At 43.1% G+C, this 72,089-nt stretch overlaps 3 protein-coding genes and 2 pseudogenes across 3 annotated transcripts in view; 3 read left to right on the plus strand and 2 right to left on the minus strand.

The window, feature by feature from the left end:
* LOC119922772 (olfactory receptor 477-like) overlaps positions 1–23 on the minus strand; it is a 7,065-nt gene extending 7,042 nt beyond the window's left edge. Inside the window, 1 exon segment of the mRNA XM_038742435.1 lies at positions 1–23. This exon segment is cut by the window's left edge and continues 13 nt beyond it. The gene's annotated coding sequence lies outside the window, so the exon portion shown is untranslated.
* Positions 24–6,825: 6,802 nt separating this feature from the next.
* Positions 6,826–9,483, minus strand: LOC119922736 (annotated as a pseudogene).
* An 868-nt stretch (positions 9,484–10,351) lies between these two features.
* Positions 10,352–33,754, plus strand: LOC119922737 (annotated as a pseudogene).
* Positions 33,755–33,787: 33 nt separating this feature from the next.
* On the plus strand, positions 33,788–40,116 carry LOC119922738 (olfactory receptor 154-like). The gene is made up of 5 exons (XM_038742412.1): positions 33,788–33,892; positions 35,115–35,197; positions 37,422–37,505; positions 39,207–39,330; positions 39,475–40,116. The coding sequence occupies exons 1-5, from the start codon at positions 33,788–33,790 to the stop codon at positions 40,114–40,116; spliced, it is 1,038 nt and encodes a 345-aa protein (XP_038598340.1).
* A 3,615-nt stretch (positions 40,117–43,731) lies between these two features.
* On the plus strand, positions 43,732–51,524 carry LOC119922739 (putative olfactory receptor 5AK3). The gene is made up of 6 exons (XM_038742413.1): positions 43,732–43,828; positions 44,959–45,058; positions 45,169–45,282; positions 45,371–45,520; positions 47,794–48,166; positions 51,414–51,524. Exons 1-6 carry the CDS (start codon positions 43,732–43,734, stop codon positions 51,522–51,524), a joined length of 945 nt encoding a protein of 314 aa, XP_038598341.1.
* Positions 51,525–72,089: the final 20,565 nt, after the last annotated feature.

The following is a 72,089-nucleotide window of genomic DNA, read 5'->3' on the forward strand; positions in this document are numbered from 1 at the left end:
AGGAAAGAAGTCCAGATGGGTCACAACCGGATGAAACTAGTTGTATTTCATTTGCTACATTTAGGGGTGGAATATTTGAAGCTCAGCTGTATTCCCAGGGCTGCCTGAGTCACAAGTATGCAAAGTCCCTTTAGACTTTAAAAGAGGTGGGGATGATGTAATTTAAATTTTGTGCTTATTTGGCTTGCCAGTATTTGATTGTATTTTTAATTAAGCCTGAAATCAAAAGTTAAAAATAATGTGAACTATTCTGAACATGAAAAATATGTTTGGTCATCAAGAGAATTTGGTGCTTAGGTCTTTATCAGATGAACTTATATTTATTTATTTTAAGGGTTCGATAGGGAAGTGACTCATGTTACAGCGAGCTGTCCAAGTGCATTTTGGAGAATAATATCGTTGGGGCTGTAGCCAGCTAGTGCCTTTCCAAATTACCTCATTTTCCTGCATGGAGGAGGGAGGTGAGGGAAGCACATATTTAAGTGGACAAAGGACACCTCCCCCTCTAATACTCAATAACTATCAAATGAGACTGTGGATGCATTTAGAGTTTGGGGTAATTTCTTGCCCTGTTGGGCAACCCGGGCTTGATGGGAACAGAAAGAGAGAGAAGGAAGCCACTATTTTATAGCATTTATTAAGCACTTACTAATGTGCAAAGCGCTGTTCTAAACGCTGGGGAGGTTACAAGATGATCAGATTGTCCCACGGGAGGCTCACAGTGTTAATTCCCATTTTACAGGTGAGGTAACTGAGGCACAGAGAAGTTAAGCGACTTGCCCAAAGTCACACAGCTGACAATTGGTGGAGCCAGGATTTGAACCCATGACATCTGACTCCAAAGTCCGAGCTCTTTCCACTGAGCCACACTCTTCTCTGCTTCTCTGCTTTTCCACTTCTCCCCTCACACTCTAGAGTTACCTTTGAAGCATTTCCTCAACTCAGGGAAGCAAAATAAACTCCACTGGGTGTGGCAAACATAGAGGCCTGCTTCAGATACAATGACAGAGTGAGTGAAAAGAGTGGTGGGGAAGGGAAGACAATAAAACAAACTCCATTGTGGAATGAGTATATTTTGGATATGTTCATTCATTCATTCATTTATTCACATTTTTTGAGCACTTACTGTGTGCCAAGCATTGTACTAAGCTCTTGGAAAGTACAATACAACAATAAAGAGAGACCATCCCTGCCCGCAATGAGCAATGGGCTTACAATCGAGCGGGGGCGGGGGGGGGGGAGACAGACATACTACTACCACTACTACTACTACTACTACTAATAATAATGGCATTTGTTAAGTGCTTACTATGTGCGAAGCACTGTTCTAAGTGCTGGGGGTGGGAGTACAAGGTGATCAGGTTGTCCAACGTGGGGCTCACAGTCTTAATCCCCATTTTACAGATGAGGTAACTGAGGCACAGAGAAGTTAAGTGACTTGCCCGAAGTCACACAGCTGACAAGTGGTGGACCTGGGATTAGAACCCATGACCTCTGGCTCCCAAGCCCATGCTCTTTCCACTGAGCCACGCTGCTTCTCACATCAAAACAAGTAAACAGGCATCAATATCAATACATAGAATTATATATATATATATATATATATATATATATATACATGTATACATGTATACACAATTTCTCTGGGGGGGATAAGGGGGAGAAGAGCAAAAGGAAAGAGTCAAAGTGATGTAAAAGGAAAGGGGGGCTGAGGAAAAGGGGGCTTAGTCTGGGAAGACCTGTTGGAGGAGGTACGCCTTCAGTAGAGCTCTGAAGTGGGGAAGAGTGACTGCTTGGCAGATTTTGAAGAGGGAGGGTGTTCCAGCCCAGAGGTAGGACTTGGGCCAGGGGTCGGTGGTGAAACTTGTGAGAACAAGGCACAGTGAGAAGGTTAGTACCAGAGGAGTGGAGTGTATGAGCTGGAATGTATAAGAAGAGAAAGGAGATGAGGTAAGAAGGGGCAAGGTGATGGAGAGCTTTAAAGCCAATAGTGAGGAGTTTTTGTTTAATATGGAGGTGGGTAGGCAATCACTGGAGGTTTCTGAGAATGGAGGGTGACATGCCATGAACGTTTCTATAAAAAGATAATCTGGCAAACGGAGTGAAGTATGGACTGAAGTAGAGATAGGCAGGAAGTAGTGAGGTCAGAAAGGAGGCTGACACAGTAATCCAGTCGGGATAGGATGAGAGATTGTACTAACGTGGTAGTGGTTTCGATGGATAGCACAGGAAGGATCTTGGTGATGTTATGAAGGTGAGACTGACAGGATTTAGTGACTGTTGGATATGTGGGGTGAATGAGAAAGCACAGTCATGGATGACACCAAGGTTATGGTCTTGTGAGACGGAAAGAGTGGTTCTACCACCTACAGCATTGGCAAAGTTCAGGAGAGGACTGGGTTTGGGAGGGAAGACAAGGAGCTCTGTCTTGGACTTGTTGAGTTTGAGGTAGCGGGAGGATGACCAAGTAGAGATGTTCTGAAGGCAGGAGATGCGAGCTTGGAGGGAGGGAGGTTGAATAGGAGAGGAGATATAGATTTGGGTGTCATCCGTATAGAGATGATAGTTGAAGCTGTGGGTGCAAATGAGTTGTCCAAGGGAGTGAGTGTAGATGGAGAATATAAGGGGACCAAGAACTGAAACTTGAGGGACCCCTACAGTTAGAGGATGGGAGGGGGAGGAGCAGCCCGCAAAGGAAACTGAGAATGAATGGCCAGAGAGATGAGGAGGACCAGGAGAGGATGGAGTCAGTGAAGCCAAGGTTGGATAAAGTATTGAGGAGAAGGGGATGGTCCTCAGTGTCGAAGGCAGCTGAGAGGTCAAAGAGGATTAGGATGGAATAGGAGCAGTTGGATTTGTCAAGGAGGAGGTCATTGGTGACTTATGAGAGGGTGGTTTCAGTGGAGTGAAGGGGATGGAAGCCAGATTGGAGGGGGTCCAGGAGAGAATTGGAGGAAAGGAGTTTGAGGCAGCAAGTGTAGTTGGCTCACTCAAGGAGTTTTGAGAGGAAGGGTAGGAGGGAGATGGGGTCAGAAGGTTTCACTTAGTTCAGGTCAGTTGCAAGCTCCCCAAGCAAACCAGTGCTAAAAGACTGCTAAAATCTAAACAAAAGGCAGAGCAAGAAGAGTGGTCCCAAATTGTCAAAGTCTCGGAATAAAGTGGGAAACATCAGAGCTAACTAAGGGAGGACTTGAGAAGGAACTGGGGTCACAAGGTTCTCAGAGCCACTTCCATAAATATCGATTTGGTGCCATAGATTATTAGTGTTGCCTCCTACATACTCTGATTGGAAAGGCAATATTTAACACACTTTCCTCTGAGCTACTGCATCAATTTCTATTTAAAAAGTTGCTTTTTTTAAAGGCATTGTAAATCACTACAACTGTAGAAGGAAATTAAAAGAAATTGATATCTTAGAACTTTGTCCACTCTCAGGGTCACACCTGGGGAGTTTCCAGTACTCAACCAGTCACAACTATGGGAGGAAGAGTCAAGCGGAGGCATACCCATTCCATTCCTAGCTTGGGCAGTGGCTAACAAGTGGAAGTCAATCTGCTGTAAGTAACACTAAAACCTGCTGTGCTGGGCAGCAACCACATGGGAAAGAGTCGAGGCCGGATACCCAAGTTTACTTCTTGGAAGGAGGCAATAGTTAACTACTTCTATACTTTAATCAAGAAAACTCTCCAGATACACTACCAGAACAATTGCAGATGGAGGTAGGACACTCTGGGAGAGATGTGTCCATTGTACTGCTATGGGTCGGAGGTGACGTGACAGCACAAGACAAGAGAAGACATATCTGCATAAGCAAAATAACTAGAGAGATTTGACAGTCAGCTGGCAATGTTATATCTGTGTGCTCTGTGAGATGCTGAAAAAAATGTCTTTCCAATCAATTTTGATTATTGGTTTTCACTTGATATTTAGCGCCTCAGTAACCTTGTGGCACTCTAAGGCAGGTGAATGTTCCTAGAGAGGCAGCATGGCTTAGTGGAAAGAGCATGGGTTTGGGAGTCAGAAGCCATGGTTTCTAATCCCGGCTCAACCACTTGTCAGCTGGGTGAATTTGGGAAAGTCACTTCATTTCTCTGTGCCTCAGTTCCCTCATCTGCAAAATGAGTTTGAAGTCTGTGAGCCCCACGTAGAACAACCCATTGACCTTGTAGCTACCCCAGCTCTTAGAACATTGTTTGGCACTTAGTAAGCATTTAACAAATACCATCATTATTATCAATACAAATAAATGATAGATCTGCACCCTAGTGGTGTGGGGTTGGGAGGTGGGGGAAGAGCAAAGGGAACAAGTCAGAGTGATGCAGAAGGGTGTGGGAGATGAGGAGTAGCGTGGCTCAGTGGAAAGAGCATGGGCTTGGGAGTCAGAGGTGCTGGGTCCTAATCCCAGCTCCACCACTTGTCTACTGTTTGATTTTGGGCAAATCATTTAACTTTTCTGGCCCTCAGTGACCTCATCTGTTAAATGGGGATTAAGACTGTGAGCCTTATGTGGGACAATCTGATTACCTTGTAACCTCCCCAGGGTTTAGAGCACTGCTTTGCACATAGTAAGCACTTAATAAATGCCATTATTGTTATTATTATTATTATTATTATTATTATTATTATTATTGAGAGTCAGAGTTTTTGGGTTCAAGTCCTGGCTCCACCATTTGTCCGTTGTGGGACTTTGAGCAAGTCACTTAACTTCCCTGTGCCTCTGTTAACTCATCTGAAAAACGGAGAGTAAGACTAAAAGCCCTTCGTGGGACAACCTGATCACCTTGTATCTATTCCAGCGCTTAGAACGGTGCTTGGCACATAGTAAGTGCTTAACAAGTGTCATCGTTATTATCATTTATGACTTAGTCCCATATGGATACATAATCAACACTGGTATTTAGTGAGCTCTTACTGAGTGCATAGTGTTGTTCTATGTGCATTCTCAGTCTCTTTTGCATGCTCCTCCTCCCCCTCCCGTCTCCTTACTGTGGGGGTTCCCTAAGGTTCAGTGCTTGGTCCCCTTCTCTTCTCATTCTACACGCACTCCCTTGGTGACCTCATTTGCTCCCACGGCTTCAACTATCATCTCTACGCTGATGACACACAGATCTACATCTCTGCCCCTGCTCTCTCCCCCTCTCTCCAGGCTCGCATCTCCTCCTGCCTTCAGGACATCTCCATCTGGATGTCTGCCGGCCACCTTAAACTCAACATGTCCAAGACTGAACTCCTTGTCTTCCCTCCCAAACCCTGCCATCTCCCTGACTTTCCCATCTCTGTTGACGGCACTACCATCCTTCCCATCTCACAAGCCTGCAACCTTGGTGTCATCCTCGACTCCGCTCTCTCATTCACCCCTCACATCCAAGCCATCAACAAAAGCTGACGGTCTCAGCTCCGCAACATTGCCAAGATCCGCCCTTTCCTCTCCATCCATACCGCTACCCTGCTCGTTCAAGCTCTCATCCTATCCCGTCTGGATTACCGCATCAGACTTCTCTCTGATCTCCCATCCTCGTGTCTCTCCCCACTTCAATCCATACTTCATGCTGCTTCCCGGATTGTCTTTGTCCAGAAACGCTCTGGGCATGTTACTCCCCTTCTCAAAAATTTCCAGTGGCTACCAATCAATCTGTGCATCAGGCAGAAACTCCTCACCCTGGGCTTCAAGGCTCTCCATCACCTCGCCCCCTCCTACCTCAACTCCCTTCTCTCCTTCTACAGCCCACCCCACACCCTCCGCTCCTCTGCCGCTAATCTCTTCACCGTGCCTCGTTCTCGCCTGTCCTGGCATCAACCCCCGGCCCACGTCATCCCCCGGGTCTGGAATACCCTCCCTCTGCCACTCCACCAAGCTAGCTCTCTTCCTCCCTTCAAGGCCCTTCTGAGAGCTCACCTCCTCCAGGAGGCCTTCCCAAACTGAGCCCCTTCCTTCCTCTCCCCCTCGTCCCCCTCTCCATCCCCCTCCGTTTTACCTCCTTCCTTTCCCCACAGCACCTGTATATATGTATATATGTTTGTACATATTTATTACTCTATTTATTTATTTATTTTACTTGTGCATATCTATTCTATTTATTTTATTTTGTTAGTATGTGTTTGGTTTTGTTCTCTGTCTCCCCCTTTTAGACTGTGAGCCCACTGTTGGGTAGGGACTGCCTCTATATGTTGCCAACTTGTACTTCCCAAGTGCTTAGTACAGTGCTCTGCACACAGTAAGCGGTCAATAAATACGATTGATTGATTGATTGTACGAGTGCAGTACAACAGAATTGATAGACACCTTCCTTGCCCACATTAAATACAATTGTCATAGGCTCTTGTAATTTCATTAACGAGCCGATCATTCTAATTCTCTAGACATAAAGATATATTTGTATGTCTGGTTGACATGAGGTTCAATACATTGCACAATTCTTCATCACTGATAACTTCATCTCAAATTTAAATTTAGGTTACAAAAACATTTACAGTTCACTAAAACCTGTAATTAAAACATGGTTCATGCTCCCAGGCTACTACAAGCTATGCCGTTACTCCTTCTTATTCCTCTTAGTATTGTAGCAATGACGGTGGTGGTGAGAAATGTCTGAAGATACATTATTTTAAATTTCAATGTAATCATAATATAACTTTTTCTGAAAAATGAATTATTTCAAGACCTTGATGTTGAATAAAATTCTACACCAGGGTGGTGGGTGGGCGACAATGGAGATATGAAAGGACATTCATACTTGCATGACTGATTTGAAAGGTCTTTATATAAATTCAATAAACAGACCTGAGAATATCCCCCATTGTAACACTGCCAAAGCATCATCATGATTAAGAGAACGTTTTCTTGTTAATCACCTTTCCCAGGGCCTCTTTAATATCCTTGCTCCTTAGGCTCATAATGGTGTAGAACACAGACACCACTTTACTCTGATTGAGTAACTGGATTTGGGCATCACATCTATGAAAGTGATGGTCCCGTAGTACTGAGTGACAGCAGTGAGGTGGGAGGTACAAGTGGAGAAAGGTTTGTGTTTCCCATCCCTTGAGTTCATCCTCATGATTGTTAAGACGATGTATATGCAAGAAATTACAATGACAAGTATGGTGACCACTATTATTGACCCCAAGAAGATAGAAGGAATGGTTTTAATAACTGAAATGTCTGAACAAGAACGTTTCAGCAGTGGAGCAAAATCAAAGAAAAAGTGGTTTATCTGATTAGGTGCACAAAAATGTACATTTAATAGGCAACTGGTAAATGTCCAAGCAGTCACACAACCTGGTAGCTGTAGGGAATAGCTACCAGCAGGATGCAGACCTTGTCAGATATTTTGCCAGAGTACAGTAGTGGGCTACCAAGAGCCACGTATCAGTCATAAGCCATAGCAGCCAGTAAGAAGCATTCAGTTGTCCCAAAGGTCACTGCAGAACACAGCAGAGCAATACAACTGACCAAAGGCATTGTGTAGAGATCAGCCAAGGAGGCTCCAAGCATTACTTGTGTTACACAGGAGGAATACTCAATTTCAACAGCAGCCAAATGGCTGAGGAAAAAGTACATTGGGTTATAAATGTTGGAACTGACTCTAATTAGCAAGATGATACTGACGTTTCTGATTAAAGTCACAAAATTGATCCCTAGGAATGTCACAAGCAGGACAGCCCAAAGGGTGGCATTCCCAGTTAACCCCAAAGAATGAATTCCATTACAGTGGTCTGGTTTCTTCCAGTCGTGAAGTATTCTAGAAACAGTTTCTGTTGAAACAAAAGGGGACCTTTCATTAAACGAGGTATCAACGTGGCAATTATTGGACAAATTCCCATAAAATTATCTCTCTACTGAAAGGTGTGTTTATTAGATTCAGGAAAATCAGTGAATCAATATATTTATTAAGCACTCACTTTGTGCACCGTATTTTACTAAATATTTGGGTGAGTAAAATAACACCAATATAGCAGATATATTCCCTGCTCACAACGAGCTTACACTCTAGAGGGAAATATGGCAAGAACCTGAATCAGTTCCAAAGAAGTCTTGCATGTACTATGAAACATGTACAGACTAGATTTCGTATTAAGGGATTGAGGTTAAAAGAGTCATTTGCAAACCCACGGCCCTTCCTGGTAGCTGAAAACACAAAGAATAGAGTGACGGTGTTCAAATGAGAGGCACAGACGTTGAAGGGTTTTCTTTGTCCTTTGGATGAATTTATTCTGGGACTGGTCACCAGGTTCTACAAGAAAAATCAACTGGGTTCGCCAGAGTGGGTAGAATTATGAGGGCCCTTAAGACTGAAGGAATTATTTTAGTAAACGTCTTGGGAGAGCAAAGACAATTCAATAATGTGGGAAAATCACAGAAATAAATGAAGAGAACATTGAGTCCACTGAAGGATAATATAAATTAATAAAAACTCCCAAATACGGTGTTCTGTGCACAGTAAATGCTTAAGAAATATGATTAATTGATTAAAATATTTCCTTAATAGAAGCCTACTACCATTAGGGTCTCTTAGACACAGTCATTGGATAAGCCAGTGGGTGCAGATGGCTATGTATTAATTTCATGCCATCACAGTCAAAAGGGGTCACTTAGCCTGTCCAAAGATCTTAGTGATAAATAATTAGACAGCACAGTCCATATGTGAAATGCTATTTTTCTCCAGAAGTTTTGTTTTCAAGTAACTTAAAAGTGGTGGTTGGGAACTTACATACATCTGTTGAGTATAAGTGGTTAAGGGAAAAATAAAGTTCCCCAACATGATGACCATATAGGTCACTAGACACACCCCAGAGAGGACTATGTGGACCACTGGGATCATTTGCTAATCCAAAAAGAATGAATTCCATGACTGTAGTTTGATTTCCACCAGCCATTTATCAGCCACCTCTATTTTGGGAGATGAAACTGGTGAATAAATTAGAACACAGCATTAAAGAACCATATCCACAACTCATGGGAAAGCTTCCAGAAAGAATATATATTTTTTTAAATGGAGACATTATAGTAGGAACAAAAGCCTCATTAAAGATTAGATAGGAAAAATGAATTTAGAAAGCAAGATAAAGTTACAATCATTCAATTAATCGATTATATTTATTAAGTGCAGTCCCTCTACTAAGTTCTTCAGAGAGTAACAATAATAATAATAATAATAATAATAATAATAATAATATTTGTTAAACACTTATCATGTGCCAAGCACTTGTCTTAGGACTCCTGGGCCTCTATTATTTCCATTAGGCCAAGCTGCTTCCCAACATGGTCTAAAGGAAGTGTTAATCAAAGAAAAATTAATTTTCTGGCATCATCATTTTAGTACAGAGCACATCCCTGGGATATAGATGTGAATTATAAAGACTGTTTTCTTAACTAAAAGGATACATTTCCACAAGTTGTGCCCAATTTTTTATTTCTTTCAAACTCACAATTAGAATGTGTCAACAAAACAACAAACAAGCATGTACCTTTTTCTGACTGCCCATGGATTATCAATGGATTATGCCAAATTTTATTTAAAAAAAATTATTCATACTTGGCCATTATTCTTATCACTTGCCCTTTCACATCCTTGTTCCTCGGAGAATAGATTAAGGGGTTCAGCATGGGGATCACCACTGTGTAGAACAGAGACACCACTTCAATCTATTCCAAGGAGTGGCTGGAGCTGGGCTGCATGTAAGTGAACTTGACGGTTCCATAATATAGAATAACAGCCATCAAGTCAGAGGTGCAGGTAGAGAAAGCCTTCTGTCTCCCACCAGTTGATTGGATCCTCGCGATGGCACAGAGGATGTATACATAAGAGACGACTATGGTTAGGACGGTGCTCAAAATAATGATGGCAGCAGAGACAAAAGAAATTATTTGAACCAGGTAAACATCAGAATAGGCAAGTTCCACTAATGGAGGGAAATCACAGAAAAAATGACTGATTTCATTGGATCTACAGAAGGCTAAACCAAACACCCAGTAAATAGTGCACTAGTTAAACAACCCTTGACCTAGGAGGTAGCTATGAGCTGGACACAGACTTTGTTGGACATGGAGATGGTATAGGGCAGGGGATTTCAGATGGCCACAAAACGGTCATATGCCATCATAGCCAGTAAGATGCCCTCTGAGGTCTCAAAGGCAAAAACAGAACAGAGCTGGGCAACCAAGTCAGCAAAGGATATTGTGTGTCTCTCCACTAAGAAGCCCTTAGGCATCTTTGGCGTGACAGTTGTTGAATACCAAAAATCGATGAAAGCCAAATGGCTCTGATAATGGTACATTGGCATGTGAAGTTGGGAACTGGCCCTGATTAACCTGATAATGCTAAGATTACTCATGACTGTGACAACATAAACCATGAGAAACAATGTGAAGAGAGGACAGATCGTCTGTTAATTCCCAAACAACGAACTCTCTTATTGAAGTGTCATTTCCATAAGACATTTTGTTCAATATGAAGACTCTGGATGAAATACATAGATTTTAGAAGCATTCCAGTTCTTCCAGGTCTTGCCTTCATACTTACCTTTCACCTTCCCCATTTTCAGAGAAGCAGCGTGGCTCAGTAGAAAGAGCACGGGCTTTGGAGTCAGAGGTAGTGTGTTCAAATCCTGGCTCCGCCAATTGTCAACTGTGTGACTTTGGGCAAATCACTTAACTTCTCTGTTCCTCAGTCTCCTCATCTGTAAAATGGGTATTAAGACTGTGAGCCCCACGTGGGACAACCTGATCACCATGTATCACCCCAGCGCTTAGAACAGTGCTTTGCACATAGTAAGTGCTTAACAAATACCATTATTATTATTATTATTATTATTATTATTATTATTAATTGCCAGCCTTAGTCCTACCTGCCAAGTATTGTAACCATCCTTAACTCCCAATCAGTGAGTGGTAATTATTGAGCACTTACTGTGTGCAGAGCATTATACTAAACACTTGTGAGAGCACCATAAAGTTAATAATAATAATAATAACAATATAGTTGATAGACGTGATTCCTGCTCTCAAGGAGTTTGCAGTCTATTGGGTAAGACAGGTACTAAAAAAATTGCAACCAGGGAGAGCAAAAAAGAATAAGGATCAGTACATAAGTTCTGAGTGGATGGAGTGCCTAGCAAAATGCTTCGAAGGAAAGGACCAAAGTGTAAAGATGAAGTAGAGGGCAAGGAGAATGTGCAGAGAGGTGGAGCAACGTGATTTAGTGAATAGAGCATAGGCCTGGGAGTCAGAAGGCCCTGGATGCTATTCCTGGACCTGTCACATAATAATAATAATAATGATGGTATTTGTTAAGTGCTTACAATGTGCAAAACACTGTTCTAAGCGCAGGGGGGAAACAAGGTGATCAGGATGTCCCACATGGGGCTCACAGTCTTAATAACCATTTTACAGATGAGGGAACTGAGGCACAGAAAAGTTAAGTGACTTGCCCAAAGTCACACCAGCTATTTGGCAGAGCCAGAATTTGAACCCATGACCTCTGACTTCAAAGCCCGGTCTCTTTCCACGGAGCCACGCTGCTTCTCATGTTCACACATGTTTGTTGTGTGACCTTAGGTAAGTTACCTATCTTCTCTGGGCCTCAGTTACCTCATCTGTCAAATGGGAATTAAGCGTGTGAGCCCAAAATGGGACATGGACTATGTTTAACCTGATTTACTTGTATCTTACCCAGTGCTTAAAATAATGTTTGGCACAGGGTAAGTGCTTAACAAGTACCATTATTATTATCATTATTATTAATGATAATATATATATATATATATTATTATAACAGAGTTGGTAGATATGTTCTCTGCTCACAGCGAGCTGAAATTCTAGAGGAAGAGACAGACATTAATATAAATAAACAAATTACAGCTAAGCATACAAGTGCTGTCGGGCTGATGATGCATGAATGAAGGTTGCAAATCCAAGTGCAACACTCCAAATGTTGAACAGGTCAAGCCTATGCATCTAGAAGCATTGCCATCAATAATGATAGGTCTGTATTTGTTAAGCACTTACCTTGGACCAAGCACTGTACTAAGCACTGGGGTAGATAGGTGGTAATAATAATGATAATAATAATAGCAAATACCATTATTATTCTTATTATTGTTAAGCACTGTACTAAGTGCTGAGGTAGATACAAGGTATTCAGGTCAAACACTGCCCCTGTCCCATGTGGGACTCACATTCCAAGGGTGAGGGAGAATAGTTATTGGATCCCCATTTTACAAATGAAGAAACAGACACAGAGAAGTTAATTAATGATATTTATTAAGTGCTTACTGTGTGTACAGCACTCTGCTAAGTGCTTGGAAGAGTACAGTTCAATCTAGTTGGCAGACGACATCCCGTCCCTCATGGAGTTTACAGTGTAAGGTAATAATAATAATAATTGTGGTATGTGAATGTCTTGTCTCATGCTGTCGAGTCATCTCTGACCCATAGCGACACCATGGACACCTCTCTCCCAGAATGACCCACCTCCATCTACATTCGTTCTGGTAGTGGATTCATAGAGTTTTCTTGGTAAAAATCCAGACACGCTTTACAATTGACTCCTTCCATGTAGTAAACTTGAGTCTCTGCTCTCAACTCTCTCCCGTACCGCTGCTGCCCAGCACGGTGAGATTTGACTCGTAGCAGATTGTCTTCCACTCCCTAGCCATTGCCAAAGCTACGAATGGAATGGATATACCTCTATGTGACGCTCCCTCCCATAGTTGAGACTGGTAGAGTATTGGAAACTCTCCAGGTATGACCCAGAGATGGGGTAGTGTGTGCTAAGCTCTTACTATGTTCCAGGTACTGTAGTAAGCACTGAGTTGGATACAAGCAAGTCGGGTTGAACACCATCTCTGTACCAGTTGGGGCTCACATATCACTCCCCATTTTCCAGATGAGGTAGCTGAGGCCCAGAGAAGTGAAATGACTTGCCCTAGGTCACACTGCAGACAGGTACACAGCAGGCAAGTGACAGAACTGCTATTAGAACGCTGTCTGATTCTCAGGCTCTTAGGCTCTTTTCACTTGTCCACTCTGAACAGAATTTGGTGAAAGCCTGCAACTCAGGGAGCAGAATTAAGCTGCCCTCCATCAATGGAGGAGCAAGAGTTAGGAAACTGGACCTTGGTTGAAGTAGTATATCAAGCAATGAGAGTCTTTGCACTCACTGTCTTTGCATAAAGTCCCTGCAAATTCAGGAGTCCACTTCCTAGGAGATTCTGTATGTAGCTGCCAAATTCCACACTTAGTATGTGTCAGTCAGCAACACTGTGAACATTATAGTGAAAAGCATTGGTGCAATGGTTAACACCATTTGGGACAGCAAAGGGTGTCCTTAAACAGCTTTTATCCAGATCTCTGACTGCCGTTCCAACAGAGTGTGACCATATGATGATAACAAATTTGGGAAAGCCAAACTTGAGGAGGATGACTCCCAGGTCTTCATGATTTACAAAATTAAAAAAAAAACCTTGGCATGGTCAATGAAGACCATGTACAGGGCCTATTTTGAAAGAATAGAATCAAGGTCAGTCATGCAAACCATGAGAAGCAGCACAGCCGAGTGGCTAGAGCACAGGCCAGGGAGTTAGAAGGAAGTGGGTCCTAATCCCGGCTCTGCCACCTGTGTGCTATGTGACCTTGGGCAAGTCATTTTACTTCTCTGCTTCAGTTACCTCATCTGTAAAATGGTGATGAAAACTGTGAGTCCCAAATTGGACAGGGACTGTGTCCAACCTAATTAGTTTGTAGCTTATATCCACCTCTGCACTCGGTACAGTGCCTGGCAGATAGTAAATTCTTAACAAATATCATAAAAAAATAAAAAACCCTCATTTCTGCTGTAATGCAGAGATTACAAGCTTATAGAACTTTACAACAAAGAACATTCACGACAGTTTATGTCCCAAGCCTGTTGCCGCACCTGAGGTTTATCTATGTCATCCAACAGATTACATTTTCTCTAAAGTGATTGATGTATCCGAAGAACATCCCCAAATTTCCCAATAGTGTCCTATCCAAAACACTTAGAGAAATCACAGATTATGGAGAAACAGAGTGCACTTGGGTTTATCTTGCTCTGAACTTTTGTCTTTAGAAAACTCTCATAACATCACTTTGAAAGTGACCCTTGTGACCAATTTAATCCCTGCTTCCCTAAGGAGAAACAAGGATGGTTTGTTTATTAACTTTCTGGTGGAGAGATCCTCTGAGGTTCAAGCGAGGGAGAGGCTGTCAGCACTGTGTTGAGCAGATCAGAACCTGACTCTGCCCGGAATCCCTATTAATAGTGCTGAAATGATCTTTTCTTGGAAATGGCTAGTGTTTTTCTGGATTTGATCTGAATATTTTATTTTCCCAGGGATAGAGGATAGGAAAACAAATGAAAAAAATATTACTGAAATTAAATCAGATGAGAAAAGATTTAAATCAGAGGGCTCTGATATCTCTTGGGAACTAAATCCATTTTCTAGAGAAGGAAAATACACAATGGCAAACTAGTAGAGAGAAGTTTCTAGGTAAAGTTATCAACTTCCTCTGAATAACCTGATTCTTGGAGGGATGCTTTTTCGTTAACTACAATGATAATTTTTTGCTCACAAATAGGCAACAATCCGATATTATATCATAATTAGTAGACTTAGAAACACCTTCTGAAGGCATCCTTCTCTTTATAAAGAACATCAAAATTTCCTTTATTCATTAATTAATTCATTCAATCGTATTTATTGAGCACTTACTGTGTGCAGAGTACTGTACTAAGCGCTTGGGAAGTACAAGGTGGCAACATATAGAGACAGTCCCCACCCAGCAGCAGGAATGGCATTTTTTATACTCATTCTCATTTTGGAAAGATCCCATTGAATAAGGAGTTGGTATTTCAAGTAGACCCTTTCCGTACCTCTGTCATAATGCCTAATCAGAATTGGCAACCACTATAAAGGGTAAATGATTATGTCTCTGCCTAGTTACAATTTTGTAGTAAAAGCTGTATGATTGCATACTGGTGTCCTGGAGAGTTTCCATAATTACTAGGCTCTTAAAGGTATGTAAACGTTCTTGAAATGATAATCAAAATCTAAATTAAAGTTAAATGCCTCAAAGTTTCTTCAAGATGTACCCTCTCTGATTCATTTAAACACATGAACAAATTTGACTACAGTAATTTGGGAATTTGAGGAAGGAGGAAGAACAAATCAGCTTCACTGAAGAGATTTTTGCAAGTTAAAGCCATATGTGAGATTTATAAATGGTCATTTTTTTTCAAGGCTCAACTGAAATTTCCATAGTGAACTTCAGAGTTTACAATAATACAACCTGTATGATCATCATCATTATCAGTGGTATTTATTGAGAGCTTACTATGTATAGAGCACTATACTAAGCGCTTGGGAGAGTACAATTCAACTGCATTGGTAGACACATTCCTTGCCCACGATGAGCCTACAGTCTAGATGGGGAGACAGACATTAGTATAAATAAATGATTCGTTATATATAATTTAAAGATATGTACATATGTACAGGAGATAGATCCCTCTGGCTCTGCTCTCATTATGTAAGTTGTGTTGAGACTTGAGAAGGGAGAATAGGGATGTAATATCGCTGCCAGTCTGCCTTCACCAAAGATAGAGATGGCATTCAGCACTTGTGTGGAATTCCTGTAACCAGGCCTCAAAATATCAAGGAATCAGTGACAAGATGGTGTCAGGGCTGTATAGATGGTCTTCCAAGGATTCTTTGAGTCATACTCTCCACTCTCTTAAACTCATGCTTGAGGTGTTTCCTATATACCTGAGGCTAGCCATCTAGAGATAACAGCACTGGACTGAATTTCAGTAGAGGTTCCATTCCCTGCTTCATCACTTGTTGCCTTGTGAACTTGGAAGAGTTAATTAACTTCTTCATGCCTGAATTTTCCCATCTGTAAAATGGGGATGAAATACCTGTCTTCCCTCCAGCTTGGACTGTAAGCCTCATGTGGTACATGGACTTGGTCCCGTCCAATTGTCTTGCATCTACTCCAGCACTTGGAACATAGCAAATGCTTAATAAATAATTATCATTTTTTAACATAGGTTGAAACCTGTTGAAAAATGAGAAACCAGAAAAAGTCAGAAGAGGAAATAGAGGGAAGAATCACATTCTAATTCTTTTGCAAGAGTAGGAGTTCACAGGGTGGGTAATAATAATAATATTTGTTTAATACAATTGTGTCAAGCACTGTTCTAAACTGTGGTAGATACAAGCTAATCAGGTTGGACACAGTTCCTGTCCCACATGGGGCTCACAGTCTTAATCCCCATTTTACAGGTAAGGTAAATGAGGTACAGAGAAGTTAAGAGACTTACCCAAGGTCACACAGCAGACGACTGGTGGAGTCAGGATTAGAACTCAGGTCCTTCTGACTCCCAGGCCCGTGCTCAATCCATTAGGCCATGCTTACTCCCATGGCCATCTTCTGTCCCCCTTACACCCAAGCATAAACACACATACGCATGCACACACACACACACACACACACACACACACACACACACACACACACAAAACCCCTTTGTAGGTGCTGAACTCCCTATCTTATCAGAACTGTGGGAATAGGTGGGAGAAAATTAAGCTATTGCAACATCGTTTTAATTCCATGTAGTTGTTCAGTGACTCTGCAGGATTGAAAGCTTTCTCCATTCAAAGTGAGCATAAACTTCTCCCATCACTGTTGTCTGAAAGGGAAAACTTGGGCTTCTTTGACTTCCCTCTGTATCCAAGCACAGATATCGAACCAAATGTGATCAAATAGCAGTATCCTTCCCTAAGTATGCTTCTTTATTAATTTTTCTAATATCCCCCAAACTGTAGGAACATTTTCCTCCTGAATTTCAATATTCATTTCTCAGTAGAGGAGAGATGCTGAAGCCACTGGCTGCAGGAAATGATACTGGAATGGACGACTTGATCCTCATGGGCCTGACAGATTCTTCAAGAGCCCAGCTGGTCCTTTTCATGGTATTTCTTTCTATCTATATGATTTCTGTGGAGGGGAACCTAAGGCTGATCCTGATAATCCATCAAGACTCTCAGCTTCACAGCCCCATGTATTTTTTCCTGTGTGGTTTGTCTTTTGTTGATCTGAGTTACTCCACAGCCATTACTCCCAAAACTTTAGATAATTTATTAACATCCAGAAAGAAAATCTCATTCATTGGCTGATTTGCCCAAATGTATTTTTTCATTTCTTTGGCAGGAACAGAATACTTTCTCCTCTCTGCAATGGCATATGATCGTTGTGCAGCTATCTGTAATCCACTGCTTTATTCCTCTGTTATGTGCTCAAGAGTATGCATGTGGCTTATGGTTGGGTCACATGGAGTTGCTTTTACAAACTCCCTGATAGTTCTTCTGTTCATAGCTAGGTTGCCATTTTGCAACTCAAATGTAATTCAGCATTTTTTCTGTAATATCTCACCAATCTTGGTTTTGAGCTACACTGACACACACAACACAGAAATGATTATCTTTATCTTAGCAGGCTCCAGTCTTGCAATGTCTCTGATAATGATTACAGTATCTTACATGGCTATTATCTCTGCCATTTTGAAGATCAACTCCACTGTGGGAAGAAAAAAAGCTTTCTTCACCTGTGCTTCCCACCTCACAGGAGTCTCCATCTTCTATGGGACTTTAAATCTTGACATACCTAAAACCAAGTAAATCTTACTCCCTGGGTAAGGACCAGGTGGCTTCTGTTTTCTGCACCATCGTGGTCCCCATGTTGAAAGCCCTTATCTACAGCCTGAGAAGTAAAGAAGTGGAAAATGCTACATGCAGACTGATTTGCCTGTGCCCTTCCTGGCTGGAAGCAGTACAACAGGCAGAAGTCACTTGCTATAGAACGAAGGGGAAGTCTTCAGGGCGGAGACCTGGGAAGAGGGCTCTGGTCCAGGACTTCAAGCCCAGACTCTCTGTGTGGCCTTCTCCTTCCCTCTGGTCCTCACCGCAGGCCTTCTCTCCATCGGTCTCTTCTGGAGCTCCTGCCGGTGTGGTCCGAGTCCCACGACCACCACCACCTCCAGGTGCTACTCCTGGTCCCTCCAGGGTGGCCCAAGCAGGGTTCAAACGACCTTAGGACCAGCTCATTCATTCATTAAATCGTATTTATTGAGCACTTACTGTGTGCAGAGCACAGTACTAAGCGCTTGGGAATTGCAAGTTGGCAACATATAGAGACGGTCCCTACCCAACAATGGGCTCATAGTCTAGAAGGAGGACACAGACAACAAAACAAAGCATGTGATCAGGTGTCAAGTCATCAGAATAAATAGAAGTAAAGCTAGATGCACATCATTGACAAAATAAATAGAATAGTAAATATGTACAAGCAATATAAATATAGTAATAAATCTGTACAAACATATATACCAGTGCTTTGGGGAGGGGAAGGAGGTAGGGCGGGGGATGGGGAGGGGGAGAGGAAAAAGGAGACTCAGTCTGAGAAGACCTCTTGGAGGAGGTGAGCTCTCAGTAGGGCTTCGAAGGGTGGAAGAGAGCTAGCTTGGCAGATGTGTGGAGGGAGGGTATTCCAGGCCAGGGGGAGGACGAGTGCCAGGGGTCGACGGCAGGACAGGTGAGATCGAGGCACAGTGAGGAAGTTAGCAGCAGAGGAGTGGAGGGTGCAGGCTGGGCTGCAGAAGGAGAGAAGGGAGGTGAGGTAGGAGGGGGTGTGGTGATGGAGAGCCTTGAAGCTGAGAGTGAGGAGTTTTTGCTTGATGCATAGGTTGACTGGTAGCCACTGGAGATTTTTGAAGAGAGAAGTAACATTCCCAGAACGTTTCTGCACAAAGATGATCCGGGCAGCAGCGTGAAGTATAGACTGAAGTGGGGAGAGACAGGAGGATGGAACATCAGAGAGGAGGCTGAGGCAGTAATCTAGTCGGGATAGGATGAGAGATTGAATCAGCAGGGTAGTGGTTTGGATGGACAGGAAAGGGCGGATCTTGGCGATGTTGCGGAGGTGAGACCGGCAGGTCTTTGTGACGGATTGGATGTGAGGGGTGAATGAAAGAGTGGAGTCGAGGATGACACCAAGGTTGCGGGCTTGTGAAACGGGAAAGGATGGTAGTGTCACCTACAGTGACGGGAAAGTCAGGGAGAGGGCAGGGTTTGGGAGGGAAGATAAGGAGTTCAGTCTTGGACATATTGAGCTTTAGATGGCGGGAAGACATCCAGATGGAGATGTTCTGAAGGCAGGAGGAGACCCGAGCCTGAAGGGAGGGAGGGAGAGCAGGGGCAGAGATGTAGATTTGGGTGTCATCAGCGTAGAGATGATAGTTGAAGTCGTGGGAGCGAATGAGTTCACCAAGGGAGTGAGTGTAGATAGAGAACAGAAGGGGACCAAGAACTGACCCTTGAGGAACCCCTACAATACGGGGATGGGAGGGGGAGGAGGTGCCCACAAAGGAGACTGAGAATGAACAGCCAGAGAGATACCTCCTTCCCTTCCCCACAGTACCTGTATATATGTATATATGGTTGTACATATTTATTACTCTATTTATTTATTTATTTATTTATTTATCTTACTTGTACATTTCTATCCTATTTATTTTATTTTGTTGGTATGTTTGGTTCTGTTCTCTGTCTCCCCCTTTTAGACTGTGAGCCCACTGTTGGGTGGGGACTGTCTCTATGTGTTGCCAATTTGTACTTCCGAAGCGCTTAGTACAGTGCTCTGCACATAGTAAGCGCTCAATAAATACGATTGATTGATTGATTGATTGATAAGAGGAGAATCAGGAGAGGACGGAGTCTGTGAAGCCAAGGTTGGATAGCGTGTTGAGGAGAAGGGGGATCTCCCCTGGCTCAAAACAGCGGGGAGCTGGGGTAGCCTTATTATTTCATCCGGTCCTAGAAAGGAGAAACGAGCAAGGGCCCTCAGGTCACAGCCTCCATCTCCTCAGCCTTGTGTCCAGGGCTGTTCAGAAGAATCCAGCATGCCCAAAACCTCCAATAGGAAGATCAAAGAATGGGGGGAACAGGAGGTCCAGGGCATTCCCCACTGTCCCCTCCTCATGGCATCCTTCACCCCAGAAACTCCAAAAAGAAAACCTCGGCCCAGAATGACTTCACTGTGAAATTCATTCAGTGGGGCCACAGGTAGACAACGTATTATGTGACAAAATTATGGGGACAGTCTTGTTGAATGAAGGCAACAGAGGTGTATTGCATAAGCCTTTTCTTGTAAAATCCATTGTCTTCCAGATTAGTCCCCACTCAAGATGATTTCCTCCAACTGCTATGCTCCTTATTAGTTCCCTGACCTTATTCTGCATGTTCTATATGATGATAATGATGATGATGACAATGATGATGATGATAATGGAATTTGTTTAGCACTTGCAATGTTCTAAGGGCTGGGTGGACACATGATTAACAGGTTGGATGTCCCTCGTAGAATTCACAATTTTATTTCCCATTTTACAGATAAGGTAACTGAGGCACAGAGAAGTTAAGTGACTTGCCTACAGTCACACAACTGATAAGTGGCAGAGCTGGGATTAGAACTGAGGTCCTTTTGACTCCCAAACCCAAAAGGGGTCTTCTGCCTCTGCCTCCAATGTTTATGGGTGACTATATTTCCTAAGGAGCAGCATCTAGGGCCTGTCCTGCCTACCTCTTAGGGTGTGATTCCCGTGTGGAGCAGGTTAGCTTGATTGTCCTGTGTCTGCCCCAGGGTTTAGAGCATTCTTATTATAGGAACATAATCTCACAGCAAGAATACTTCAGTCTATAAATACGAATGCTAATAAGGGAGCATGCTTGAAATTGATAAAAATTGTCAGGGGTGAGGAGAGAGTTGACTATGACATTGTTATTGATCATGTACTTGTCTTCTTTGTGTTCTTGGGCAAGTCACTTATCTTCTCTATCATCTCTACGCTGATGACACCCAGATCTACATCTCTGCCCCTGCTCTCTCCCCCTCCCTCCAGGCTCGCATCTCCTCCTGCCTTCAGGACATCTCCATCTGGATGTCCGCCCGCCACCTAAAGCTCAACATGTCGAAGACTGAGCTCCTTGTCTTCCCTCCCAAACCTTGTCCTCTCCCTGACTTTCCCATCTCTGTTGACGGCACTACCATCCTTCCCGTCTCACAAGCCCGCAACCTTGGTGTCATCCTCGACTCCGCTCTCTCATTCACCCCTCACATCCAAGCCGTCACCAAAACCTGCCGGTCTCAGCTCCGCAACATTGCCAAGATCCGCCCTTTCCTCTCCATCCAAACTGCTACCCTGCTAATTCAAGCTCTCATCCTATCCCGTCTGGACTACTGCACTAGCCTTCTCTCTGATCTCCCATCCTCGTGTCTCTCTCCACTTCAGTCCATACTTCATGCTGCTGCCCGGATTATCTTTGTCCAGAAACGCTCTGGACATATTACTCCCCTCCTCAAAAACCTCCAATGGCTACCGATCAATCTGCGCATCAAGCAGAAACTCCTCACCCTGGGCTTCAAGGCTGTCCATCACCTCGCCCCCTCCTACCTCACCTCCCTTCTCTCCTTCTACTGCCCAGCCCGCACCCTGCGCTCCTCCACCACTAATCTCCTCACTGTACCTCGCTCTCGCCTGTCCCGCCATCGACCCCTGGCCCACGTCATCCCCCGGGCCTGGAATGCCCTCCCTCTGCCCATCCGCCAAGCTAGCTCTCTTCCTCCCTTCAAGGCCCTGCTGAGAGCTCACCTCCTCCAGGAGGCCTTCCCAGACTGAGCCCCTTCTTTCCTCTCCTCCTCGTCCCCCTCTCCATCCCCCCGTCTTACCTCCTTCCCTTCCCCACAGCACCTGTATATATGTATATATGGTTGTACATATTTATTACTCTATTTATTTATTTATTTATTTATTTTATTTGTACATTTCTATCCTACTTATTTTATTTTGTTGGTATGTTTGGTTCAGTTCTCTGTCTCCCCCTTTTAGACTGTGAGCCCACTGTTGGGTAGGGACTGTCTCTATGTGATGCCAATTTGTACTTCCCAAGTGCTTAGTACAGTGCTCTGCACATAGTAAGCGCTCAATAAATACGATTGATTGATTGATTGATTGATTGATTCTCTATGCCTCAGTTACCTCATCTGTAAAATGGGGATTAAGACTCAGCCTCAGGTGGGATATGAACTGTGTCCAAACTGATTAGCTTGTATCTAACCTAGTGAATAGTTCAGTGCCTGTCACATAGTAAGTGCTTAACAAATACCATTAAAAATACTGAAACTATAAAAATGAAGGATATTCAATGAAGTTGAAGTTGTTAATTCCTAGACAAGTGAAAATCAGTGATATCAAGTTAAACATTTACAGATGATTGAGGGCTCAAGAGGATTTCTACATATGCATGTGCTTGGTCTGGAGGAATTATTAAGAGAGATATTAGATGTTGGGAGGAAAATCCATATGGGTAAATAAAAAATAAGCAATCATTGTTCTGTTCCAATCAATCAATCAAACATATTTATCAAGTGTTAACTGTGTGCAGAGAATTGTACAAGGAACTTGGGAGAAGACACAAACCCAAAAGAGTTGGTAGACACACTCCCTGCCCACACTGAGCTCATAGTCCAGAATCTATTCCTCCAACTACCATTTGGAGCCACTGTGTGGGAGAGAATACCAAGTTCGAGAGACCACCGTAATTTGTCAACATGGCTTTTTTGTCTAATTAATGTAATAATTGTAAGGAAACAAAACAAATAACCACTTTTAAAGGCAATCGTCATCCATTTTTTCTCAAATGATATTTTTGTTGCTGTATAATTAAATATCATAGTTTATAAATACTCAGCATGCCGACATTTAACTGGCCAAATACGTTTATACTTTTCCGATAGAAATAAATACCCAAAAGCATTTGGTTAAATAATCCTGTGATCTGCTCCCACTCAGTGGTACAAAATTAAGACCATTACAGCACACAACACCTTCATAGGCTACTGGACTTTCTCCAATAAGCTTTGGACACCTTCTGGCCCCCCTTGCTTACATGGTATTAGAAAGGAAATCTTATATCAGTCTATTTTCTAGATGAATAAATTCATATTAAGCCTTAATAATTTCCCAATCTAGTCTGAACTGGTTGAATCAGATGTCTCTTCAACCGAATCCACCAGAATCGACTTAATTCTTGAAGGGCTTCTTGGGGAGTTTGAGGAAGTCGAGGAGGGGGTTCTATAGGCTTTGCAGTGGGAGGGAGTTCTAGGCAGAGAGAAAAACATGAGAAAGCGATCCCTAGCAGAAGAGACAAGAATGAAGTACCATCTGGGAGAAGCGAAGAGTGCTAGTTAGGTGTAGTGGGAAAAGAGAATGCATAATTAGGAATGACAGAGTTTATTGAGTGTTTTAAAGCCAGTGATTAGGAGTTAATACTTGATGTGGAGAGGACTGGAAAACCACTGGAGGTCTTTGGAAAGTGGAGAGATGTGGCAGAACAACTTATCAGAAAGATCAACATTTTAGAGAACTAATGTGACCTGATGGATAGAGCACGGGTCTAGGAGTCAGAAGGACCTGGGTTATAATCCCTACCCTGCCTTTAGCTTGCAGTGTGACGTTGGGCAAGTCACTTTACTTCTTTGTGACTCGGTTACCACATCGGTAAAAAGGGGATTAAGATTGTGAGCCCACTGTGGGACGTGAATTGTGTCCAACCTGATTAGCATGTATCTAGCCCCGGACTTAGTATAGTGCCTGCATCTATACTCATAGTGAGCACTTAACAAATGCAACAAAATAATTATGCTGGGCTCAGAGTGAAATCTGGATAGGAGAGGAGAGCGATTAATGCAGCTGTCAATCCATGTGTGTTTTTCTGAGGGAATATCTTGCAAGCTAGGCCTTCCCAGACTGAGCCCCCCTTTTTCCTCTCCTCCTCCTCATTGCCCCCGTCCTACCTCTTTCCCCTCCCCACAACACCTGTACACATGTTTGTACAGATTTATTACTCTAGTTAACTTATACATATTTGCTATTATATTTATTTTGTTAATGATGTGCATTTAGCTTTAATTATATTTGTTCTGATGACTTGACACATGTCCACATGTTTTGTTTTGTTGTCTGTCTCCCCCTTCTAGAATGTGAGCCCGTTGTTGGGTAGGGACTTTCTCCATATGTTGCCAACATGTACTTCCCAAGCGCTTAGTACAGTGCTCTGCACACAGTAAGTGCTCAACAAATGCGATTAAAAAAAAGAACACAGGTGCTAAAGAATCGTCCCAATCATCACAAGCATTTATTAAATTTAGGGGCACTGAATTAAGCACTGGTGAGATTTTTTCATGGAAAGGAATAATAATAATAACTGTGGTATTTGTTAAGTGCTTACTATGTGCCAGGAACTGCACTAAGCACTGCCGTGGATAGAAGCAAATCAGGTTGGACACAGTCCCCGTCCCATGTACAGATAAGGTAACTGAGGCACATAAAAGTGAAGTGACTTGGCCAAGGTCACAAAGCAGACAGGTGACGGTGCCAGGATTGGAATCCATGTCCTTCTGACTTCCAGGCCTGTGCTCTCCACTAGACCACACTATCAAGTGATTGTACAATTGACTGACATGGTCTCTGACCCTAGTTTGGGGGAGATGATAAGTATGGATCCCCTCAGGGTCATACCTGGAGAGGTTCCAGTACTCTACCAGTTTTGACTACTGGAGGGAGAGTCAAGCAGAGGCATACTCATTCCATTACTAGCTTGGGCAGTGGATAATGAGTGGAAGGCAATCTGCTACAAGTCAAAACTCACCTGTGCTGGGCAGCAAAGCATGGGAGAGAGTCGAGGGCAGAAACTCATTTAGTGTGTGGAAGGAGGCAATGGAAAGTCACTTCTATATTTTTTACCAAGAAAATTTTATGGCTACGCTACCAGAATGATTGCACATGGAAGTAGGGCCTTCTGGGAGAGATGTATCTATGGCATATACTATGGGTCAGACATGACTTGACAGCATAAGACAGACAGAGAATAAATATGGAGAAAATACATCAGTGACTCAGAAAAACAGGCTAAAGTTAAATAGAACAGCACTGGATGGAAAGAGGGAAACTAAATGTCCAGTGGCCAATGGCCTTTATTGTGAAACGCCCCCATTAGAGGAGGACTGAAGTGCATTTTCAGGAGTCTATTTAGCCACAGAAAGGGCTGCGTTGACTCAAACATTTTACGGGTGGTTGTTGAATGGAGCACCTATCTCCATTGTCAAAATCTTTGGAGCCTTCACTTCAAAACCAGGGGCTGGAAATTTATGTGAAGTAAGGTGAATTGGGGAAATGCATTAGTGCATTTTTTGTCAGGGAATAGGCAGGGCCAAGAGGGTCCTAGGTTGCCACAGTGTGGATCTCAAACGTCGAATTCCTCAACACCAACTCTCTCCTCGACCCCCTCCAGTCTGGCTTCCTGTCCCCTACATTCCACGGAAACTGCCCTCTCAAAGGTCACCAATGACCTCCTGCTTGCCAATTCCAACGGCTCATACTCTATCCTAATCCTCCTCGACCTTTCAGCTGCCTTCGACACTGTGGACTACCCACTTCTCCTCAACACACTATCCAAACTTGGCGTCACAGACTCCATCCTCTCCTGGTTCTCCTCCTATCTCTCCAGTCATTCATTCTCAGTCCCTTTTGCAGGCTCCTCCTCTCCCTCCCATCCCCTTACTGTGGGGGTTCGCCAAGGTTCAGTTCTTGGTTCCCTTCTGTTCTCGATCTACACTCACTCCCTTGGTGACCTCATTTGCTCCCACGGCTTCAACTATCACCTCTAAGCTGATGACACCCAAATCTACATCTCTGCCCCTGCTCTCTCCCCCTCCCTCCAGGCTCGCATCTCCAACTGCCTTCAGGACATCTCCATCTGGATGTCTGCCCGCCACCTAAAACTCAACGTGTCCAAGACTGAACTCCTTGTCTTCCCTCCCAAACCCTGCCAACTCCCTGACTTTCCCATCACTGTGGATGTCACTACCATCCTTCCGGTCTCACAAGCTCGCAACCTTGGTGTCATCCTCGACTCCGCTCTCTCATTCACCCCTCACATCCAAGCCGTCACCAAAACCTGCCGGTCTCAGCTCCGCAACATTGCCAAGATCCTCCCTTTCCTCTCCATCCAAACCGCTACCCTGCTCGTTCAAGCTCTCATCCTATCCCGTCTGGACTACTGCATCAGACTTCTCTCTGATCTCCCATCCTCGTGTCTCTCCTCACTTCAATCCGTACTTCATGCTGCTGCCCGGATTGTCTTTGTCCAGAAACGCTCTGGGCATGTTACTCCCCTTCTCAAAAATGTCCAGTGGCTACCAATCAATCTGTGCATCAGGCAGAAACTCCTCACCCTGGGCTTCAAGGCTCTCCATCACCTCGCCCCCTCCTACCTCACCTCCCTTCTCTCCTTCTACAGCCCACCCCACACCCTCCGCTCCTCTGCTGCTAATCTCCTCCCCGTGCCTAGTTCTCGCCTGTCCCGCCGTCGACCCCCGGCCCACGTCATCCCCCTGGCCTGGAATGCCCTCCTTCTGCCCATACACCAAGCTAGCTCTCTTCCTCCCTTCAAGGCCCTACTGAGAGCTCACCTCCTCCAGGAGGCCTTCCCAAACTGAGCCCCCTCCTTCCTCTCCCCCTCATCTCCCTCTCCATCCCCCCGTCTTACCTGCTTCCCTTCTCCACAGCACCTGTATATATGTATATATGCCTGTACATATTTATTACTCTATTAATACATAATTTATTTTACTTGTACATATCTATTCTATTTATTTTATTTTGTTAATATGTTTGGTTTTGTTCTCTGTCTCCCCCTTCTAGACTGTGAGCCCACTGTTGGGTAGGGACTGTCTCTATATGTTGCCAGCTTGTACTTCCCAAGCGCTTAGTACAGTGCTCTGTACACAGTAAGCACTCAATAAATATGATTGATTGATTGATTGATCGTTCTCCCTCCCCACGCCATCAGTCAGTCAGTCAGTCAATCACATTTATTGAGCACTTGCTATGTGCAGAGTACTGTACTAAGGACTTCAGAGGGTCCGATATAACAAACACATTCCCTGCCCACAGCAAACGTACAGTCTAGAAGGGGAGACAGACATTAATATGAATAAATATATTACAGATATGTACATAAGTTCTATGGGGTTGGGAGGAGGGAATGAATAAAGAAAGAAGTCGGGGTGATTCAGAAGGGAGTCGAAGAGAAGGAAAAGAGGGTTTAGTCAGGGAAGAGATATACCTTCAATAAGGCTTTGAAATGGGGGAGAGTAACTGTCTATCAGATAACAGGAGGGAGGATTTTCCAGGCCAGAGGTGGAATGTGGGAGTGAGATAGATGAGATCGAGGTACAGTGAATAGGTTAGCATTAGAAGACTGAAGTGTAGCTGGGGGACCTCCACCACTGCTACCACCACCTCTGGTGGTGGGGGGGAAAGGAAAAGGAACAGGAGGAGGAAAGTGCTTAACTTTCTCAGAGGCAAATGTCACCGTGAATGGAAAACTGGAGGTTTCTGATTCAGAATTAAACATTCATAAACCCCATGTATAACATCAGCGTGATGATACAACTTATACAGCATGTTACAGCATATTGTAATGAGTAGGGAATTCAAAATGAAATACTCAACCAATCAATCAATCATATTTATTGAACATTTACTGTGTGCAGAGCACTGTGCTAAGGGTTTAGGGGAGTACAATAAAACAGGGTTGGCATTCTCATTCCCTATCCACAATGAACTCACAGTCTAAAATGATGAAATAAAATAAAACTAAAACTCAAGAGTCCATTGCACCTAACACTTGAGGCAGCCTCACCTTTCAATGGGAAAGATATTTTTAGGCATATTAAAGTGTAATAGAGAAGCAGGGTGGCTTAGTGGCAAGACACTGGCTTGGGAGTGAGAGGTTGTGAGTTCTAATCTTGGCTGTTGCACTTGTCTGCTGTGTGATCTTGGGCAAGTCACTTAATTTCTCTGTGTCTCAGTTACCTCACCTGTAAATTGGGGATTAAGACTGTGAGCCCCACGTGGGACAACTGATTACCTTGTATCTACCCCAGGGCTTAGAACAGTGCATTGCATGTAGTAAGCACTTAACAAATACCATCATCATTATTATTATTAATATAGAACCCTGAAATTGTTTGGAAAGTTCTTTTTAGCAGTTCATTCAAATAAAATTCACTCTTTAGTTCCACATTTAAAAGATCCATCTCTAAGTCCTAGAGACTTAACCTCTTCCGAGTTTCCCTATCTCCCCTAACTCATGATTTCAGTGAATGTTTGATGGATTAAAGAGAGGAGGAGTTGGGGTTGGGGGTAATCTTTCATTAACAATGCTTGAAAGGTTATTGAGGGGCTGGGTAGGGGACCAGAGTTAAAAACACCTTATCTTCTGAGGGAAGGAAGAGGAGGACAGAACAAATTTATGTGATTTACAAATCAAAAAAACAATTTTTCTCCATGTGCCAGTCGTATTTAGAATGTTGACTCCACACCAGTCATTCCATTTGAAATGTGCTTAGCTCTCTCTAAAATTACCTACTGAGAATCGACTTAAATGTCCATCGTGGTACTAGAAGCTTGTGGATATACTCAGGAAATATGAAATTCAGTTGTTTGAACAGAGTGAAAATGAAAATAAACTTGTGTGAATAATTACATCAAAATCAAATAGATAATCCCTTAGATTAAAGAAAGAGGGGCTCCTAAACCTGTATACTGTCACTGCTGGTTTTTCTTGCCACTGTTAAAATTATCCAATGCTCATTCAGCTCACCTAAAACTGATAACTAGGACCTACATTAATATGTTACTCTGTATCTTTCCATTTGACCCAAGTACAAATTCTCCTACACATAGAATTTAGTGATGTTATCTAATTAAGTTGTAATCCCCAATGATGGAAGAATTGTCTGATAATACCTTGTACTTTTTTACATATAGCATTTTTTTCCCAAGGTATTTTCACATTACTTTTGTTCCTAACCATTTCTATGAGGTGGAGTCTGATATTATTATTCCCGTTTTATAATATCAGGAAACCAAGGCATAGAGAGACTTGCCCAAGGTCACTCAGCAGGTCAGAAACAGAGCTGGGTCCAGAGGCTGGTTCTTCATATTTCTGGATCTTTGTTTTTTCTGCTGCACCACACTGCCTCACATTTGAAAGTAATAATAATAATGATGGCATTTGTTAAGTGCTTACTATGTGCAAAGCACTGTTCTAAGCGCTGGGGAGGATACAAGGTGATCCGTTTGTCCCACGTGGGGTTCACAGTCTTAATCCCCATTTTACAGGTGAGGTAACTGAGGCTTAGAGAAGTTAAGTGACTTGCCCAAGGTCACACAACAGACATGTGGTGGAGCCAGGATTCGAACCCATGACCTCTGACTCCAAAGCCCGTGCTCTTTCCACTGAGCTATGCTGCTTCTCAAACTGGAATAATGAGAATCCTTCCAGGGCCACTTTCTTTTTTTGCTACTTCTGGCTCATATTTGATTAGAAAAGCCCTTTATTTTAATCTAGGAAGAAAAATAAACTGACTATTCAGTAATACTGAATATGAAACAGGCACTTTCATAACTCTTTCCAGAAGTCAGGGAATGACAACCAAGAAATTATTTTGTTTGGTGCAATGTATTAGGGGAATCGGGGATATACTGCCATTAGCAAGAAGAATAAAATAAAGTAAACTGAAGATAGGTAGATAGATGGACAGATCCTATCCAAAGTCAAATTCAAAAACTCTTGTTTCACGTAAGGATGAATCAGACATGACTAATGCACTTGGCAAGTAATAAATAGTCAAAATGACCTAAGTGACTTTTCCCCATCCAACCCAGAAACACAAAACTTTGTTCTGTAATGATTAAAACTCTGCTTGTGGCATGGAATGAGATTGGAGGGGAAGGAACAGAAAGCACTGAAAACAGAGGAATTCGACCTTGGGGGTGCACGAACTACAGCTATAAGGCAATGATTGGAATCTTTTTAAAAATGGCTTTTGCCTTTATGACTTTTCCAGGCACAGTTTTTTAACGAGGAAAGAAACTTAACATTCAGAAGCAGAGTTCCTTTTCATTCATTCATTCAATTGTATAAATTGAGTGCTTACTGTGTGCAGAGCCCTGTATTAAGCACTTGGGAAATACAAGTTGACAACATATAGAGACGGTCCCAACTCAACAACGGGCTCACAATCTAGAAGGGGGAGACAGACACAAACAAAACAGGTAGACAAGTGTCAAAATCAACCTAACAAATAAAATTATAGCTATATGCACATCATTAACAAAACAAATAGAATGACAAATATGTACAATTAAAATGAATAGAGTAATAAATCTGTACAAATATAAAGAAGTGCTTTGAGGAGGGAAAAACGTAGGGCGGGGCAATGGGGAAGAGGAGAGGAAAAAGAGGGCTCAGTCTTGGAAGTCCTCCAGGAGGAGGTGAAATCTCACTAACGCTTTGAAAGGAGGAAGAAAGCTAGCTTGGCGGATGTGTGGACGGAGGGCATTCCAGGCCAGGGGAAGGATGTGGGCCAGGCCTCGATGGTGGGACAGGCAAAAACGAGGCACAGTGAGGAGGTTAGTGGCAGAGGAGTAGAGGGTGCAGGCTGGGCTGTAGAAGGAGAGAAGGGAGGTGAGGTAGGAGGGGGCGTGGTGATAAAGAGCCTTGAAGCTAAGTGTGAGGAGTTTTTGCTTGATTCGTAGGTTGACAGGCAACCTCTGGAGATTTTTGAGGAGGGGAGTGACATGCCCAGAGCGTTTCTGTACAATTATAATCGGGGCATCAAAGTGAAGTATAGACTGAAGTGGGGAGAGACAGGAGGGTGGGAGATAATAGAGGAGGTTGAGGCAGTAATCCAGTCGGGATAGGATGAGAGATTGACTCAGAAAGGAAGCAGTTTGGATGGAGAGGAAAGGGTGGATATTGGCAATGTTGTGGAGATGAGACCGGCAGGTTTTGGTGACAGATTGGATGTGTGGGGTGAATGAAAGAGTGGAGTCGAGGATGACACCAAGGTTGCGGGCTTGTGAGACTGGAAGGATGGAAGTACCATCCACAGTGACGGGAAAGTCAGGGGGAGGATGGGGTTTGGGAGGGAAGATAAGGAGTTCAGTCTTGGATATATTGAGTTTTAGACGTCGGGCAGATAACCAGATGGAGGTGTACTGAAGGCAGAAGGAGATATGAGCCTGGAAGGAGGGAGAGAGAGCAGGGGCAGAGATGTAGATTTGGGTGTCATCAGCATAGACATGATAGCTGAAGCCGTGGGAACGAATGAGTTCATCAAGGGAGTGAGTATAGATAGAGAACAGAAGGGAACCAAGAACTGACCCTTGAGGAACCCGTACAGTAAGGCGATGGCAGGGGGAGGAGGAGCCTGAAAAGGAGATAGAGAATGAATGGTCAGAGAGATAAGAGGAGAACTAGGAGAGGATGGAGTCTGTGAAGTCAAGGTTGTACAGCGTGTTCAGGAGAAGGTGGTGATCCACAGTGTTGAAAGCAGCTGAGAGGTCGAGAAGGATTAAGGTTGAGTAGGATCTATTGGATTTGGCAAGAAGGTGGTCATTGGTGACCTTTGAGAGGGCTGCTTTGATGGAGTGTAGGGGACAGAAGCCAGATTGGAGGGGGTCAAGGAGGGAGTTGGCATTGAGGAATTCGTGGCAGGAGTGTAGACAACTCGTTCTAGGAGTTTGGAAAGGAAGGGTAGGAGGTAGATGTGGCGATAACTAGAAGGGGAGGTGGGGTCAAGAGAGAGATTATTTAGGGTGGGGAAATGTGGGCATGTTTGAAGGCAGAAGGGAAGGAACAAGTGGAGAGTGAGCGGTTGAAGATGGAAGTTAAGGAGGGGAGGAGGGAAGGGGCTAGAGTTTCCTTTAGTTGAGGGGGAATGAGGTCTAAAGCCCAGGTGAATGGAATAGTACTTGAAAGGATGGAGGAGATCTCATCTGAAGATACTACTGTGAAGGATGGGAGAGTAGCGGAGAGCATTGAAATTCGGGGGGGTTGGAGAAGGGGGAGGGTGACTTTGAGGAGCTCAGACCTTATGGAGTTAATTTTACTAATGAAGTAGGAAGTCAGATCATTGGGAGTGAGGGGTGGAGGAGGGGGAGGAATGGGGGCCTCAGAAGGGAGTTAAATCATCTGACGGGGATGATTGGCCTGGGTGTCAATAAGGGACGAAAAATAGTTTTGCCTGGCAGAAGAGAGGGCGGAGTTAACTTAGGAAAGAATAAACTTAAAGTGAACAAGCATGGCCTGATGTTTAGAGTTTCTCCAGTAGCGTTCAGCCGCTCGAGCATAAGAGCAAAGGAGGCAGATAGTGGCAGTGATCCAAGGCTGTAGGTTAGTGGTGCGAGAGCAACAAAGGGAAAGGGGAGTGAGCAAGTTGAATTGAGTAGAGATGGTGGAGTTGAGAGCAGTAAGCATGTCGTCAGGAGTGGGTAGAGAGGATAGGGATGCGAGGTGGGGTGTGATGTGTTGAGAAAGATGGATGGGATTGAGAGAGCAGAGGTCTCTGTGGGGTAGTAATATAGATTTATAGCAGGGAGGAGTGTGAGTGAGGAGGCAGGTGAGAAGGTAATGATCAGAGAGAGGGATTTCAGAGTTGGTGAGTGTGGAGATAGTGCAGTGGTAGGAGATGATGAGGTGGAGGTTGTGGCCAAGTTGGTGAGTGGGCGAAGTGGGGTGAGCAGAAGGGTGGCAGCATCAAGGAGAGATAGAAGGCGGGCAACAGAGGAGTTCACCAGGGACATCTATGTGGATTTTGAAGTCTCCGAGGATCGGAGTGCGCACGGAAAAGGATAGAAGGAAGGTGAAAAAAGGGTCAAAATAGTCAAAAAAGTTTGCCTTGGATGGTCATGGTATCAACATTACAGTTGAAACATAGTTTAATGCAGTCACAGTTGTGAAGTCCTGATCTCCGCAACAGCCAAGTCACAGCTATTCTTCTGGATTAAAAATTTTAATTATATAAAAAAGATATGCAGATGTCTAATAAACCAGTAAAGTCTAGAAGTTTGGATTGGGGGGGGTGCGGGGGGTTGTGAAGTACAGAGTGTCCTTCAGTGGGAGACTTTCCAAAGAGAACTTTCCAGGAAGCTATTTGGATTCCCTGATTAACTCTGCTTCTGGTAAGTCTCATATTCGAAAGACATGAAATTGATGTAAACAGAAATGAATTAATTTTGAAAATCAAAGGGACTTTAGGGTTTAAAAAGATATATCCCCTTATCGTCCCTAGATATTATTGAGTTTGTCTAAACATGATATGATTTCCCATTCTTGAGGCATGGGAGGGAATTTTAAAAATTCAGTGCCCCAACATTAATCAGATATCTCACCAGAAGAATGCTTCTTTAATCCAACTTTTTCTCTATGCACCAGAATCCTCAATGACTTTCATGTCCAATATCAATACCAAAACCGCTTTCTTTATTCCTCCTTCAGCAGATTTCAGAAGTTGAAGAAAATGACCGAAGGGAATGGCCCATTAGAGACTCACTTCATTCTCTCAGGAGTGACAGTTTCTCTAGATCTGCAGCTGATTCACTTTAGTGTATTTTTCTTTACGTTTAGCATCTCCCTGGATGGAAACCTGGGAATGATCATGCTCATCAGGCTACACTACCGACTTCACACCCCCATATCTTTCATCGACCTGAGTTATTCTTCAGTCATCATGCTCTCAATGATGATGAATTTATTAACAGCCTAGAAGACCATCTCTTTCTTCAGATACTTTGCCTAGATGTACGTTTTCAATGCTTTAGCTGGTGCTGAATGCTTTCTGCTACCTGTGATGGCCTTTGACCATTATGTAGCCATCTGTAGCCCACTGCTCTACATGGTTGTGGTATCCTGGAGAGTTTTGCCTGGCTCCTGTCTGGGACATATTTAGTATCCACCATCAACTCTCTGGTCATTATAGTTTTTAATATCTGGATTACCATTCGGCAAGTCCAATCTCATCCATTATCTCTTCTGTGATACTTCTCCTATCTTATCTCTGTCCTGCAAGAACACACTTGAGACAGAAATTTTCATATATGAAAACCAGTATGGCTCAGTGGAAAAAGCACGGGCTTTGGAGTCAGAGGTCATGGGTTCAAATCCCGGCTCCACCAATTGTCAGCTGTGTGACTTTGGGCTAGTCACTTCACTTCTCTGGGCCTCAGTTATCTCATCTGTAAAATGGGGATTAAGACTGTGAGCTACCCCGTGGGACAACCTGATCACCTTGTAACCTCCCCAGCGCTTAGAACAGTGCTTTGCACATAGTAAGTGCTTAATAAATGTCATTATTATAATAATTATTATTATTTATAATCATAATTTTTGTCTCCCTTGTCACCATCCTCTGTGCCATCTTGAAGACATATTTGAAAGAGGGTAGGAAAAAAGCTTTCTCTGCTTGCAGTTCCTATTTGATGAGGGTTATGTTATTCTATGGGACAATGATCCTTAATTATTTAAAGCCAAGGAAATCCTACTCTTTACCTTAGGGACCAAGTGGCCTCTGTGTTCTATACCGTTGTGGTCCCCATGTTGAAATCCCTTATCTGCATTTTGAGAAACAAAGTGAAAAATGCCTTCAGACAAGTGATATATAGGAAAATTGTTCAACATAAAAGGTAATATTCAAACCAGCATTAAGAAAATGCTAGCAATGCCAATCAAACTATTCACTGTGAGCTGTTGGCAAGCTCTTTTTCTCTATTTATTCTAGATTTTTTTATGTACAACTTATTCGTGGTTGTTTAGGATTCCCTATCCTTTTACTAGGGTGACGTTCTGTTTCTTGCCTATGTTCATTCCTTTAATTTGATAGCTAGGAATCTGAAAAACCTGAAATTCGATCTTTAATCAATCATGTGACCTCTTAAGATGGACACCATATTGTTCTATGCAATGGGTATTTTAAAAGGAAGATGTAAGATATGGTCTGTACGTTCAGGTAACAAAATGTTTTCACTTTTTCTTAATAACAACTACATTTCTCACCTCAATCCAGAGACCAGTCCAACAGGTAAAGTCACAGGGATCTGGAAGGGTTCTATGTCTCCTTTATCTATTAGGATTTTGGGAAACATAGCTTAATTCCTGGAAGAAGTGACAGCTCTCAACTTCTTCAGTGGACTAAATTCCAGGTGGCATCCTTGTAGGCAAGGATCATATCTACTAACTCTACTGAATTGTATGTTGCCAAGTATTTAATATCGTGCTCTGCACACAGTAATCAGTCAATAAAAAACACTGATGGATTGATATTAAAATGATTCATGTGCTAAGAATATGAATTGTGTTTTAAAATGCTAAATCATGGCCTTAATATTCCGAGGAATTAATCAATGGCATTTATACAGCACTTACTATGTGCAGAACATTGTATTAAATGTTTGGAAGAGTACAATACAATGGAGTTGATGGACGAATTCCCTGCCCACAAAGAGCTTACGGTCTAGAGGGATAAAGGGGGAGAAGGCACCACTAAATTCAGGGGAGATTAAAGATTCAGAAGTTAAACAATTCAGATGGCTACAAATTGTTTGCAGATCAAAAGAGAAGCAGCATGGTGTAATGGACAGAGTACGAGCCTGGAACTCAGAAGGTCATGGGTACTAATTCCTGTTCCACCACTTGTCTGCTGGGTGACCTTGGGCAAGTAACTTCACTTCTCTGTGCCTCAGATATCTCATCTGTAAAATGGGGATTGATATTGTGGGCTCCAAACGGGACAAGGGACTGTGACCAATATGATTTGCTTGTATCCACCCCAGCACTTAGTACAGTGCCTGACATGTAGTAAGTGCTTAACAAATACCATAATTATTATTATCTCTTTGATCATATTTCATGATGATTTCTCGAGAGAGTAAAGAACTCTGGATTATATTGTTAATGGGAAAACATAATTGGCTATTTTGAAGCAGAATTGAGACTTTATTACTTTCCCACAACGTTGGTCACAGTGTTGCCACCCCCAAAGGGATGTACTACTGGACTCCTTCCCACTGCTGCAGACTCTGGCCATGATATGGTAGGCAGATACTACATTCCAGAAGCTAAAAGACCTTTTGAAAGACCATGTGGCCTAGTAGATAGAACACAGGCCTGCAAGTCAGGGGGATCTGAGCTCTAATCCCAGCTCGGCACTTGTCTGCTGTGTGACCTTGGGCAAGTCCCTTAAATTCTCTGTGCCTCAGTTGCCTCACCTGTAAAATGGGATTAGGATGGTGAGCCTCTTATGGGGTAGGGGCTATGTCCAATCTGATTAACTTGTATGAACCCCAGTGCTTAGAACTGTGCTTGGTAAGTATCATTATTATTGTTATTATTATTATTATGAAAAGACCTAGTGGTCATTCAGCAGTTTCAGAAAGGCTGCTGAGCATTTTCCTGACCTGCTTTGAAGTTCAGGTCAAGATTAGAGGACTGTTCTAGACAACTATTCCATTTTATTTATTGAGTGCTAACTGTGTGCAGAGCACCATACTAAGTGCTTAGGAGAGTACGTTACAACAATAAACAGACACATTGTCTGCCCACAGTGAGCTTACAGTCGATCCCTTCTAGACAGTAAGCTTGCTGTGGTTGGGGAATGTGTCTACCAACTCTGTTACATTGTCAATTTCCAAGTGCTTTGAACAGTGTTCTTAATAGAGTAAGCTCTCAATAAATATGATTCACTGATTGACTGATGGATTGATTGATTGATTGTTCTGGCTCATCTGCCCTAAGGATCATCTCCAGCCCAAGTGAATCCCACCAGACCAGAGGCCCCCTGACAGACTATTGTGATTTGGGGAATTATGAAGTGAGACATTCTAAAAATTCTAGAAGAAAGCCTGAGGAGACAGATGACATTAGCGAATCATGTGACATGGGCTAGTCACTTAGATATTTTGTTCCTCAGTTACCTAATCTGTAAAATAGGGATTAAATTCTCCTCCCTCCTACTTAGACTGTGAGTTCTATGCGGGACAAGGACTATTCCCAACCTTATTATAATAATTATGGCATTTGGTAAGCACTTACTATGTGCCAGGCCTACCCTGGTGCTTAGTACAGTGCTTGACCATTTAAAAACCTTGACTTAGCACTAAAAAAGTCTGTCAACGTTTGCTGGTTCTGGAACATAGTAGGCTGATATTTGAATGAAAAAGTATTAAAACATGGCAAACCTCCCATCTCTCCAAATGTAAGCTTATTCAAAACTGTAAACTCCTTGGGGGCAGGGAATGTAGCTGTTAATTTTTATATTGTACTCTCCCAAGTTCTTAGTACAGTGCTCTGCACACAGTAAGTGCTCAATAAATATAACTGAATGAAGGTGGAATCAGGCCTCAGAGTGTGAACTATCTTAGATGCCGAACTGACATTAGTGTGAATGGAATTAAGAAGCTTTCTGTCACCAGCAGATTGTTGAAAGTTGTTTCCAAGTCTGAATTGAATGTTGTTTATTTAAGGTGATTGTAATGGACAGAGAATTCAAGTAATTCATGGAATAGTGAGACAGAACTTCTACACATAGTACAGTCTGGGCTAGGGCATTCAGAAGAGAGTTTACTCATCCTGAGCAGAACCTTTGGGAATTTCAGACCAAGAAGCATTTCAAGTGAACACATCAGTACTGTGAAAGAACAGATTTATATGCACAATATGGAATGGATTTTCAGTCAGGCATCACCCTTGTCAACAATATCCATTTGCTTAACTTGATGTCAATAGGATCTGTCATCTTCAAATGAGAAGACATGACTCTCTCAGCCTCTTTCCCTCTCCCAGATTTGTAAATGTATGTGTTCCATTAAGTGCTTAGTACAGTGCTCTGCATACAGTAAGCACTCAATAAATATGATTGAATGAATTAAAAATTCAGTTTTATTTATTCTGGTTCTATGGGTAATGAAAATATCTATGCCAGCCTCTCCCACTAGAGTGTAAACTCCTTGTGAGAAGGAAAGAGAACATTGCCCTCTTGCCTAACCAAAACCTTTAGTGCACTAGGTTGAATTCAGTATACACCATTACTCTTGGACATTTTACTATTTATTTGGCAACGTTCAGTGATACCTGAAGCATTTGAACATATAATAGTTGTGGTATTTTTTAAATGCTTACTATGTGCCAAGCACTGTACTAAGAGCTGGGGAGGAGACAGTCCTTATCCCATGTGGGGCTCACAGTCTCAATAAAAATGATTTAAAATGTTCCACTCCACACTTTAGGACATGAAACGAACCCTCTTACAATGTAATTCTAAGTTCCTATATTAAAATCGGAATTACATTTACCTGGAGGACTCCAGAAAAAGAGATATCATTTTGAATTTTACGTCCTTGTATCCTTCTCTTTCCTTCTCTCTATACTCCTCTCAGGAACACTGCCTTCCAAAGTGGAGTTCCAGTCCCACTCCTTGCTGGTACATACAGGTCCCATCTCCCCTACTCCCTGCCCAGAGTATGTCCCACCTCTCCTGCAACACAAGCTAGGTATAACAGGATCTTCCTAAAATGTAATAATTATTATTGTTCTATCTGTTAAATGCTTACTCTGTGCCAAGCATTGAAGTAAGCGCTGGGGTAGATAAAAGGCAATCATGTTAGACACAGTACGAGCTCCTCATTGCATTCACAATCTAAGTAGGAGAGAAAATGGGCACTTGAATCCCCATTTTACAGATGAGAAAAGAAAGAGGTTTACAGAAGTTAACAGAGAAGTTAATGACTTACCTAAGGTCATCCAGCAGACAATTGGCAGAGCCAGGATTAGAACCAAAGTCCTTTGAACCCCCAGGCCTGTGCTCTTTCCATTAGGTCATACTGTCATGTGAGGAGAGAGAAGGATTCAGGGCATTAAAAAGCTTCTTTGGAAACTTCACAAACTGGCAAAGTGGATAAAGCACGGATGTGTGCAGAGCCTTGCACTAAGAACTGAGGAAACATCAGAAGCATAAGACTCAGGATCTGACCTCAGGAGGCTCAGGAGAATAAGACCTGAGAGACAGTTGAGCCCAGTGAGGACACAGGAAGCATGTGATCAGCCCTCTCCCTGGAACCAAAGGAATCATGCCAGGGTCTGAATTAATGGAATCAAATGTAATTTTGTCATCATTTACTCTAATACTACTTTTTTCCATTTACCTTCCGATTAATCACATACATTAGGGAGATGGACCAGAAAGATATCACTGCAGTCCCTGAATTCATTCTTATGGGACTTACTGAACTCGCAGAATTCCAGACCCTTCACTTTTTGGTGCTTCTGGCAGTCTATCTGATCAGCCTTTTGGTAAATTTGGGATTAACTGTGCTAATCAAAATCGACTCTCGACTTCACACTCTGATGTACTTCTTTCTTGGCTACTTGTCTGCCTTTTATCTTTCGTATTTTTCAGCTATTGCTCCCAAGATGCTCGCAGTCTTTTTTCTGTAGGTGAGAACTATTTCCTTGATAGAACGTGCCATGCAGATTTATCTCTTTGTGGCCTGTGTAACCACCGAGGATTACCTCCTGGTGGTCATGGCATATGAATGCTTCATGGCAATCTGCAACCCTCTGCTCTATGCGGTTGTTATGTCCCCCAGAGTTTGCACTCAGTTCAGGCTTTGTTCATATCTCATTGGTTTTCTCCAGGGACTCATTCAGGTGCTGCTAATATTTCATCTGCCATTTTGCAAGTCAAATATCATCAATCATTTCTTCTGTGATCTCTCCCCAATATTAAAATTATTGTGCAGTAACACCTTCCCCAGTGAGGTCTTGCTTTTCAGACTGGGGCTTTTCAATGGAACTCTCACCTCTCTGGAAATTGTGGTGTCTTATGTATATATCCTCATCACCACCCTGAAGATCTGCTCTGCAACAGGGAGACCCAAGGCCTTCTCCACCTGTGTCTCACACCTAACAATGGTTGGCTTATTATATGGGACCACCATCTTCATAAACATTCGGCCCAGTTCTCAGTACACACCAGAAAATGACAAAGTGGTTTTCATGTTTTATACTCCTGTGATGCTAATGCTGAATCCTCTGATCTCCAGCCTGAGAAAGAAGGATGTGAAAGATACCCTGTGAAAATAACACATAGAAAAGCATCATCCTGGAGGATGTAATGCATTTCCTATGTTAAATGATTAATTTTTTCAAGGTGCATGTTCTCATCAAGTTAGTTCTGTAACTTATGCATTGTATCTTTGAATCGGGTGTTGAAATATTTATATTCAACAGCAGTTGTTAAAATGTCATGGGTAGGGCTTGCTATAGATGTAACAAACAAGTCACATGTGAAAAACCATAGCTAAGGAGAAAATTAAGGCCATTATCTGGATAATTCTAAGGTAGAATGGTTTCAGACTGAATTTTCTTTCACATCTCCATATGTAGTCCTTTTATTGGAAAATCCCTCCTGTATTCAAATGTTGCTGAAATACTCAATCACTGACAATTAGGGCCATGACAGAGGGACTGGAATTCTTTGTATCAATGTTCCACATGCCATTTTGCTGAAAGAAATACCATGTGAAAAGGAACACTAATGATTGCTATTGTTTCTATTGCTAACACTGTTAAATAATTTACCTTTGGCCTTTTGCATTTTATCTTAATATAATTAATCTTTGAATTATTTCCATATTGTTATACCTCAAGTGGGTTTTTGTCCCTTCACTAGGGAATGAGGGATCAGCAGTTTGCAATGGAGAGGCGAAGCAACAGTGAAATGAGCTATTTTTTACAGGCTTTTCAAGAAAGAGGTTGAGGAAAGTTTCAGTAGTTCTTGTGTGTGCCGAAGAGCTTACATTCTCCCATTTCTGCCTCTGGATGAAAATCTGAAAAGAGGCAGGAGAAAAGAGACTGCAGCAAATCTTCAATCAATCACTCAATCAATAGCATTTATTGAGCTTCTATTCTGTGCTGAGCATTGTCACAGCATGACCTAGTGGAAAAAGGACAGGCCTGGGAATCAGAGCACCTGAGTGCTACTCTCAACTCTGGCACTTGCCTGCGGAGGGTCCTAGGGCGAGTCACTTTAGGCGAGTCATTTTACTTCTCTCTGACTCCGATTCCTCATTTGTAAAAGGGGGATTCAATGACTGTTGGGGATTCAGTCACTGTTCTCCCTCTTAGATTGTGAAGCTTAGGTAGCCAGCCTTTGTCTCTTCCCTAGTGCTTAATACAGTTTTTTGGCACATAGTAAGAACTTAACAAATACTATTATTATTGTTATTAAGATTAATATTACAATAGAGCTAATAGATTCAATCCCTGACCTTGAGGAGCAAATACCTGCAGGCAGAGACAGTGGAATCCGGGGACTCCTCATGGAAAGCAAAGAGAGGAATTCAGTTTCTGCTTTCAGCTCTGCACTTTTGAATTAAGTCCTTAGTTGTGAAAGATTTTAGTAATAATAATAATTGTGGTATTTTTTAAGTGCTTACTATGTGACATGAACTGTACTAAGCGCTGGGGTGATTGGGTTGAACAGTCTCTGTCCCACATTGGCTCACAGTATTAATCCCCATTTCACAGACAAGGTAACTGAAGCACAGAGAAGTGAAGTGACTGTCCCAAGGTCACACAGCAGACAGGTGAGGGAGTCAGTATTAGAACCCAGGTCCTTCTGACTCCCAGGCCTGTGCTCTCTTCACTAGTACACTCTGCTTCTCCAAGCAGTTCTCTGGTACATTTTCTTTCAGGTTGTCATTGGTCTGTGAAAAGTGGGCTAAACTGTTTGGTCCATCTCCTTACTTGTGTCCTCCTAGAGCAGCCACTAGACTGGAGAAACACATCTCCTCCAAGAGGCCTTGTTTGACTAAGCCCTCATTTCATTTTCTCCCACTCCCTTCTGCAACTTCCTGATTTGCTCCTTTTATTCACCCCTCACCTCAGTCCCACAGCACTTATGTACATATCCCGAATTTATGTATTCATATTAAGGCTTGTCTTCCCTTCCAGTATGTAAGCTCACTGTGGGCAGAGAATATGACATATTGTATTCTTCCAAATGCATTGCTCTGCACACAGTAAGCTTTCAATATGATTGATTGATTGGATTTGGATGACTGTCTTAAGGACCTTTGAAAGGAAATCTTACAAGAAAACCTGATGCTTAATAAGATTCATATTGTAGTGTGGCCCATTGATAAAGTCAGAGACCTGGAAGTCACAGGACCTGTATTCTAATCGCAACTCTGCCACTACCCTCCTGAGTGACTTTTGGATGCTTCTCTGTGCCTCACTTTTCTCATCTGTACAGTGAGGAATAAATACCTGTTCTCCTTCCTACATAGACTCCACTCCATGTGAGCTTGTTGTGGGTAGGGAACCTGTCTACCAACTCTGTTGTGTTGTACTCTCCCAAGTGCTTAGTATAGTGCTCGGCACACACTAAGCACTGAATAAATACCACTGAGGATGATAAGGAACAGATCACCCAGCCCCCCAATCCAGCCCAGACCCAGCCTTAGCCAATATTTCCACATATTCGGCAGAGATCTGCAGACATGTCTGAGAAGCCATATGGCCTAGGGGAAACAACACACACCTAGAAAGCAGTAGATCTGAATTCTAATCCCAACTCTTGCCACCTTGTCTGTTGTCTGACCTTGGGCAAATATTTCCCTGTGCCTAAATTTCATCATCTGTAAAGTCGGTTTCAATACCTGTTTTCACTCTCTCTTAGACTATGAGCCCAAGGTGAGACAGGGTCTGTGTCTGAACTGATTATCTTATATTTACTACAGAGCCTAGTATGATGCTTGGCACAGAGTAAGTGCTTAACAAATGCCCCAATTATTATTTGGGTTACTGAATTCAAAAAATCATTTTAAATATCCTCTACTAGTAGTGTTCAATTTTCATAAGGCTACAAAACATTTCCCAACATTCCCCCACCCCCCATATCCTTCTAGACTATAAGCTCCTTGTGGATAAGGAACGTGTCTACCGACTCTACTGCGTTGTACTCTCCCAAGTACTTAGTACAGTGCTCTGGACACAGTAAGCATTCAATAAATTTGATTGATTATTTGATTGATGTCCCAGTACATCTCTATTTCCTTTTTCTCCCTTGGTTGAAAGAACATGAGCACGTACTTGTTCTCAGGCCATAGTTTGCCTTATTCTTGCAGAGATGCAGCATGGCCTAGAGGATACACCATGCGCCTGGGATTCAGAAGGACCTGGGTTTTAATCCTGACTTCGCAATTTTTCTGCTGTGTGACCATGGGCAAGTCACTTGAATTTTTTGTGCCTCAGTTACCTCATATGTAAAATGGGGGTTAAGACTGAGCCCCAAGTGAAGCAGGGACTGTGCACAACCCAATTGTCTTATAACCACTCCAGCACTTAGAACAATGTCTGGCACACAGTAAGCACTTAACAAAGGACATAATTATTATTAGTATTTGAATCCAGCGAGAGGTTTAAAACAGGTTGCATTTTATTGTCTGGGGCTGGGTTAAGTGGGGCAAAATATTTTGGTGGGCAGACTGCAATAGTTTATGAAATAGCTCCCCAAACTCCATGAAACGACCACTTCTCTTGGTTTATATTTAAAGGAATTGGATTCCCTGACTATAGGTTCATACTCTCTGGAATGAGCATTGAGCAATTAAGCCCTACCATGCATCTGCCAAATGGCTACTGGGGACTGTCAGATATGCTTTCAAAATCTCAAGGGACTGGGTCCCTATGTTCCTCAAAACAAATGTAATCACTCCTACCTCTTCAGAACTAGAATCTGGGGGCCATGGGGGAGGGAGAGCTTTCTTTCTATTTTCATCTTCAGGTAATCAATTGTATAAGATGGAAAAATGCTTTCTGTCTAGACCCGAGTGTTAGGATAATAGTGATGCTATGTACCAAGGACTGTACTAAGCCTTGGATAGTTACAAGATAATCAGATCAGATACAATTCCTGTCCCTCATCGGGCTCACAGTATAAATTGAAGAGAGAACAGTAGTTAATCCCCATTTTACAGAGGAGGCAGCTGAGGCCGAGAGAAACGAAATGATTTGCCTAAGGTCACATAGCAGACTAGTGGCTGAGCTGAGACTAGAACCCAGGTCCTCTGACTCCCAGGCTCACACTGATAGAAGCCTCAGTTATTTATTTGCATTTTTTCCAAGAAAGGGGAGTATTTTACCTATTTAGAGCTTACTGACTAGTGTGGAAAACAAAGAATCAACGATTAGTAGTGACCTCCTATTAATCCAGTATCTTTGGAACATAGACACTGCTAGATATTTGAAAAGTCTAGCTATTTGAAGGTCATAGTATTAAAGGGCATTAATTAATCTCAAGTCATCAGATTCTAGCCAAAAGGAAAATTCAGTTGCCACCTTATTTGAGTCTGCTTCTCTCCATCCCCAATGGGATAGAACTACCTAAAGGAGAGTGTCAGCAGGAGGTGGGAACTTGTGGAATACGTTGGTGCAGCAGTATAGGAGGGTGGGAGTGGCAATGCTAAGGGGGACCCTTCTTTTGGGGACACTTCTCCCCAGTCTAAAGTGCTTAGGAGAAGCAGCATGGCCTAGTAGATTGAGCATGAGCCTGGGAGTCAGAGTAATGTGCGTTTTCATTCTGACTCTGCCACTTACCTATTGTGTGACCTTGGGCAAGTCACTTAACTTCTCTGTGCCTCAGTTACATCATTTGTAGAATGGGGATTATGACTGTGAGATGTGAGATGTGGGCTGTGTCCAACCTGATTAGCTTGTATGAGCACTTAGTACAGTGCTCTGCACACAGTAAGCTCTCAATAAATACGATTGAATTGATCTAGCCCAGTGCTTAATAGTGTGCCCGGCACATAGTAAGCTCATTACAAATACCATTAAAAAACCCCAAAAACTCCTTGACTGCTTTGAGGCCTGCTTGCATGGACCCTCCCCTTTCCTGTTTATTGACATTTTTAGTTTTAGATCTTTCTGGTACAACAGATATACTGGTCATAAGCTTTGGAGAACTAACTCTTGCTTCACCTGATTACTGCTCTAACATGTATAATTCGATAGTGTGAAGCTCTTTCAAGTGATAGCCACTGCGCAATAATTTCCAAGCTGCCACACCAAATACAGTCATTCAGGAATTGTCCAGAATTCAATAAAGCTTTTTTTGCATTTCAGTAAAGTCTCATATAAACTTCCAAGAAGATTTGAAGTAGCACCTATGCTAGGTCGATGCCCACCAGAATATTCAGGGGCCTGTGTGCTGCCAGTGCTGTTGGTGAACACTCACGAGTCAGAGGTATGTTTGGGTGAGCCCTGGGTCAAGCACATATGTATGGTTTGCCTGAGATATTGGCCTCATTTTTCCTCATAAAACCAGAGTTGCTATCATGGAAATAGTAGTAATAGTGAGAATGGATAGCTGCAAGAATAAGATATGCCCAACTGAAGCTTGTCACTGGCAAAGACCTGAAGATGATACTTCCATTCCCAGCAATAAGTCTGCAGCCAGCAACGGTCTATTTCCTAGGTGATAATTATCCAGTAGGGCCGCTTTTCACTTTGCATCATCTTTCTCTTCCCCATTTTTCTGACCCTTTTCACCTTATTCTGTTTTATCTCATCCCAACCCTACATTTTTTTTTTACATTATTCTGGCCAACAAAGCTTCCCATGGGCAGGTTCCCCAGTTCCCCAAGCCTTAAATGATTAAAGCATGGGGATGGACAGAATGGGCTTAGGGAACTGAAGTGTTCCATACTCCTAAATGTGCTCTCAACTCAGTCTTATCTGCTCACTCACACCCACCATCACCAAACTGAGCCTCCACGCCATCCCTGCTCCCCCTGCTAGCATAAAATGTAGAGAAGGGGTTCGTTCAAAGTCTTAGTGAGACAGTCTGGTCTATGCAGAGCTATCCTTCATACCACCATACCCATCTTCCATTGTACCTCACCTACAATCAATCATATTTATTGAGTGCTTACTGCATGCAGAGCACTGTGTTCAGTACTTCAGAAAGTACAGTATAATAAAGCTGGTAGGCATGCATTAGGCAAGATGGTTGAGTACTTTGTGGCCAGTAGTAAGGAATTTTTGTTGGACGCTGACGTGGATGGGCAATGACTGGAGGTTATTGAGGAGTGGGGAAATATGGACTGAAACCTTTTGTATAAAAACTATCCTACAACTCCCTAGGATCTGAGAGCCTACCCACGGCGAAGGCTTTAAAAAAAAGAATGGCATTTGTTAATCCCTTATTATATTTCAGGCATTGTACTAAGCTGTGGGATAGATACAAGCTAATCAGGTTGGACACAGTCCATATCTCACATGGGGTTCACAAACTTAATCCCCATTTTACACATGAGGTAACTGAGGCTCAGGGAAGTTGAGTGACTTGCCCATGATCACACAACAGACAAGTGGAAGAGCTGGGATTAGAACCCAAGTCCTTCTGACTCCCAGGCCCATGTTCTATCTACTGGGCCAGGATGCTTCTTTTCAATTTTTTTAAAGGGTAAAGGTTGCTATATAGTGAGAGTTGACTGTGTAAGGAGAGAAGCCTGAAAGAGTAGAAAAAGTAGTTTTACTAACAATTGTCGACAGTGACATGCTGCTGTCTATAACAAACACAGGGAGTTTTATAGAAGGAAAGAATTTCTGATTAGGAGTGGAGGCGACACCTGCTGGTGAACTCCGGTTTGACACCACATTAGGCAGAGTTGTGAGCCCATTTCCAGTGTTTGATTTATCATCATCATCGTCTTCAACATTAATAGTATTTATAGAGTGCTTACTATGTGCAGCACACTGTATTAAGCACTTGGGAGTGTACAATGCAACAGAGTTGTTAGACACATTTCCTGCACACAATAAGCTTATAGTCTAAAGGGGGAGACAAATATTACTGTAAAAAAGTATATGATATAGAATTAATAGACATATACGTGACTGCTGTAGGGTTGAGGATGTAGTTAATATCAAATGTCCAGAGGTCACCGATCCAAGTACACAGACGATGCAGAAGGGAGAGGGGAAAAGAGGGTTTAATCAGGGAAGACTTTTGGGAGGATATGTGGCCTTACTGAGTCTTTGAAAGTGGGGAGAATGGTGATCTGATGTATTGGGAAGGGAAGGGAGTTTCAAGTTAAGGGGAAGATGTGGGGAAGAGATAGGCAGCAAAATAGGTGAGATCAGGGCACAGTGAGTGAGTAGTGATAGAGGAACAGAGTATTTAGGCTGGGCTGTAGTAGGAGACTAATGAGGTAAGGTAGGAGGGGGCAAAGTGATTGACTTCTCCTCAGTTGAAGAGTTCATCCTTTTGGGCCTGACTGATAATACATGGATACATGGATGATCACATGTTTCATGACATTTTGGGGGATGTATCTTGTAATGTGAGTGGGGAATCTTGGAATGATCCTGTTAATCTGGGTTGACCCTCGACTTCACTCTCCTATGTACTTTTTTTATCAGTCATCTGTCTCTGGTTGATCTTGGTTATTCCTCCACTCTTACTCCACACATGCTATCAGACTTCTTAAGGAAGGGTAAGTTGATTTCTTTCAGCGGCTGTGCTACCCAGATGTATTTTTTTTGTCATCTATGCAACCACAGAATGTTACTTTTTGTCAGCGATGGCTTATAACCATTATGTCACAATCTGTAACTCACTGCTCTATGAGGCTATCATGTTGCCCAAAATCTGTGCCCACTGGACATCGGATGTTACCTCATGAGTTTTGGGAATGCAATCACCCAGACCATTCTGACATTCCGTCTATAATTCTGTGACTCCAGTGTCACCAACCACTTTTTCTGTGACCTCCCTCACCTGCTGGAACTTTCGTGCTCCAACACCCACGTCAGCGAGACTGTACTACTACTGTTTGCAGTCTTCCTAGGTGTATTCACATCACTAGAAATCATTCTCTATTATATATTCATCCTTGACACCATTTTGAGCACTGGCTCTGCTGAAGGGAGATGCAAAGCTTTTTCTACCTGCACCTCCCACCTGGCAGCTGTGACTATTTTCTACTGGACCACGGTCTTCATGTATATGTGGCTGAGCTCCAGCTACTCCCTGGACTTGGACAAAGTGACCTCTGTGTTCTATACAGTGGTAATCCCCATGTTGAATCCCATGATCTACAGCCTGAGAAATAATGAGGTAAAGAATGCCATGAGCAGTTTTTGATGCCGGGGATTGGGCTCTTGAGTGAAGAACCCTTTTGATTGGAGGGTTACATAGAAGCACTTTGTATGGAAAGGAAAGTGTGGATTTTAGTTAGATTGAGAAGATAGAACCAACGGGATTTCATGACTGATTGAATCTGTGGGTTGAATGAGAGAGATGAATTAAGGACAGTGCCAAGGTTAGGGGCTTGGAAGACAGGAAGAATGATGATGTTGTCTAAACTACAGTGATGGGAAAGTCATGCAGAGGATAGGGCTTGGGTAGACAAAGGTACTGTTCTGTTTTGTCCATTCTATGGACTGAATGTCAGGGCCCACAAAGTTTGAGTTCCTGGGGCCCTAAGTAACCTGGAAACACTCCATGGCCTAGAGCCTTCCTGCCCATAGCCATTCACCCTTTAGACTCTGTACCCCAAGGCCAAGGTCATTGATGACCTTTGAAAGGGTAGTTTCTGCATAGTGAAGCACCACTAATCTCCTTCATTCCACCTACATATTCAGTCTGTCACCAAATCCTGTTGGTTCTACTTTCACCACTTTGCTAAAATCCATTCTTTCCTCCCCATCCACACTGGAACTATGCTGATCCAAGCACTTATCATATCCCACCTTAACTATTGCATAGACTTATCGCTGACCTCCCTGCCTCCTGTCTCTCCCCACTCCAGGCCTTTCTTCACTCTGCTGCCTAGAGCCTTCTTTTGAAAAGAAGCCTCTCCACTCCTCAAGAACATCCAGTGGTTGCCAGTCCATGTCCACAACAAACAAAAACTCTACCATTAGCTTGAAGACATTCAATCAGTTCTCCCCCACCTACCTTACCCAATGGATAGAGCACAGACATGGGAGTAAAAGGATCAGGGGTTCTAATCCCTTGGGCAAGTTACTTCATTTCTCTGGGCCTGTTATTTCATCTGTGAAATGGGGAGTGAGACTGTGAGCCCCATGGACAGGGACTGTGTCCAACCCTATTTGCTTGTATCCACCCCAGCGCTTAGTATAGTTCCTGGGACATAGTAAGTGCTTAACAAATACTATTATTATTATCATTATTTCCTACAACCAGGGATGCCCATTTCCCTCCACGGACACCAACCTACTCTCTGTATCTCAGCCTTACCTGCTTTGGGGCCGGACTCTTACCTATATCCTCCCTCTGACCTGGAACTCCCTCCCATTTCACATTCATATAGCACCATTCTCCCTGTCTTCAAATCCCTGCTAAAATAATATCTCCTTCAAGAGACCCTCCCTAACTAATCCCTCATTTCCCCCAACATATTTACCATTCCCTCTGCATAACTCTTGCACTTGGGTCTGCATCCCTTAGACACTTAGATATTCACTCCACCTCCAGCCCCACAACACTTAAATACATATCTTTATGCACTGCCATTTCCTCTATCTATTCATTTCAATGCCTGTTTCCCCTTCTTAATTGTAAACTCCTTGTGGGCAGGGTTTGTGACTACCCAGTCTATTGTATTGTATTTTTCCAAGCACTTAGTACAGTGCTCTGCACATTTAGAACTCAATAAATACCATTACTGATTAATTGATTGGCAGTGGCTATGTAATTCTGGGGATTGGAGGGTAATAATAGTAATAATAATTGTGGTATTTGTTAAGTGCTTACTATATGCCAAGCACTGTTCTAAGTGCTAGGATAGAGATAAGGTAATCAGGGTGGACACAGTCCATGTCCCTCATGGGGCTCACAATCTTGATCCCCATTTTACAGATGAGGTACCTGAGGCACAGAGAATTTAAATGACTTGCCCAAGATCACACAGCAGACTTGTGGCAGAGCTGGGATACGAAGCCATGACCTCCAACTGCCGGTCCCATGCTCTTTCCACTAGGCCATGCTGCTTCTCTCCATCCTCTCCTTTCCTCTCCATCCAAACTGCTACCCTGCTCGTTCAAGCTCTCATCCTATCCCGTCTGGACTACTGTATCAGCCTTCTCTCTGATCTCCCATCCTCGTGTCTCTCCCCATTTAAATCCATACTTCATGCTGCTGCCCGGATTGTCTTTGTCCAGAAATGTTCTGGATGTGTTACTCCCCTCCTCAAAAATCTCCAGTGCCTACCAATCAATCTGCACATCAGGCAGAAACTCCTCACCCTCGGCTTCAAGGCTCTCCATCACCTCGCCCCCTCCTACCTCACCTCCCTTCTCTCCTTCTACAGCCCACCCCGCACCCTCCACTCCTCTGCCACTAATCCCCTCACCATGCCTCGTTCTCGCCTGTCCCGCCATCGACCCCCTGCCCATGTTATCCCGCGGGCCTGGAATGCCCTCCCCCTGCCCATCCGCCAAGCTAACTCTCTTCCTCCCTTCAAGGCCCTACTGAGAGCTCACCTCCTCCAGGAGGCTTTCCCAGACTGAGCCCCTTCCTTCCTCTCTCCCTCGTCCCCCTCTCTATCGCCACCATCTTACCTCCTTCTCTTCCCCACAGCACCTGTATATATGCATATATGTTTGTACATATTTATTGCTCTATTTATTTATTTATTTTACTTGTACATATCTATTCTATTTATTTTATTTTGTTAGTATGTTTGGTTTTGTTCTCTGTCTCCCCCTTCTAGACTGTGAGCCCACTCTTGGGTAGGGACTGTCTCTATATGTTGTCAACTTGTACTTCCCAAGCGCTTAGTACAGTGCTCTGCACACAGTAAGCACTCAATAAATACGATTGATTGATTGATTGATTCTCTGTAAAACCCCAGTCAACCTGGAGAATCTTGGGGCAAAGTAGGAGAAGGAAGATACTAACTGCTTTCATCCCAGGAGATTTAATTGTTCTATACGTGTATGTTTACATGCATCTATTTGCATATGCATATGTTTATGTGAACACCAACATGTGCACTTATGATATTCACATATACACATGTTCACATGTATGTACTTAGATACAAGTGAATATATCTAAATATGAATCTTTTTCACACATACTGTATATGCATATATATGCACTCTTCTGTGTGCTGAAGAGTTGGAAATAGGACTATGTTATCTCATCAGATACATACCTATATACACATAGATATTTGTCTGTGTATAGATTCATATATGTAAACGTGGAAGAATTTGATATCTTTTAAATAATTAGCTATGAGCCCAGTTTGTGCTTACAAAACCAAGAGAATTAGAACTGTGCAATTCTTCCAGGCTTTGACCAAATGGGATTTTGGTTCCATTTTCAACTACAGTTATTGGAGAGCTGCAAGGTGATAGAGGGTACTTTAATGCCCCTTACACAAGCCCTGGTGGAGAAGATTCACCTTTTAAACAGGGGGCTAGACAAAGAAAATCCTTCATAAGTGTGAGGACAGGTGTCCATCCAAGAACCTGGTCTCTAGAGAGGAATAGAGGCAGAGGATGAGAGATGAGGTAACGGCAGAAAGGGAGAGGGGAGATATGTGGGTGCTGGTACAAACAGATGACCTGGAGACTCAGACCCAATTCAAGGACTAGAGGAATCAGTGGGGTCACCCAGAACACCCCACGAGGTAAGCCCAGGACTACATAACTGGATCCTGAAAGCCCCTCCCATCTTTAAACTCTGACCAGTTTTGAAAGTTCTACTGCATTATAAGAATAGCTGGATTGACAGGGTGGATTCCTTAGGCCAAACTGCAACCCGAATCCTACCTTGAAGACTGGATTTCTACCTTGAGGTGTAAGGGGAAGTCAGGGAAGGATTGGATGAGGTGGGAGAGATGGATGGAAAATCAGTGATGGGGGTAGTACTTGGATCTTAAAACCAAAACAGCGTGGCTCAGTGTAAAAGAGCCCGGGCTTTGGAGTCAGACTCTGCCAATTGTCAGCTGTGTCACTTTGGGTAAGTCACTTAACTTCTCTGTGCCTCAGTTATCTCATCTGTAAAATGGGGATGAAGACGGTGAGCCCCCTGTGGGACAATCTGATCACCTTGTAACCTCTCAAGCGCTTAGAACAGTGCTTTACACTAGTAAGCACTTAATAAATGCAATCATTATTATAAAATATGGCTGCTAACTTCAAAAAGGGTCTGCTGATTGCCAAGAAAGAAAAAGCTTCAGACAGCTTTAATCTCTAACTCAAATTCACTACCTTTTCCCTCCTCCTCCAACTCCCCGATCATAATTCCTCATTCAGGAAGTTTAAACAATCTTTTTCACCTCCATCTACTGGAATGTAAAAATAAACCTAACAACATTACCAAAAAATATTCTTATAGAGATTTGTTGTAAGTTTTAATTTACAATGTGGAATTAATCGCATGTGTTTACCCATTCACATTTTAGGCTAAACAATGCCAACTGAACTCTCCATCTCTACCTCACAGTAGACCCTCTTTATACCGCATAAAGGCATTTTCTATGGCAAACCATGAAAATTTCTACAATTTTGGGGAACACAGTTTTCTTCTCAATATTTTCTTCAGTACACCTTTCATCTCACTGTTTCTCAAACTGTAGATGAGAGGGTTTAGCAGAGGTGTGAGTAGAACATATGCCAGAGAGAGCAATTCCCTGCTCTGTGCAGTGTAAATGGTCTTTAGCTACAAGTAGGTGAGATTAGCTGGGCCATAGAATAGGTTCACAGAAGTCAGGTGAGAAGCACAGGTGGAGAATGCTTTTTGTCTTCCTGCTGTCAAAGACATTTTCAGAATAGTGTACAGAATGAGAGTGTAGGACAGAGGAATCATCAGGAAAGAAAGCATAACCACTGAAATTGTGCCTATACAGGCATAGATTTCAAAGAGGAAGGTGTCTCCAGACACCAGCTCCAGTATCAGGGTAGTTTCACAGAAAGGAGGTTAATTTTATTGCGGCCACAAAACGGAAAGCTAAATACCCAAGGAGTTTGAATCATGGCAATAACTGACCCGGAAATTACAGAACCTGCTGTGAGCTTGGTGACAACTGCTTTACTCATAAGGAAGGGGTAATGCAGGTGATTACAGAAGTCCATATAGCGATCATAGGCCATTGTGCATAGGAGAAAGCATTCCATAATCTCTAGGAATAGAATGAAATACATTTGCACCGCACAGCCAGCAAATGAAATGGTTTTGTGATCCACTGGAAGAATCACAAGCATTTTAGGGACAATCATTCCACTGAAGCAATTTTCTAAGATGGACAAGATCCTCCAGAATAAGTACATAGGAATGTGAAGACTGTTCCAGGGTGATGATGAATAAATGACCATGTTTCCTACAAAGACAATTAAGTAAATGATTAAAAATACCACAAACAGAAGAAATTGCAGTTTGGGAAAGTTGGAAAAACCCAGGAGAATGAAGTCATTCACAGCACTCTGGTTCCCCTCATCATTTCAAGTATGAAAACACGAAGGCAAATGTTATGTTCATTCATTCATTCAATCGTATTTATTGAGTGCTCACTGTGTTCAGAGCACTGTACTAAGCGCTTGGGAAGTACAAGTCGGCAACATACAGAGACGGTCCCTACCCACCAACGGGCTCACAGTCTAGAAGGGGGAGACAGACAAGAAAACAAAACATGTAGACAGTTGTCAAAATCGCCAGAACAAATAGCATTAAAGCTATGTGCACATCATTAACAAAATAAAATAGAGTAATAAATCTGTGCAAATATATACACGTACTGTGGGGAGAGGAAGGAGGTAGGGCAGCCGGATGGGGAGGAGAAGAGAAGAAATGGGACTCAGTCTGGGAAGGGGAAAGCCTCCCGAAGGAGGTGAGCACTCAGAAGGGTTTTGAAGGAAGGAAGAGAGTAGCTTGGTGGATGAGTGGAGGGAGGGCATTACAGGCCTGGGGAAGGACGTGGGCCAGAAGCCGAATGCCGGGACAGGCAATAATGAGGTACAGTGAGGAAGTTGGCATCAGAGGAGTAGAGAGTGCAGGCTAGGCTGTAGAAGGAGAGAAGGGAGGTGAGATAGGAGGGGGCAAGGTGATGGAGGGCCTTGAAGCCGAGAGTGAGGAGTTTTTGCTTGATTCGTAGGTTGACAGGCACCCATTGGAGATTTTTGAGGAGGGGAGGAACATGCCCAGAGCGTTTCTGCACAAAGATAATCCGGACATCAGAGTGAAGTATAGACTGAAGTGGGGAGATAGAGGAGGATGGAAGATCAGAGAGGAGGCTGATGCAGTAATCCAGTCAGGATACGATGAGAGATTGAACCAGCAAGGTAGTAGTTTGGATGGAGATGAAAGGACGGAACTTGGCAATGTTAGGGTGAGACCTGCAGGTTTTGTTGATGGTGTGGGGTGAACGAGAGAGCAGAGTCGAGGATGACACCAAAGTTGCGGGTTGGTGAGATGGGAAGGATGGTAGTGCCATCTACCGTCTACTATGGGAAAGTCAGGGAGAGGGCAGGGTTTGGGAGGGAAGATAAGGAGTTCAGTCTTGGACATATTGAGTTTTCGATGGTGGGCAGACATCCAGATGGAGATGTCCTGAAGGCATGAGGAGATATGAGCCTGGAGGGAGGGAGAGAGAACAGGGGCAGAGATGTAGATTTGGGTGTCAACAGGGTAGAGATGATAGTTGAAGCCTTGGGTGTGAATGAGTTCACCAAGGGAGTGAGTGCAGAGAGGACAGAAAGGGACCAAGAACTGACTCTTGAGGAACCCCTACAGTAAGGGGGTGGGAGGGGGATGAGGAGCCCGCAAAGGAGACTGAGAATGAATGGCCAGAGAGATGAGGAGAACCAGGAGTCTGTAAAGCCAAAGTTGGATAGCGTGTTGAGGAGAAGGGAGTGATCCACAGTGTCGAAGGCAGCTGAGAGGTCGAAGAGGATTGGGGTAGAGTAGGAGCCGTTGGATCTGGCAAGAAGGACGTCATTGTTGACCTTTGAGAGAGCAGTTTCAGGGGAATGTAGGGGACAGAAGCCAGATTGGAGAGGGTCAAGGAGAGAGCTGGCATTGAGGAATTTGAGGCTGTGGGTGTAGACGACTCGTTCTAGGAGTTTGGAAAGGAAGTGTAAGAAGGATATAGGGCAATAACTAGAAGGGGAGATGGGGTCAAGAGATTTTTTTAAGATGGGGAGACGTGGGAATATTTGAAGGCAGAGAGGAAGGAACAAGTGGAGAGTGAGTGGTTGAAGATGGAAGTTAAGGAGGCTAGGAGGGAAGGGGCAAGAGATTTCAAAAAATGAGCGGGTATGGGGTCTGGCACACAGGTGGGTGGAGTAGCACTTGAGAGGAGGGAGGAGACCTCATCTGAAGAAACTGCTGGGAAGAATGGGAGAGTAGTGGAGAGGTTTGAGAACTGGGAGGTGATGGAGAAGGGAGAGGGGTGACTTTGGGGAGCTCAGACCTGATGGAGTAAATTTTACTAATGAAGTAGGGTGCCAGATCGTTGGGGGTGAGTGATGGAGGAGAGGGAAGAACAGGGGGCCTGAGAAGGGAGTTAAATTTATGGAAGAGTTGAAGGGGATGATGGGCATGAGTGTCAATAAAGGAGGAGAAATAGTTTTGCCTGGCAGTGGAGAGGGCAGAGTTAAGGCACGAAAGGATAAACTTGATGTGAACCAGGTTGGCTTGGTGTTTAGACTTTCGCCAGCAGCGTTCAGCAGCTCAAGCATAAGAGCAAAGGAGGCAGACAGTGTCAGTGATCCAAGGCTGTGGGTTAGTGGTACGAGAGCGGTGAAGGGAAAGAGGAGTGAGCGAGTTGAGTGGAGAGGGTGGAGTTGAGAACAGTAATCTGGTCATCAAAATTGTGTAGAGAGGATAGGGAGGCGAGGTGGGGTGTGATGCCCTGAGAAATATGGGTGGGGTCGAGAGAGCGAAGGTCTCTGTTGGGTACTAATATAGATTTACAGGCGGAGGACTGTGAGTGAGGTGGCAGGTGAGAACGTTATGATCAGAGATAGGAATTTCAGAGTTGGTGAGGGTGGAGACAGTGCAGCAGTAGGAGATCATGAGATCGAGGGTGTGACCAAGTAGGTGAGTGGGCAATGTGGAGTGGAACAGGAGGTTGGCAGAGTCAAGGTGAGATAGAAGGTGGGCGGCAGAGGAGTCAACAGGGACAACAATGTGGATGTTGAAGTCTCTGAGGATGAAAGTGGGCATGGAATAGGAGAGAAGGAAGGTGAGACAGGGGTCAAAATCGTTTAAAAAGTTAGAGGTGGTTCTGGGGAGCGGTAGTTGATGGCTACAAGAATCTGGAGGGGGTGGTGGAGGCAAATAATATGGGCTTCAAAGGAGGGGGAGGAAAGGGAAGGGGGAGGAGTGATAGTGTGAAAGCTACATTGGGGAGTGAGATGGAAGCCGACACCTCCTTCTTTTCCGGTGAGTCTTGGGGAGTAGAAGAAGAAGAGGCCTCTGCTGGAGAGATCAGCAGAAGAGACCATGTCATCCGGAGTGAGCCAGGTTTCGGGTAGTGTGAGGGAATAGGTCCAGGATGAAAGGGAGTTTACCTATAATGGAGTGGGGGTCCCAAAGGCCACACTTGGCAGCAGCTGTGGAGGGAGTGGAGGGAGGGGGAAGGGTGCGAGGGGTGGGGAGGGTTTGGGTTGGAATAAGTTGGTGGGGGCCTGGGCAGGGAGAGGGGGAAGAGCGGTGGTGATGAGAAAGGAGAACTGGGATGGGGTGGGGGCAGGGAGGAGGGAAGGGAGGGGGGTGGAAGGAATGGGTTGAAGGTTGGCGCTGGTACAGAGGGAGTGGGTGAGGGGAAGTGGTGGGGCAGGGAAAAGGGAGGGAAAGAGCTGGGTGGGAGAGGGGAAGGGAAGGAATGGGAACGACAGTTGGGATCAGGAGAATTGATAGTTCATGTTGATTAACATGCAGTAGCAATAATAAATTAAGTAGATGATGACATCACAGAGAGTAGTTAACAATTCATTCATTTATTCATTCAATCATATTTATTGAGCGCTTACTGTGTGGAGAACACTGTACTAAGCGCTTGGGAAGTACAAGTTTGGAACATATAGAGACGGTCCATACCCAACAACAGGCTCACAGTCTAGAAGAGGGACACAGACAACAAAACAAAACATATGGACAGGTGTCAAGCAATAGCAATAATAAAATGAGCAGATGATGACATCACAGAGAGTAGTTAACAATTGATACGTGATGAAAAAATAAGCAGATGATGACATCACAGAGAGCAGTTAATAATTAACACGCAATGGCAATGAAATAAGCAGGTGATGACATCATTGAGAGCCGTTAACAATTGACATTCGATGGAAATAATAAAATAAGCAGATGATGACATCATAGAGAGCAGTTAACAATTAACATGCAGAAGCAACCATAAAATAAGCAGATGATGCCCAAAGCAGAAGAATGAATTGTCCATGGGTCAGTCAAATCAAATCAAATCAAATCGAAAAGGCTAATGGCAAGAAGAATCCAGGGGCTCTTGGCCAAAATGTCTCTGAGGTGGTGGAGGATGGAGTCCTATGGATTGCAGTTCTGGAGTAGGGCAGAACTGTTAAGAGGGGGTCATGGGAGAGGAGATCCCTGTGGAGAGGAATAAACAGCCAAATAGCATGGGTGGTCTGACTAGGTGCAAATGAAGTTGTTGTTAAAGTAAATCGGTGATATCAAGGGCCTTTTTCCCTGGGGAGGGGAGCAGGAGGAGAATACGTCAGGTTTGGACTGGGAAGGGTGGGGGAGGGGGCTCCTCAAAGAAGATCGCTTATGGGGTGGGGGGGAATGGAAGCAGGGGCACACAATGTATCACGATCAAGCAGGGGGACACAATGTCCCACGATCCCAGTTGGCTACTTGGACAGAGTGAAGGTAGCTTCGAGTGGCGAGTCTAGGATGATGGTGGGGTGAGGGCCTAGCCCAGGGACCTCGGTGTCCTTGGGGGGGGATGCAGATGTCTGGGTGGGGGGCGGCCGGGAGCCCGGCCGTGGGGCATGGGCGACGATGGGGACAGACGGAGGAAGGGAGAGAGGGAGGGGGAGCCCTGGCCCTCGCAGCGGTGTCCGGAGGAGGGGATCCTTCCGGGAGCGGCCGGGGCCGCGCGGTGTGATGGCGGGCGTGGAGGCCTCTTAGGATCGGAATCCCGGGCACTTATGCGGCGCTCCTGGCAACGCCCTGAGGTGAGGATCCTATCGGGAGCAGCAGGGCCGCCCGGTGTGATGGCGGGCGGGCCACTCAGGATCGGGATCCCAGGCTCCTATGGCGGCGCTCTGAGGAGAAGGATCTTTCCGGGAGCAGCAGGGCCCCCCATTTAATGCTCCTCAGCATAAGTTTAACCTATTCTGAAATCTGGCTTCTGCAATGACTTAACATCCTGTTCAATTTTAAATCCCAGACATCTGTGAGAGATCAGAAATCAATTCCCATATTTTCTGCGATCTCCATTTGGTATTTGTTACATTCACTGAGCAAATCACCAGGATGGGAAATCTTCCACAAAGCTGAAAAAATTGATGATGGATATTCCTAGACCAAAAAGACAGAAGCAGATTTGCCATTAGATGGAGAGTTTCTCCGACCCATAGCGACACCATGGACACATCTCTTCCAGAATGCCCCACCTCCATCTGGAATGGTTCTGGTATTGGATCCACAGAGCATTCTTCATAAAAATATAGAAGTAGTTTGCTATTGCCTCCTTCCACGCAGTCAACTTGAGTCTCTACCCTCAATTATCTCCAATGCTGCTGCTGCCCAGCACAGTTGAGTTTTGACTTGTAGCAGATTGCCTTCCAACTGCTAGCCACTGCCCAAGCTAAGAATAGAATGGGTATGCTTCTGATTGACTCTCTCTCCCATAGTCGAGACTGGTAGAGTACTGGAAACTCTCCGGGTGTGACCCTGAGAGAGGGGTCCATTAATACAATAACAATATAAATGAATAAATTATGGATAAGTAAATAGGTGCTTTGGGACTGATGGGGTTAGTATAGGTTGAAAATCCCAGTACAAGGGTGATAGGGAAGGGAGTGGAAGAAGAGGAAATGAGGGCCTAGTTTGGAAAGGGCTCATGGAGAAGAATTGCCTTCAATAAGGCTTTGAGAGTGAGAGAATGATCATCTGTTGGATACAAAGTGGGAGAGATTCCAGGCCAGTGGTAGGAAGTGGGTGAGAAATTGGCGGTGAGGTAGATGAGAATAGTCTCCAGTTGTGGCAAAGGGAACTGTGTGATTATTTACTTATTTATTATGGTAATGCCCCTCTTCCCTTCTAGACAGTAAGCTTCTTGTGGGAAAATAATCTGCTTACCAACTCTATTTTATCGTATTCTCCCAAGTGATTAGTACTTAGTGCTTAGTGCTGCATGGAGTAAGTGCTCAATATACACCATCGATTTATTGATTGCTGGTTGCCCTTATTGAAACATCTCAATGTTTAGGGATGTACCAGCATTTAGGAGAAGCAGCGTGGCTCAGTGGAAAGAGCACGGGATTTGGAGTCAGAGGTCTTGGGTTCATATCCCGGTCTGCCAATTTTCAGCTGTGTGACTTTGGGCTAGTCAGTTAACTTCTCTGTGCCTCAATTACCTCAAATGTAAAATGGGAATTAATACTGTGAACCCCCGTGGGACAATCTGATCACCTTGTAACCTCCCCAGCGCTTAGAACAGTGCTTTGCACATAGTAAGCGCTTAATAAATGCCATCATTATTATTATTATCCTGCCTCTGGCCTGGAACATGATTCCTCTTCACATGACAGACAATTGCTCTCTCCACCTTCAAAGCTCTACTGAAGTCACATCTCCAAGAGGCGTTCCCTGACTAAGCCCACATTTATTCTTTTCTCACTCTCTTCTGTGTCACCCTGGTTTGCCCCATTTACTCATCTCTTCCTTAACCCCATAACATTTATGTATCCATTCATTAATTCAATCATATTTCTTGAACACTTACGGTGCACAAAGCACTGTACGAAGCACTTGGGAGAGTACACTACAACAACAACAAACATACACATTCCCTGCCCACAATGAACTCACAGTATAGTGAGAGTAAATACATTGACAAATAGAGAACCAGGATGGTGTAATGGATAGAGCACGGGCTGGCAGTCAGAAGGTCATGGGTTCTAATCCTAGTTCCACTACCTGTCTGCTGTGTGAACTTGGGCAAATCACTTCACTTCTATGGGCCTCAGTTACCTCATCTGTAAAATGGGGATTGCTTTGGGGATTGATACTGTAAACCCCACGTGGGATAGGGACTGTGTCCAACTCAATTTGCTTGTATCCACTCCACTGCTTAGTACAGTGGCTGGCACATACTAAGCACGTAATGAATACCATTATTAGAGGGGGAGATAGACATTAATATAAATAAATACATGTATAAATTACAGATTTATATGTATGTGCTTTGGGGGTGAGAGGGAGTATGAAAAAAAGAAGCAAGTAAGGGTGACACAAAAGAGAGTGGGAGAAGAGGAGAGGAGGGCTTATTGGGTTGGGACCATCTCTATATGATGCCGACTTGTACTTCCCAAGCGCTTAGTACAGTGCTCTGCACAAAGTTAGGGCTTAATAAATACGATTGAATGAATGAATGAATGAATCAGGGAAAGCTCCTTGGACGAGATGCTCTTTCAATAAGGCTTTGAAGTGGGGGACAGCAATTTTCTTTCTTCCCAGAAGCCTTCCCAGACTAAGGCCCCCTTTTCCTCATCTCCCACTCTCTTCTGCAATGTCCCTATTTGCTCCCTTTGCTCTCCCTCACCCCAGCCCCACAGCACTTATTTATATATCTCTAATTTTATTTATTTATATGATGTCTGTTTATTTGTACTGATGTCTGTCCCCCTGCCCCCCAACTCCCCTGCTAGACTGTTAGCTTGCTGTGGGCAGGGATTCTCACTCTTTATTGCTGTATTGTACTTTCCCAAGCACTTAATACAGTGCTCTGCACACAGTAAGTGCTCAATACATATGATTGAATCAATGGATGAATCTGTCTGCTATGAGGAGGAAGGACGTTCCACACCAGAGGTAAGATATGGGCAAGAGGTTGGCGGTGCGATAGACAAGATTCTAGACTGTGAGCCCGTTGTTGGGTAAGGACCATCTTTATATGTTGCCGAGTTGCACTTTCCAAGCGCTTAGTACAGTGTTCTGCACACAGTAAGCGCTCAATAAACATGATTGAATGAATGAATGAATTGAGGGACAGTGAGTTGGTTATGTAAATATCTGTAATTTATTTACTCATATTAATAAATATAAATCTGTCTCTCCCCCCCCGCCGGGACTGTGAGCTCAATGTCGGCCGGGAATGCATCTACCAACTCTATTGTATTGTACACTCCTAAGCCCTTAGTACAATGCACTCCTTATGGTAGGCACTCAATAAGTATGATTGATTGATAGCAGAAGCAGAGCCTGTCCAGAAACTGCCTTTAAGATGCTCAGAATATTGGAGAAGCCAAACCATTCATAATCCAGGATTTTGACCTGATGTAGTAAGATACACAATAACTGCCCATTCCAAGCACCGTTAAATTATGTAATGCTTTTATTGTGTCAGTTTTCTTTTTTTTATGCTCCCATTGCATATAACCTATTCTTCCCTTCTCTATGTCTGTTCTTCCCCACTTATATTGAAAACCAATGTGGGATGGGACTCGTACGTAGAACTGTTGATTTTATACGCAACTCAATATTCAGTATGATTCCTGATATAAAGTACTTCATAAATATCACTATCAATTTTCAACTCATCTCTTTCACCTCCCAACTTAAGCCTGTCTCAAACTCCTGGTGGTTTTTAATCCACAGTATGTCCTGGATCCATTTCTTCATCTCTGACTTCATGGTCATCCTCTAATACAAACCCTGCTCACTTCCTGGCTGGAGTACTTCATCAGTCTCCTTAATGGTCTCCATGATTCAGCTTCTCTCCTCTTCAGTCTACTCTACATCTTGGGAGGGATCAGACCACCTTCCAAAAATATCATTCAGAACGCACTACTAGACTCCTCAAAATCTCTAACGGTCACCCGTTTCTCTTCAAACTATTTAATATAAGCAGCATGCCCTAATGAACAGAACCTGAGAGTCTAAAGGACCTGGGTTCTAATCTTGGTTCCTCTACTTGTCTGCTGTGTGGCCTTGGGCAAGTTACTTAACTTCTCTGTCCCTCAGGTACCTCATCTGTAAAATGAACCCTATATGGGGCATGGACTGTGTCCAACCTGAGGAGTGTGCATCGACCTCAGCACTTAGGTCAATAGTGGCTCATAGTAAGCACTTCACAAATATCATCATAAAATGTATATAAAGCTCTCCACATATCTCTCTTGACCTCTCTGCTTGTTTTCACTATACTGCAGCCCACACTTTCAACTTGAGGCTGTCAGGGCAGGGAAACTTCCACTCTGTTCTGAGGTTGTCTTTGCACTGTGGTTGGAACTGGTAAAGGCTGATGTCACCGAGGGAACAATAAAGAGCGAACTCTGGGATGGGTTGAGCTAGGGTCAAAAGAGTAGGAAACTGCTGATTGGGCTGAGGAAGGAATGAAGCTATGGGGAGTGTATTCCCTACATCCCTTTCCTGCCTCATGTTTTAAAGAGAAGCCCTTTGGTGTCTTTGGAGGGGAGCTAGGTTGAAGGGAGTGTATAGGAGTCTTGAAATTGGGATCACGAGAGGAAAAAGGGGAGTTGTTTCAGATCATCTGGCCAGACCTGGCTTCATGCCAGAACAAGGTGGCCCTGACTAATCCCAGTCTTTACTATGATGGTAAGCTTCATCTACAGGGTCCAGGGGCCAGAAGGTGCAAAAATGAGGCGGTTCTTTTCCACCTGTCTCTCACTGACTTTTGTATTTCTTAGCCTGGTTCCTGTAGTGAGTGCCTATGCCTCATGAGCATATCTCGAGTAGTGGGAGGCTATTCCAGGTGTGCTTGATGATTGGAAGAAGTCACGGAGTCACTATAGATAAGCAGACCTAACCTAAGAGAAATCACCTTTTTGAGTTCCTGGAGGAGGGAGACTTTGGAAATGATTCAGTACAGTCCAAGGAGAGAAAAGCTCCAGAGAAGAAAGAAGGGATTTGGCCATGTGTTCTAGATTGTCTTTTTGAGGGAGTTCATTAAACAAAAGCAACGGAGAGTAGCAGTCCCCCCAGAGCAGAAAAGAAAGGTCCTTTTGTATTTAAAGGGCAGTGAACTTCTTTGGAGTCCAAATGTATCTTGGTGATCTCAAAGACACAAAAACTATGATCGCTGTTAGAGACCCACATTATTTCACTGGACTTTCAGCTTTGGAAGATATGAAGTAAATTATTGGGAAGCACTCTTAAAGCAAGAAATAAATACAAATCAGATCATTTTAAAATGTAAATGATGTAGGAAGATTTATGCCTTATGAGGATGGTACTTCAATATATATAATACATGCCACCATCGACCCCCGGCCCACGTCCTCCCCCTGGCGTGGAATGCCCTCCCTCTGCTCATCCACCGATCTAGCTCTCTTCCTCTCTTCAAAGCCCTACTGAAAGCTCACCTCCTCCAGGACCCCTTCCCAGACTGAGTCCCCTCCTTCCTCTCCTCCTCCCCATCCCCCTGCCCTACCTCCTTCCCCTCCCCACGGCACCTGTATATATGTTTGTACAGACTTATTACTCTATTTTACTTGTACATATTTACTATTCTATTTATTTTATTTTGTTAATGTTTTGTTTTGTTGCCTGTCTCCCCCTTTTAGACTGTGAGCCCGTTGTTGGGTAGGGACCACCTCTGTATGTTGCCAACTTGTACTTCCCAAGTGCTTAGTACTGTGCTCTGCACACAGTAAGCACTCAATAAATACGATTGAATGAATGAATGAATTCAGAAAAGTAATTGTTGCAAGTAATAAGGAATTGGTTTGAAATCAAAATAGAATTCTGATGTGCACTTTGGCTATTTGTTGCTCAAATATCAAAAAGTATCCTACTTGCCTGTGTGGGTAAGTTAACCATATGGTAATTTATAAAATTGGATTTCTATTTGCTTTAACATCTATTTTTCTTCATTTTTTTCTAGGATGCTTATGCATACATTATCTGTAAAGTAAATATTTAATGAAAATCACTTGCAATTCTTCTAGGTGTCGTTAAAATCAAATCATGAAGGTGGCTAGACTGTTTCACTTTACATGAGGGACAGCAAGAAAGGATGTTGGACGATTGATGATGGACTGTGTACTTTGACTCCCCCTTTCTCTCCTAACTGCCTCCCACCTCCTTCCCAACCATGCACATAACATGAGGGGATTGACATATTTATTCTCTCTTTAAAACAAATAAAACAAAAACTAAAAAAAAAATCACATAGCTGATTACTTACTAGAAGTACTGAATATCAAAAGGCACACAGTGTGCTTATTTTTCTTAATTATCCAGATTTTATCTAGGGAACATTTCAAAATTAACACGGATTTAGTACCACTGTAGCATCACTGCCTTTCTTTGCTCCCTAATGATTACCGTAATTCAGATTCTTTCCCTGTCCTGGGCTGAGTCTGCCCCACACTATGGATGTCATTTAGAATATGAAGATTTGTCACAGACATCATTTAATGGTCTCCATATCATATCAGCAATCAATCCATAAATGGTATTAATTGAGCACTTACTATAAACAGAGCACTGTGCTAATACAATAGAATTAGCAGACATGTTCCCTGCCCATAATGATCTTTAAGTCTAGAAGACTGAAGGGTAGATTGTCCCAATCCCCACCACCCCAAAACCTTATCCCCCATTGTCACCCAGTACTAATAGTAATGATTCATGGCAAAATGGCAGAACTCTGAGCCTAAAAAGCTTGGCCTAGTGGATAGAGCATGGACCTGGCAGTCATAAAGATCTGGGTTCTAATCCCGGCTCTGCCACTTGTCTGCGGCGTATCCTTGGGGAAGTCACTTCATTTTTCTGGGCCTCAGTTACCTCATCTGTAAAATGGGGATTAAGACTGAGAGTCTTATATGGGACAAGGACTGTGTCCAACCCGATTATTATCTACTCCAGTACTTAGTACAGTGTCTGGAACACAGTATGTACTTAGCAAATACCACAATTATTAACCCCCCTGTTGGTCTTATCAGTAATCAGACAGTTTTAAGATAATAAAAGATGAAATGGTATATTCTAAAACATATGAATATTTCCCAAATTTCCGCTGCTTATGAGTTTGGATCCCAGTGATTTCATCCACATAGGAGGACAAAGGGTTGCCTTCGTCTGTGTGGGAGAATGAGTTTCCTGTTCTGGAGTGTGTAGGAGTTGGGGTTGCAGAGGTGTGACCTTCTCCCACAGTGTAGAGCCCAAAATCCTTTTGTTGGTGCCTTTGTGCATAAAGCACAACTAAAGGTGCAGAGTATTATTCTGTAGCTTGCTTGAGAGAATAACAGCGAGTGGTAGCCACCTGCACCCTGAAGCTTTTAATCAGTCTGACTGCTGCTACTCAGTTGCCCCCTCATTCACATTAGTTCCTTCTACAAATATCATTTAGGGGCAACAGTGAGCTGGAGGTTGTTAAGAAGAGATAAAATATATTTAAGTGCACAGTGTAAATCATCATCAATCGTATTTATTGAGTGCTTACTATGTGCAGAACACTGTACTAAGCGCTCGGGAGTGATAGTGATATCTATTTGAACAGAAATAACTGATTTTGTTTCTGGGATCTGTGAGTACGGGATGCCCTGTGTGCACTGTCTACATGATTTAATCTAAACTTTCTGATTTTGTCCTTTTCACAGCTGAATAATTTAGAAGAAATGGAGGAGGGAAATCCGACTGTAGGAGAATTTGTTCTCCTGGGATTTCTGGATCTTCCCAAACTGAAAGAATTCCTCTTTGGGTTTTTGTATTCAGCCACATGATCATCCTGGCAGGAAATAGACTCATAATTATAAGAACCACTAAGGATCAAACGGTATCTCCACATACCCATGTACTTTTTCCTTAGGAACCTCTTCTTGGAAATCTGTTATACAACTGTAACTCTGCTGAGAATGCTGATGAGTCTCCAGATACAGGATGAACTATTTCTTTCGTTTCGTATGCTGCACAGATGTGCTTCCTCTTAATTCTTGGAGCCACAGAGTGTTTCCTCCTGGATGTGATGGTGTAAGATCATTACATGGTCATATGTAACCCACTGCGGTACCCAATCATCATGAGCCATAAAGTGTGTTTCTTGCTGGCACTTGGTTCCTGGATCAGTGGCATTCCAGTCCAGATAGGGCAGATGGGTCAGATATTCTCCCTGCCGTTCTGTGATTCCAATAAGCTGAACCATTTTTTCTGCTATATCCGACCAGTATTCAAGCTGGCCTGTGGGGACATTTTATGAATCAACTCTCAGTCTACGCTGTGGCCCTGCTCTTTGTAACAGCCCCATTTCTCTTGATATTCGCATCCAACATCAAAATCTTCTCATTCATTCATTCAGTCAGTCAGTCAGTTAATCATAATTATTGAGTGCTTACTGTGTGCAGAGCATTGTACTAAGCACTTAGAATTGTACTAAGCACTTAGCACTCCTCCATCCTGAAGTTACCTTCAGCCACAGGGAGGCACAAAGACTTCCCCACCTGTTCTTCCTGCCTCATTGTTGTCATCTCGTTCTTTGGATTCGGTATCATCACATATCTACGGCCCAAGTCAAGCCACTCGGCAGATGTGAATAATTTCTGTATTTGTTCTACACCATTGTAACACCAGTATTTAACACCATGATATGCAGCCTGAGAAACAAGGAGGTGATTGTTGCCCTGAAAAGTTTCTATCGCAAACATTAGTTAGTTAGGTGATCACATGAAGTAAGGAAGCTGTTTTCCTAACAGTTCATCATGTATTGATACCAAGAATCTCTTATTCCTGGCTACTTCAATCACCCCAAGCCTGTATAGATATGCCCTCAATAATGATGGCATTGTTAAGCGCTTACTATTTGCAAAGCACTGTTCTAAGTGCTGGGGAGGATACAAGGTGATCAGGTTGTCCCATGTGGGGCTCGCAGTCTTCATCCCCATTTTACAGATGAGGTAACTGAGGCCCAGAGAAGCTAAGTGACTTGCCACGGAGAAGCTAAGTGACTTGCCCAAAGTCACATAGCTGACAATTGGTGGAGCCGGGATTTGAACCCATGACCTCTGACTCCCAAGCCCGTGCTCTTTCCACGGAGCCACTCTGCTTTCAATACTAACTCTCTTGTGTCCAGGGTAACGTTGTGTCAAAACATGGAATCTCTGCATGGCCTGCAGCTCATTTCACGTGCAAACGGAGTCAGATATCCCCTTCAGAAGAGCTAAAATATATAGGAGTGCACATTGCTTTAACTTCTATTGGCTCAGATGTTAAATATAATCATTCATTTACTAAGGAGAGAAAGAATAAATAGGTAATAAGCTACATTGAGCCTGACTCAAACTGACTCTTCATTGTATTTTGCATGTTTCCTTTTATATTCTTGCTTCTTATCTAATTAACCAAATTGATTGACAAGTCTGTTTAGGCAGATTTTTTTCAGAAGAAATCCATTTGGGTTTGAATCCACACAAATACTTTAGGAACCAAGTGACTAGTTCCAGGAGTTGAACCTCTGAGACAGAACGAATACTTCTAGAGTCTCGTACCATTAGCATATATCTACCATGACAGCTGCAGTACCATACCTCAGGCCAATGATCCAAAGTTAGAGAATGGGGAGAAAAAGGTAAAAAAGAGAATCAAAGTCAGAGAGAAGGAGATAATGAAAATGGTTTTGGTGACTATTGAAATCTCTGCCCAGAAAACACTACTAATTCACTCAGAGCTTAGTGCTTTTATAGTGCTTTCATCTGTAAAATGGGGATTAAGACTGTGAGCCCCCCGTGGGACAACCTGATCACCATGTAACCTCCTCAACGCTTAGAACAGTGCTTTGCACATAGTAAGCGCTTAATAAATGCCATTATTATTATTATTATTATTATAGTATTTGCTAGGTAACCAAGACTCAGATTCAGGTAGAAAGAGGACAACAAGCAAAGTAAGTCATCTGTGTCTCCATGATGGTTGGAAAAAAAAAAAAGTCACCCATCCTTCCACTGTGTTGCCCCAGAAAAAGGGTACTTCTGGGGAAAATAGTAATTTAGGAATCCTAGGAGAATTGGATTAAGGCAGAAGATGTAATCAGAAGCATATAGTGAGAGAGGCAAGGAAATCTCCACATTCTGAAATTCACTTCTGAAGCACCATCAGTCTGGGCCAATAGTAGAAATATCTGCCAAAGTCTAATGTTAACCTACAAATCATATGGTGGTATTTAATGAGCACTGGACAAAGCACTTGGGAGAATATAATATAACAGCTTGTAGACATGCTCCCTGCCCATAAGGAGATTAGAGTCCAAATGATTTGGCACACATGAATACTGTCATTTAAGACCATCATCGTCAACACTCAATAACTGCACTGCTTTAAGTATGGCTTCACTAGGGAAGTTTTCATGGAATTGTATCAGGTAACCACTGAGGATATTAACTATGGTATTCAATTTCTATATGGCAAAGCATAAGCCAGCACTGAGGTAGACCATATTATCATTATCATTATCATCATCATCAATGGTATTTACTGATCACTTATTAAGTGCAGAGCCATGTAATAAGCACATAGGCTAGTAAAACATTAAAGAGTTGATACTCATGTTGACTGCCCCCAACAAGATTACAGTCTGTTGATGTCTGTCTCCCCCCATATAGACTGTGAGCCTGTTGTGGGCAGGGGTTGTCTCTCTTTATTGCAGTATTGTACTTTCCAAGTGCTTAGTACAATGCTCTGCACGCAGTAAGTGCTCAATAAATATGAGTGAATGAATGAATATAGGCTAGATGGAGGGGCAGACAGTTATATAACGAAGCAGCTTGGCTTAATGGAAAGAGCCCAGGCTTGGGAGTCAGAGGTCATGGGTTCTAATCCCGGCTCTGCCACCTGTCAGCTGTGTGACTTTGGGCAAATCACTTAGCCTCTCTGTGCCTTAGTTCCCTCATCTGTAAAATGGGGAATAAGTCTGTGAGACCCACGTGGCACAACCTGATTACCGAGTATCGACCCCAGCGCTTAGAACAGTGCTTGGCACATAATAAGTGCTTAACAAATACCATAATTATTATTATTATTTGAATGAGACACTAATCCTTCTACATGAAACTCGATATCTACTGAGTCACATTTAACATCATTCAATGGTATTTATTGAGTACATACTGTGAACAGCACTGTGATAAATGCTTGGGAGAATACAATAAAACATAATTAGCAGACACATTCCTTGTCCATGTTCCTGGGTACATGCAGGTAAATCTGATATAGATTTCTTGTATAAATATCAAATATTTCAAATTGACTTACATAAATCCTGGGGAAGATGGAGTGGATGAGTGGTCCAGGGATGTGGAAACAGTTCCAATGAACTAAGATGCTTTACAGAATAAGGAAGTTGCATGCCATTTATTAATGAATTTGAGAACAGAAATTTTCACTTGCATTTAAAAAGTATATTCAGTCATCCATTCAATCGTATTTATTGGGCGCTTACTGAATGCAGAGCACTGTACTAAGAGCTTGGGATGAAACACATTAGGGGCTAATAATAAAGTATTTAAAATATCTCTGTTTTCATTTACCCTCCATTCAATTATTCTTATCCTGAGTACCAATTCTGGAGTGCTTGTTTTTACAGAAAAAAATACTCTGAAGATATCTTGATGGGAAATATCGTTTCAAAGTTATGTGATAAATTCTCATGGGATTTTCCAGCATGTTCAAACTTCAGGAGCTTCTTTTGGATATTCCTGGTCATTTACCTGATTATTACTATGGGAAATGCCTTTACAGTTATAATAACCAAACACTCCCTCCCCATACCCAACTCCTTTTTCCATGGGAATCTGTCCTTCCTGGAAATCTGTTATCGACAGTTACTCTTCCCAGAATATTGCTGAACCTCAAGACAGAGGACAGAACTTTTTTTTCCCTCTTTGAGCTACTCTGCTGTTTACTTTTATTTTTCTTGGTGTTACAGAATATGTTCTCCTGGGAATGATGGTATATGATTTTTATGGTGCTTGGTAAGCACCTACTATGTGCCAGGCACTCTACTAAGCTTAGTGGTAGATATGAGTGAACAAGGTTAGACACAATTCAAGTCCAACATAGGGCTCTCATTCTTAATCCCCATTTTACAGATGAGGAAATTGAAGCACAGAGAAATGAAATGACCTGCCCAAGGTCACACAGCACACAAATGACAGAGCTGGGATTAGAACCCAGATTCTTCCAACTCCCAAGTCTAAACTGTATCATTTTGGCCATGGAGCTGCTCTTATGAGGCCATATGTAACCCCGTGAGTTACCCACTTATCATGAGCTACAAACTGTGTGTCCAGCGGTAGTTATTACGTGGAAATTACCTTCCAGTCTAGATAGGGCAAATATATTGAATCTTCACACAACACTTTGTGATGTGAATAAAATTCACCATTTTTTTCTGTGACTTGCCTCCGGTTCCAAAGCTGGTATTGGCATTTCGTAAGTGTTTACTATGTACCAGGCACTGTACTAAGCATGGAAGCAAGCAAATGGGGTTGGACACAGTTTCCATCCCACATGGGGCTCACAATCTCAATCGCCATTTTACACATGATGCAAGTGAGGCCCAAGAGGGTGAAGTGACTTGCCCAAGGTCACAGAGCAGACAAGTCGAAGACCCAGGCTTAATAATAATAAATATAATAATAATAATGATAATGATGATGATGATGATGGTATTTGTTAAACACTTACTACATGTTAAGCACTGGGGTTGATACAAGGTATCTAAGTGCTGGGGTAGATACAAGGTAATCAGGTTGTTCCACCTGGGACAGTCTCCCAGTCCCCCAGTCTTAATCCCCATTTTAAAGATGAGGTAACTGAGGCACAGAAAAGTTAACTGACTTGCCCAAAGTCACACAGCTGATAAGTGGCAGAGTTGGGATTAGAAACCCACAATGTCTTACTCCCAAACCTGTGCTCTTGTTTCTAAGCTTCTCTAGAAACCTTCCCCAATAAGCTTCTGACATATAATGTGACCATGCTGATTGTGACAGTTCCATTCCTGTTGATTCTCATGTCCTCTGTCAAAATCATCTCCCTTTCCAGAAACTATCCTTAGGCTATGGGAAAGCACAAACCTGCTCCATCTGCTCTTCCCACCTCATTGTCATCACCTTTTTCTTTGGAGTTGCTACCGTGATGTATTCTCTGGTCAAGTCAAACCACTCAGGAGATGTGGACAAGCTGCTCTCATTGTACTCCTATGTTCAACCCCCTGATAGCCTGAAAAAAAAACAAAAGATGACAACAGCATTTAAGCAATCTTAGACCACCTCGTGTATTCCTAAACTAATCACCCAAGCCAAGGAAGACTTTTCATTATAGCTAGCAGAATGGCCTAGTTCAAAGGACATGTGTCTGAGAGCCCAAGAACTGGGCATGTGATCTTAGCTCTGCACACTTACTGCTATGATTTTGGGCAAGTCACTTAAATTCTATCTGCATCTGCAAAATGAGGATTCAAAACGTTTTATTCATTCATTCAATCATATTTATTGAGCACTTACTATGTGCAGAGCATTGTATCAGTCAATCAATCAATCGTATTTATTGAGCGCTTACTGTGTGCAGATCACTGTACTAAGCCCTTGGGAAGTACAAGTTAGCAACATATAGAGACAGTCCCTACCCAACAGTGGGCTCACAGTCTAAAAGGGGGAGACAGAGAACAAAACCAAACATACTAACAAAATAAAATGAATAGAATACGTATGTACAAGGAAAATAAATAAATAAATAAATAAATAAATAAATAAATAGAGTAATAAATATGTACAAACATATATACATATATACAGGTGCTGTGGGGAAGGGAAGGAGGTAAGATGAGGGGGATAGAGAGGGGGCT

This window comes from Tachyglossus aculeatus, unplaced genomic scaffold (assembly GCF_015852505.1).
Source record: "Tachyglossus aculeatus isolate mTacAcu1 unplaced genomic scaffold, mTacAcu1.pri scaffold_123_arrow_ctg1, whole genome shotgun sequence".
Taxonomy (NCBI): domain Eukaryota; kingdom Metazoa; phylum Chordata; class Mammalia; order Monotremata; family Tachyglossidae; genus Tachyglossus; species Tachyglossus aculeatus.

Bases quoted from the DNA above. Each gene is read 5' to 3' on its own strand.
- LOC119922738 (XM_038742412.1), top strand. From the start codon at position 33,788: ATGTACGTTTTCAATGCTTTAGCTGGTGCTGAATGCTTTCTGCTACCT. The intron at 33,893-35,114 runs GTATCCTGGAGA...TTTATCTATTAG, and splicing joins CACTGCTCTACATGGTTGTG to GATTTTGGGAAACATAGCTT. The intron at 39,331-39,474 runs GTAAATTTGGGA...TTTTTTCTGTAG, and splicing joins TCTATCTGATCAGCCTTTTG to GTGAGAACTATTTCCTTGAT.
- LOC119922739 (XM_038742413.1), top strand. From the start codon at position 43,732: ATGTTCCTCAAAACAAATGTAATCACTCCTACCTCTTCAGAACTAGAA. The intron at 45,283-45,370 runs GTCAGAGGTATG...TCATAAAACCAG, and splicing joins CTGTTGGTGAACACTCACGA to AGTTGCTATCATGGAAATAG. The intron at 48,167-51,413 runs GTAAAGAATGCC...TTTCAACTACAG, and splicing joins ACAGCCTGAGAAATAATGAG to TTATTGGAGAGCTGCAAGGT.